Source organism: Eschscholzia californica, unplaced genomic scaffold (assembly GCF_041429995.1).
Source record: "Eschscholzia californica isolate CP2 unplaced genomic scaffold, dmEscCali1.0.p SCAF_3, whole genome shotgun sequence".
Lineage (NCBI taxonomy): Eukaryota > Viridiplantae > Streptophyta > Magnoliopsida > Ranunculales > Papaveraceae > Eschscholzia > Eschscholzia californica.
Window position 1 is genome coordinate 11,650,601 of NW_028238420.1, and position 70,781 is coordinate 11,721,381.

Below are 70,781 nucleotides of genomic sequence, written 5' to 3' on the forward strand. Positions count from 1 at the left end.
TTTAGACTTTTAAGTACCATAGAATCTTAGGAACAAAAATTGAAATCACTTGAAATTACTTCACTTAGATGTACCACACCAGTGAATTAAATGATATCGATTCATTTAAGATGTTCATTGGATTTTGAGTGTTGTGTATCTTTTCGAACTGTTTAAAGTACTTCACCTATGGAAGTTCTTGTAGAGTGTGACTTTAAAATCTTAGTGTTTTGCATAAGATAACTTTCCCAAATGTATTACATTATACATGATTACCGAAGGTGGTTTACGCTCTCTAATCGGAGTAAATGAATACTTTATAATCGAAGAAGGTTGGTACAGAGTCAAGAGTTCATAAATGAACATTGTTATGTCTTAGGAAGATTCTGTGGTTGATTGAGTTTTTCTGACGTCTCATAAGAACAAATTATCTGAGACCGTGTTGAGTTAGGTTGTAAACCACCAAACGAAGAGTTTATACTGAAACACTTAAAGAAATACTCTGCCCCTACATTTCTCGGTGTGTTTGTGGATGTATGTCATAAATTTTATGAACATACATTGCAGATTGAACACTTTAAGAAACGTGTTGGATCAATATTTAAATTTGTTGTAAGAGTCTAGACTGATGCAGTATGAGTCTAGACTGTTGTAGTATGAGTCTAGACTGCTGTTGTATGAGTCTAGACTGCTGCAATATGAGTCTAGACTGAGTACAATGAAGAAGTAGCAATGTTTTTCCATTTGGTTTATGCATTTATGTTTGTTCATTGAATCCATATTAATCACATCTAGACTATCTGGGCATTTAAGAAGCACGTTCCTAGTCCTACCTGGGACAGGAACGTATGTAATTGACATTCATAAGTGTTTTTATCAAATTGCTTAATTATATTTTCACCTTATATTTTCTCTTATGATTTTTGTGCATGATAAAAGTCCTACGAAGATATTTAAGCATGATCCATCAGTTGAGGTCTGAGTTACTCATCCGAAATATAGTGTCTGGTATATCACTACCGAGATTGAGTATATGTGAAGGTCATGGAAATGTCAAGCCTTAATCACATAGCTAGATGTTCGTACCAGAGACTCTATAATTGCAGATAATGAAGTATCAAAGAAAAAAAAAATAATGATTATAATTATTAGTTAAACACTTGTTGTAACGTACGATTGAAGTTTGCACTTAATGCTAATGTAATAGTACGGAAACAATATAAAACAAGTAATTGATGTATTTGAATATATTACTGTATGTTCCAACATTACACCAATTTGGAGTGAAGCTCAATCACATATGAATACATCTTTAGCAGAATCCAGACAAAGTATAGAAATACTATACAAACATATTATCATTATAACTTTATCTAAATAATTATACACGAATAATTGTCTATAAATTAAAAAAAAATATCATATGTATTAACATTCTTAAGCACCAAATAAAACCGCAAGTCTGATTACAACAAAAGATTCATGAGAAAATTAACAACAACATGCAAAAAATTTAGACACCTCTAGGTGCGTAAGCGTCTGCCTCCAAGTTAGGAGGTAAATTATGATGTCTTTTTCCAAAAGGTGAAGCACAAGTAGAATCCAATGGTCACGTTCATAATTTATCGGAAAAACTGAACCTTTTTCCAAGACTTGCTTGAGATTGGATCTTCTTCTTTCCTTTCTTCTTCTTTCCTTTCTTCTACGTCAACTTCTTCATTTATTCGAACATATTTTAATCCCATAGCTTTGGTGAATTCATCAACTGAAAACTTCAGTTCCTTTTTATCGACAATGAACTTCATTGACCCATAGAAAAACATGTAACCTTTTCACCCAGTCTAGATACTGCATTAACCAAACAAATAAATATTACTACTTCTTCATAGGAATAAAATAATAGTTTAATTGTAATTAACATAGGAATATGGAATCAATGAATAAAAATAAATGCATCAACCAAATGAAACAACATCGCTACTTCTTCATTGTACTCAATCTGGACTCACACTATAGCAGTCTAGACTCATATTTTAGCACTCTAGACTCTTTATGTAAATTTAATTGTTGACCCAACACGTTTCTTTAAGGGTTCAATCCACAAATTTAAGTTCATAAAACTAATGGCATACATCCACAAACACAACAAGCACTGTATGAGTTAAAGTATTCCTTTAAGTGTTTCAATAGGAACTTTTTTTTTTGGTTTAAATCTAACTCATCACAATCTCGGATAATTTTTTCTTATGTAATGCCAGAACAACTCAATCAACCACATAATCTTCCTAAGACATAACAATGTCCATGTATGAATTCTTCTTTTTGTACCAACCTTCTTCAATTATAAAGTATTCATTTACTCCGATTGGATTGAGTGAACCACCTTCGATAATCATGTATAACAGAATACATTTGGAAAAGTTATCTTTTATAAAAGACTAGTCACATTCTACAAGAACTTCCATAAGCGAAGGATACACCACACATAAAACCTAATGACCATCTTAAATGAATCGATATCATTTAACTCATCATTACAGTGAAGTAATTTCAAGTGATTTCAGTTTTTGTACAAGAAAATTTTACCAACAAGAATCCACTGTACAAGGACAATCATTGAGGAATACTAACAAACACTTGAAGGGCATTGTGAAACATTAACAAATAACACATAAGAGCAAGACAGATAACACCAATAGAGATGAGCAAGCAACACATGTGATTCAAATACACATCACTTAATATTCATAAACACACAACACATAACATTCACATTAAAAAAAAAAAAAATTAGATTTTGTTATCAAATTAAAAAATATTAAGGGTTTTCATCATCAAGTTGAGAGATAGAGTTTGGAGTTGAGAACCACCTAGAAAGAGATAAAATGGTATTGTTATGGAGGTTCAATGACTTCTTTCGAGACAACTTAGGGCTTCGAAATTCATATATAAACCTAGATAGAAAAAAAACTATGTTGAATGAAAGGAAACATAAAGAGGTACTTAAATATCAATTGAAATGGACTTATCTCTATTGTGGTTATGGTTGCGAAATTTCAGATGGTTAGAAGAAGAAGATAGGAAGAAGATCATGGGTATTCAAATGGAGAAGAAGAAGAAGCAAAAAACACAACTACAATTTCGGGTGAAGTTTTGAGAGTCTAGAATGTTTAGACTCGTTTTTATAGTAAGGGTACTTTTGGTATGAAAATCTAAATAAGGTTATTTGAACCGTTTATGAATTATAGAGGTCATTTGAACAAAACTCTTAGGCCATGTTTGGCGCGCGAGAATGGCGTGGGAATGGAATGTGATTCCTGGGAATCACATTCCGGACTATTGTTTGACTTGTGGGAATGGTGTGGGCCCGGGAATGTGATTCCCTTAAAAAGGGGTAATAGCAAACTCAGGGGGGAGGTGGGTTTGTGATTCCCATTCCCCCAGAATCACATGTACTAAAATTTGTGGACAAATATATCCTTAAAAAATATTGAAATTACCTATCCTAAAGTTAGATGTCATATCTAAGCTCGAAAAATCGAAAATTTGGGACTAGTCGGCAGACCCCGAGCCTAGCTACTAGTCGGGACTACAACGGGACCAGTCGGACTTAATCGGTTAACTTAATATATATATATATATATATATATATATATATATATATATATATAATTGCATATAAAATTATATGATATTATACATACATATAAAGAGACTTCTACATGTGTAATATTGTAATGTAAAAACAGAAAATCAAGAGAGTGTTTGTTTACCTTCACTATAGTTTGAAATTCCCGCAAAATTCCCAACCGGTAGAAATGTTTGTTCTTGAAAAACTCAAACATATACAAACATAATTCTCGACGAAAGTAATTTAAAGCGAAATACTAATATGATAGTCAGAAATCAAATTTCAAATAAACCTAATAAAAGTAGTTCATATTCATAGTCATACAATCCATAGTCAGAATTCATCATAATGCCGAATGAAAATGAAAGCAAAAGAAAACGACGCTAAATAACTCAATCTAAAGTTGCAAAGTGCGACCCATCCACTTCAATATCAGCATCGCTATCTTCATCAACAAGTTCCATCGGAGGACGTGATGTAGGAGTAGTTGAAGAACTAGAAGCCATTTGACTTCTCGTTCTTCGTCGCTCAATACTCGTAACTCCTTGCGCCTCCTGAACATCTTCCCATCTAAGATCATCACCCCTATTGACGAAATCTTGTAGTTCTTCATCAGTTGGAATAATCCATTCATCATTTTTTTCTACCTCCCTCAAAATAATTGGATCAATTGAATCATCTCTTGTCAGTCCACACACATTGTTTAGCTATATTTCGAATCTTCAACTTCATATTGTATTGGATGTAGACAACATCATTCAATTTACTTTGCATCAAGCAATTCCTCTTCTTTGAATGCACCTGAAAAAAATAAAAGACACAAGTATAAAAGAAGTATTTAACCTATTACTTAATGGGTAAAAATAAGATGGATTAAAGTGTAACTTACATGATCAAATGCACTCCAATTGCGCTCACATTGTGAAGCACTACATGTCTGACTTAAAACTCTTTTAGCAAATGCTTGAAGGTAAGGTAGTCCCTTTTCATATTGTGTCCACCATTTATCTACATTTCGTCACAAAAGAAAACAACCATAAGATCGCCACAAAAGTGAATAAATGTAACATTTTAAAAAAACTTACGCGGTAAATATTTGTTGATTCCTTTCCTCGCAAACTCATGTCCCAACAATCCAGTTGCACTCCTATAGTGAAAGATCTCATTATTCATTTCCTCCAAAGCATGCTCATCAGACACCAATTTACTCATTGCAAGAAAAACTTGATTCGTAACCGCATCAGTCTCAACCACTTCCCAACCCTTTCCGTAGTAAATCGAGGGATTCAAATAATAACCAACTGCATGTAAAAGATGATGAAATTGATCCGTCCATCGGTTATCAATAATTTCCTAAACTTTGGTTCGTGTCATGTTGTCACTGCCAAGGTTCTTCTTAATTTGGTCCGTTGCTATAACCATTGCTTCATATATGTATCCCATACTTGGTTTCTCTTCAGTGTCCACCAATCTTACCACATGAATTAGTGGTGCCAACACTTGACACGCGAACTGCACATTATCCCAAAAGCTATTTTTAGCCACTATCCTTGCACATCTATTACCATCAACCTTTTTAGCAAAATCGGATTGTGTCCATTGATCTGACACAAACAACATTTGTAAATGACCCCTGTTCTTATGAATACTCTTGATTGTGTAGAAAGCAGTAGCAAATCTAGTCACGCAAGATCGGTGCAACTCTTTCCCACTAGTAAACCTCCTCATCAAGTTTAAAACTCTACCATGGTTATAGATGTACGTTGTAATGACTTTAGACTCACTTAAAGCACTCTTGATCTTCGACAATTTATCACCAATATCTTGCAACATTAATTTGACACAATGTGTCGCACAAGGAGTCCAAAACATATTAGGATGTTGTTCCATTAAGATCTTGCCTGCAACCTTAAAATTTGAACTGTTGTCGGTAATAAACTACATAACAAAAAAAAGTAATTAGTTTAGTAATTGATGTAAGGAGAATGCATAAATAAATGAAATTAACATATATACCTGAACAACATTCTCCTCGCCTACATCTTCAATAAATTCATTGATCATGCCTACAATGAGATTTGCATCCTTAATGTATTCAGATGCATCGATAGACTTTAGAAAAACTGTTCCTTGCTCACAACTAACTAAGAAGTTAATCAAACATCTTCCTTTTCCATCAGTCCAAAAATCAGACATTATAGAACATCCATAAGACTTCCAGTGTGGTCGAAAGGATTCAATGAAGTCATCTGTTTCCTTCAAAATCTCCTTAAACAAGGTTGTTCTCACATGGTAGGGAGATGGTGCCGGCAACCCTCTTCCATACTCACCAACAGAATTTGAAAATCTTTGGAAACTTTCACCTTCACAAGCATTGGAAGGTAATCCTTTCTCGACTGCCCAACGAACATAATCCTTCCAAGCTCGGTGCTTTAATCCAATTTTTATCGGATTATTCTGCTCCAATGTACTTTGCCTCATATTTTTGTAGTCCGGACTAAAGACAGTATCCAAAGGACCTCTAACATTACTTGATCGCTTCAGACTTCTTCCACTAGAACCACCAACTACCTCAGGTTGCTTAGATTTAGTTCTTTCATCTTCAATCTCTTGACACTCAATGTCTTCTTCTTCAATATCGCCACTTACCAAAAGATCATGATCTTGAATTATACTACTAACTCTAACCTTCTCCAATCTTTTCTTTGTTACCTCAGTCATGGCTTTTTGAACTGCTTTCTTTATCTCTTCAGTAACCTTGCCATATCCCTTCACATTCCCTTTTCTATGAGCAAGATGCTCTTTCAATCTATAAATGCCTCCGGACATCTTCTTGTTACATAGTTTGTACCAAACTAAATTCAAATTATTAGCATCCCGACATTCTCCCCATTCCCATGCCATATCTTCCGATTTCCTTACCAAAGTAGGAGCACTCGAAGCACCAGAACCAATAGAATCCATCGATGAAAACTAAGAAAAATACCTAAATAACAAAAAGAAACAAAGAGAGCAAAATCAGTCCATAAACCTATTTTATCAACTATAAACATTGTTTATACATTAGAAATACAAAACAATAAAGAATATCAACCAATTATAGAAGTTAGAGAACAAAATTAGACCATAAACTTATACTATATCAATTATAGACATGATTTATACATTAAAAATACAAACCTACAAAGAAAATCAACTAATTATAGAAGTTAGAGTCTTAGAGAACAAAAAATCATAATTATAGAAGCTAGAGAGCAAAATTAGTTCATAAACCATAAACCTTATAAAGAATATCAACTAACTATAGAAGTTAGAGAGCAAAATCAACCCATAAACATATATTATATCAAATATAGAAGTTAGAGAACAAAATTAGTCCATAAATCCTAAACACTATAAAGAATATCAACTAACTATAAAAGTTAGAGAGCAAAATCAACCTATAAACCTATATTATATCATTTATAAACATGATTCAACCATTAGATACACAACACAACTAATTATATATGTTAGAGAGCAAAAAAAATAGAGAACTAAAGATGAAAAACAAGTATTAAGTTGTTTAGAGAGAGAAAAAGAAGAAAAACTACTTCTAGAGAGAGAAACTTACTTGGATGGATTGAATGGAGGTTGTGGAGCTTCAAATCTTTGTAGAAGTTCAAAGATTTAGCAAGAAGTAGTAGTGACAGAGAGGGGGGCAGCTGGATTTGGTAATAAATTAAAACCCTAAGTTTTTAACTTGGGTTTAAAAAAAAAACGCACCTGCTGTTGCAGCCGAGTTAGTCGGCGCCTAGCCGACTCGGCCCTAGTCAGCTTCCAGGCTCCGGCTAACTCGGGTGCTGAAATCGACTAGGACTCCGAGTCCTAGTCGATCGCCAGCTAGCCGAGTAGCGTGTAAGCGGCGACTAGGCGCCGCTTTTTAAAGCATAGTATCATATAAATTAGTAAATTAGGGTTTTTTATTGTATTACCCGAAGTCCTTCTCTCTCTCTCGTCATAGCAAAAGAATCCCATTGTTCACAGCAAAAGAACCCCATTGTTGTAGGATACTATTTGAAATTGTTGAAATAACACCAAACCCAAGGAATTATAATCATTAATTTATATTGAATGGTAGCCTCTAGGTTTCTTTTTGTTGAAAAAGTAGGCATCTAGCTTAATATTTACCAATATAATAATCAATAACATGAACTAGGCATATAGGTTTTTTTGGTTGAAAAGTAGGCACTTACGTTTTTTTTTGAGATTTGACCTAGGTACTGTAATCATTAATTTTATAACTACTAACCTCCATAAAAATTTTCACAAAAATAAATACCTTCATACAACATAAACATGTAATTAAATTAGATGCAACAAATGTTACTTTTGGTATTTAGTCAAATCTATATAGCATTCTTTCTTTTCTGGCTTATAGTTTTGTTTTGTAATTATTGGTGCATGTAATTAAATTAGATGCAACAAAATAAATTGTTAGTGATCCAGTTCTTACGAATAGAAGATGTCTTCATATGCAGTTATGGCTCGTCTAACCACCTCGAGAAAACGAAAAATCTTGATTATTTTAGATAATTTGAGGTTATTATTAAATATGTTGACGTTATTGTCAGCAATGTCGTCACACAAGTCGAACACTATTATAGGTCTTACATACTAAAGTCATCATCGACTTTTACGAATAAATTACGTAGAGAGAATATGCAGAGAATGGTTTGGGATAGTGATTTAGTATGCAGAGAACAATTTCGGATGGACAGAAAAACTTTTACAATTTTGTGTAAAATGTTGCGCACTATTGGTAAATTGTATGACACAAATGAGGGTTGTGTGGAGGAGATGGTCGCGATATTTTTGCATATACTTTCCCACCATGTGAAGAATAGAACTATAAAAATAAGGTTTTATCGTTCCGGAGAAACAATTAGTAGATATTTCAATAATGTGTTAAATGGCGTAATTCGGTTGCAATCAGTTTTGCTGAAAAAACCGCAAGCTGTCTCTGAGAATTCAACTGATGCAAAAATGAAAATGGTTCAAGGTATACATCTTATCTATGTTTTGAGTAATAAACTTTTTAGGTTAGATTAAGTTAGAAATACATCTTAACCTAATAAGTAATTAAATTTGATGTAGAATTGTTTGGGAGCTCTAGATGGTACATACATAAGAATTAATGTGCCAGAAAATGACAAACCTCGATATCGTACACGAAAGAGTGATATTGCTACCAACGTATTAGGAGTGTGTTCTCAAGATATGCAATTCATTTACATTTTGGCTGGTTGGGAGGGATCAACAGCGAATTCTCGAGTTCTAAGGGACGCCTTACATAGGAGAAACGGGTTGAAAGTTCCTCATGGTATAACCATATGGTTTCAATGATTATTCTTGTGTCTTTTGTCCCACCTTGAATGAAAATTATAACTTGTCATTTTTTTTTAGGTTGTTACTACCTCGTTGATGCTGGATATCCAAATAGTGAAGGATTTCTTGCCCCGTATGGAGGTCAACGCTACCATTTAAATGAATGGCGGGAAGGACACACACCTACCACTCTTGCAGAGTTTTTTAACATGAAACATTCAAGTGCGCAGAATGTGATCGAAAGATGTTTTGGTTTAGTAAAGCTTAGATGGGCCGTCTTGAGAAGTCCTTCATTTTATCCTGTTAAGACGCATAATCGGATAATAATGGCTTGTTGCCTTTTGCACAATCTCATACGTCAAGAAATGTCAGTAGATCCATTAGAAGAAACATTAGACCAACATATGTTAAATTATGCACAACCACACGGTGATCCAATATCGTATATCGATTCTTCAGGACAATGGTCTACATGGAGGGAAGAATTAGAATCCAAAATGTTCAATGAGTGGCAGACATCTAGGAACACTTAATCTCATGCCTTCTTCTTATTATTATATTGAAAATTTTCATATTAGATAAAAACGAGTTAATTTCTTTTTTCAATTACATTGAATATTAATTGTTATAATAATCTTATTTTTGTTGCAAGTTTATTCATTAATGTTGGTTATTTATTTTAATTATATGTGATATACTTGTTTCTTATACATCCAAATGACACCTCCCACTGATTTACAATCTCACTCTAAACCAACAAAACATTCATGGCTACCTAAAGAAGATGACAAATTGGTCGAATGTTTGGTAGAAATTGCTGTTGGTGGACATTGGAAGGCGGAAAATGGTTTCCGATCAGGATATCTTTCTCAACTAGAAAAAATGATGGAAGAAAAATTACAGATGCAATATTAAAGGGGTGCCTCACATTGAATCACAAATCAAAATATTAAAAAAACAGACAGCAGCTATCTCAGATATTATTTCAAACGCAAGCGGATTTACATGGAGCGAGGAAGAAAAAATGGTTATATGCGAAAAGAGTATTTTCGATGAATGGGTTAAGGTAAGTCCACTATTGTCATTTATTATTATTCTTATGGGATTTATTGTGCAGGTTGAGTTCTTTATTTATCACTTAAATTTTTTTTTCAGACTCACCCATCGGCCAAGGGGCTTAGAAGTAAGCCTTTCCCACATTATGATGTTTTGGCAGATATATATTTGAAAGAGAGGGCAAACGGAAAGGGTGCGGGGGCACCAACACACGAGGAGGAACAAATTGATGCAAATGAAAATGATTCCTTCGTTGATGGTGTTGATGGTGTAATCAATAGGGAATGAGATTATGAAGCATCATTTGCTAATGAGGAAGAAACCCCTAATCCTAGTCCAGCTCCAGCAACAAGAACCTCAAACTCTAACAAGAGGAAACGTTTCCGGAAATCAAATGAATTCGTAACAAGTTTGGGAAATATTGCTAGTTCGATTGAAAAAATTGCTGAAGGAACGGTGGAATATATGGATAAGATGGTTGTAGCTCTTACTCATAACCAAGAAAATGGAACTGCAACCAAAGTGGTAGCCGAGCTATCTAAGTTACTAGACGGATTGGATTATGACCAAATGTTAGAAGCGGCTGATATCCTTAATAGTGACTCTTCGAAAGCTGCTCCTTTCTTTGCACTGCCACCTGAATGTCGTCTATATTGTGTTCGTAGGCTACTTGGAAAAAATAAGCCCTAGACATAAAAGATTGTTAGTTTAATATTTTTTTTTAGGATTTGATATTAATAAGTACTATTTAGGTTCATGAACAAAATTTAATTTTAGATAAATTTCTATGTAGGTTTACGAACATAATCTTATTTTAGATAAATTTATTAGTTTTAAATTCTAATCCTTTGATGTGTCTTGTTATTATTTCATATTTACGAATTTGAATAAATAATACTGATTTTAATATACAACAAAGTTGATGTGTATTTTATGTAGTTTAAGTAAGGATAAAAAAGAACTTTTACAAATATTTACATTCCTATTCCCATACGAACCAAACACCTAATTAGGAATATGGCAGGAATCAAATTCTCATTCCTGGTCTAACAAGTATTAAACTACAGTAATCTGATTACTAGGAATCAGATTACGGGAATCACATTCCATTCTCGCGCGCCAAACATGGCATTATGAAATCGGGTAATTTTGCCCAATTTCTCCAATTCCAACACCTATTTTGTAGTGTCAGAGTTTTAGGGTTTGGCCAGTTGGGGGTTCTGATAACTGGAAGTGTTAGAGTGAGGGTAAGAGAGAAGAGATTGAGAGGAAGAAGGAAAGAACCGCAAAGTGAACAAGGAGCTGGCTGAAACAAAGATTGACAACTCGAGTCTCGAGACAAGAGGATTTCGATCAGGTAATCAGTTTTATGTCAAATTAATTTCATCATTATCATTTGAAGATTACTGGTTCATCTTGTTCTTTTTGTATAGGAATTTGGTATTTAACCATTTAGGTTTCTTAATTTCAATATGAAAACTAGTTGAATACTGATCATCAATCAAGAAAACAGTAATGGGGAAATTGAAATCTGTAATATGGAGGCAAAAAATATTCCTGATCTTGAATAAATGAGCTAATTTTAATATTCTGTTGGTAAATATAATGAGAATTGCTGTATATTATTGATATAAAAATAAAAGTTAAGATTTTTTTATGGAGTTATATAAAAGCTTAAGTTTGTCTATCGATATTCTCATAATCCTATCCGATATATGTGCTCAGTGATATACTGATTTATCAACCCGTTATGCATTTGGTTGCCTCTACTTCTGTTATTGGTATAAGACTTTGCATACCTCATATTTTAATTGCAAATTGCAAATTAATCGATGCTGATACTACAAATAGAATTCCAGGCTGAATTCTTGACCTATTCAGTGAATTCAATCTTGGCAGGGAAAGAGCTAATCAGAAAAGGGTGCACGCAAAATGGGGTGCATTGAAATATGGGTTCAAGTGAAGCTATTCTAATCAGGTCTCTGTGTTACCTCTGCAGCTTTGCTTAAGGTATTTAATTTGTACAATTTTTGGTCAATTTCCAAAGCATCGTGAATATATTATATTCAACATCAGAGCTTCAAGAATTTTCTTATGTGCTTCTTGTAAAACAATCAACCCAAGTATGATGCATTCATTGTATTTCTTTTCGAAAGATGCATCATCTATCTGTAAGAATGTGTACATTTTTATGGCTTAGTGTAAAATGAGACGAGAAAATTATGGAACAGGTCAAGCTTATATGTGATTTAAGAGACTGACGTTAGTGATCGTTAGTTAGTCTCTTGTAACTTTATGGACGGTCAACACGGTCACCGTCAATAAACACCCCTAACTAAAATTTTTTCAAAATTGTGCTCCAAATTCATCAAACATTTCTTTGTCTCTTTTACAAAATTATCCCTTTAACCATAGTAAAGATAATGAGTAAGAGAGACTTCTCGAGTTGGTGAATAAACATACGAGAAGCAATAGTACTTACATTTAATGCTTGGGCTTCTTCTTTCTTTTTTCTATTACTGATCGTTTCATTATACTGATTGAGTTTTCTTTAGGAAAATCTCAAATTGGGAAGAAGATGAAAAGATACCTCCTTCAAATACGAGTTGCTGCTGAAGACTTTTCAGCCTCCCTCTCCCAGTGTCGATGCCCTAATTACAATCCTCTTAAATTACGATTTCACTCTTCTTCATCTGAAACCCAGTTGCCAAACCAAATTGCACACGAGATTGTTCGTCATTCTCATCATGATAGTGCTGCTTCCAGTTTAGAGATGGACTCTTCTGGGAGGGAGGTAAAGGGCGTTTCTTCAATCTTGGACTCAAACATCAACAGCAACGAAAGAACCACCGGAATTGGAATTGATTTGGATCATAAAACAGTACGTGAAACAATCTATACTACCTATGGCAACGATTGGAAACGGGCATTGGAATTCTTTCATTGGGTGGAAGAAAATGATTCCAGATTTCACCATGACATCCACACTTGCAACACAATAATTGACATATTAGGTAAATTCTTCGAATTTGATCTTGCTTGGGATTTGATCCATCGTATGAATTCCCATTCTCCTCCTGATCACACTACATTTCGGGTAATGTTCAAGCGCTATGTCTCAGCTCACATGGTTCAAGAAGCGATTGATACTTTTAACAATCGGATTCAAGAATTCCACCTCAAGGATTTCATCTCTTTCTCTAATCTCATTGACTCCTTATGTGAATACAAGCACGTAATAGAAGCCCAAGAATTATTTTCATCGTCACCATTGATGGCTAATATTTACCAAACCAACAGTAACAAAACCAAGCTATATAATATGATTCTTCGTGGGTGGTCGAAGGTGGGTTGGTGGAGCAAATGCAGAGAGTTCTGGGAAGAAATGGATCATGAGGGTGTCGTTCGAGATGTCCATTCTTATTCTATATACATGGATATCCTCTGTAAGTCTGGAAAACCATGGAAAGCGGTGAAGTTGTACAAAGAATTGAAGAAGATGAAGAGAATTCGTCTAGATGTGGTAGCTTATAACACAGTTGTTCATGCTTTAGGTCTCTCAGAGGGTGTTGATGAATCGATCCGAGTGTTTCGTGAGATGTTGGAGTTGGGATTCAAACCAAACATTGTTACTTACAACACAATTATTAAGCTTTTGTGCAAAGATGGAAGAGTGAAAGAAGCATATTCATTGTTTGATAAAATGCATGAGAGGGGTGTTGCTCCTGATGTGATTACTTACCAATGTTTCTTTGGTTGTCTTAACAATCCTAAAGAAATATTAAAACTATTTGACGTAATGCTTGAGAATGGGATCCGTCCAAGGATGGATACTTTTGTGATGTTGCTTAGGAAATTCGGGAGATGGGGATTTCTTCGACCGGTTTTTCTTGTTTGGAACAAGATGGAAGAACTTGGTTTTAGTCCAAATGAATTTGCTTACAATGCTTTAATTGATGCATTGATACAAAAGGGTATGATTGATATGGCTCGGAAATATGATAATGAGATGCTAGAAAAAGGTCTCTCAGCTAAGCCGCACAAGGAGTTAGGAACATCAGCAAATCTCATGTCATGAACAGAGGACGAGATGTTCATCAGCAAATCTCTTGTCATGAATGTGCAACGTGAAAAGCTATGTTTGAAGTATTCTTATCTGTATCATGAACTTTTTTCGATAGGAAATATGGAAATGGAGAGATAACCTATATCACCTGTGAGCTTAGAGAAATATTCTCATGTGCAATGACGTGCTTGTATTCGCAGTGATAGCACTAATCATGAGAAATGAAGAATGAAAGGTATGTTTGAGGTTTCTCGTACTGTCTGTAATTAAGATAGCAGTAATCATGCTGGGGAACTAGTGATAGTCGAGACCAGAGGGCAAATAGTTGCTCTTTCGAGACTGTAGGTTGATGCTATCAAGATTGGGCATCAGAGCATGTGCCCTTTTTTGTTACTAAGTATAACTTTCATTCTTCAATTATATTTATGTAGTTGCAATGTCCTTTTGCCAATTTTCATGAGATGTGCTTGAACAAGTAGTGCTTGAATACAACAAAGTAAGCCCCTGTTTTGAGGTACATTCATACAAGACATCAGTTTTTGGAGTTAGGTATGTTCATATTTGTATTCGAGAGGGAGTTGATTTGCAGATGTAATAGTTATGTCTCATCCTATATGAGACATCGACATCAAAGTAAATGCAATAAAGTACTATATGATGTTTCTTTTATCTATCTCTGGACATCCAACTCAAACTTTATTGGCAATGAGAAGAGAGACACTAGATATAATTTATTTGGTAATGGGACTTTCTTAGTCACTATTCATGCCCAACACTTTACAGGCGTCTTGAAGTGTGTTCTTCGAGCCAAACACTTCTCTTTTGTCGGGGCAATGTGGAGCACATGCAATCGGCAGACCTATGACCTATTCGTGCGGCCTAGCTTTGGTATCATATTTAGTTTGTGGCATCAAACTTCCAATAAGCAATGAGCGGAGGCACCCTACTCCCTACATATTCTTTAGTTGTTTTTGACACATTCTTAATATAGATCATGTGGGATTATTCTCACACCTTCATGATAAGCAATACGTATTTGGTTGTTGCTCATTGGTTAGATTAGAAAGGAGTTGTTAGATGGAGTTGATAAATACATTTTAAACAAAACTATCGATGTGAAGTTGCCTGCCAATGATAATACCGTCTTTCAGTTTTCTTGAATGTTTTATTCTTGGGTATAACTATAAAGTGCTTCATTAGTGACAGGACAATTCTGGTAAATTGGATTCATCTCTTGGTTCTTCTTGCTTGAACACATGTCAAACAAATTCTAACATCTTTCTTTGTGTGAAACAGTTGAATCGCCTAGTACCGAAGTTTGTTTTATGTAGTTGTTTGATTTACAGGTTTAGCTACGTAGTCCGCAGCCTCGGGTTTACTGCCAGAGCTAAATGAACATATGTCACCACAGTTGCAGAAACTAAATGAAGATTTGGTCCCACTAGTAAGTTTAACTGAACTTGTTGTTCACTCCTTTTCTCTTTACAAGTCCATGGAGCAAGATTTTGTAAGAAGTTCGTAATTATAACTTATTTACTTCAAGGAAGCAACAAAGTAGTAAGAACCTCTTCGCCTATAGATTTTTTTTCTTAATGAAACTTGAATCTTCCTTATGACTGGACTCGTTTATGTTCACATTCTAACTACGATTGGAATTAAAATTTGTATCTTATGGTTCACTAGTCTAACGAGAATTGATTAGAATTTGATATTGATTGAATCATGCAATTATATTTGAAATTCATGGATCAATTTTAACTACAACAACTTTACCCTAACTAAGTGGGGGTTATTCATTTGGCAATTTTGTCAGATCTTCAAAGTTCTTAAGAACTTTAAAGTTTAGCCTTATAGTTCAGAACTTTTTTTCAGAAATTCAAAATTTCGTGTTCTTGGTTCAAAACTTTATTTAAGAAATTTGAAGTTTAGCGTTATTGGTTTAGAACTTTATTTAAGAATTTTGAATGAGTTGGTTAGATATCTTATAAGGAACATTTTGTTATGTAGGCGTGAAAAACAGAGAGTGGGTGAACCGGCTCAGCTATCTCCTTCTCGTGCGGTGGTACCTATCGGTAGAAGAAACACCTTACCGTGTCTGAACATGTTCGGCGCCAAGTGTTACTAATGACAGTGAACCGGTGGGACTCGGTTAGAGTCCCACCAAAGTAAGAATCTTTGGGAATATCCTTTGAGATATTATTGTATTTATTGTATATCAAGTCTTTCCGCTATATGTATTTAGTATGTAAAGTTTCTGCTTAGTTGTAAACGCTACTAGTATAAATGTAATACAAGGGATCGGTATACAACCATCCTGTTTTACCGTATCTATTGAATTCTGTCATGGTATTAAAGCCGTAAACAATTTTACATGAAGTACTGTCGTTTTTTTCGATCTCTAATATATCTTCTCTGATCGCTAATATCGGTTGTTTGTCTGGTTTAAAGTATTCTTCTTGCACTTGCTGTTTGGTATTATATTTATCGTTGTTCGTATCACTTGCCTACTATTTCTCAGTATGACTACTCATGTTGAATCGACTATGTCGACTGGTTCTTCATCTCCCACACCCACTATGGTATCCTTCTTGCAAATCAGTTCCATGACCAGTCTTAAGTTTCATTCGACAACTATCTCCTATGGAAACCACAACTATTATCCCTATTGGAAAGTCAACAATTGCTGCCCTATATTGATAACTCGGTTATTCCCCCTTCTCCAACTATTCAGACAACTGACGGGTTTCTATCTATCAACCCTATCTACGAATCTTGGAGAAAGACGGATCGACTTGTGTACTTGATTCTTTATAGCTCATTAACTCCGGAAGCTATGACTGAATCATGGGCATTACAAATGCAGTCGAGGTATGGTCTCACTTTGCTCAGACTTATGTCAATCCTAGTGTTACTCGTTCTCTGCAGCTTCAAGAAGAAATTCAGAATCTACGAAAGACGGATCGACTTGTGTACTCGATTCTTTATAGGTCGTTAACTCCAGAAGCTATGACTGAAATCATGGGCATTACAAATGCAGTAGAGGTCTGGTCTCACTTGGCTTATACTTATGCCAATCCTAGTGTTACTCGTTCTCTGCAACTTCAAGAAGAAATTCAGGATCTACGAAAAGGAACTGCCTCTATTACTGACTTCTCTCGCACCTTTCGTACACATCTTGAATTTCTTGCAGCTATCGGAGAACCTTTATCAGACCTGAAGAAGGTTTTTTATTTTCTCAAAGGGTTGGGACCGACTATGCTTCTCTTGCCGAATCTATAGTATCTAAGAGTCGTCTCCCGACCTTCAAGGAACTTCTCCCTATGCTTCAGTTACAGGAAGCACTCCGTGCATCGTTTCGATCTTCTCAACCAATCATTGAAGGTGCGTATTACTCTCAAACATCTCAGACTTCTAACCACCCTCAAAATCCGAGACAATAGTCTGCATATCGGTCTCGGTCTCCAAATCGTGATCGACGAAAACAACCACAGTTTCGACCCCCTCCCATTGTCGATAGGAGGAACTCAGGTCCGATCAAACCCGCAGATCCTCCGTATTTTTGCCAATGGTGTGGACGTAACGGTCATACTGTTGACTGATGTTATGATTTGATTGGCCGCCCAAAACGAAACTCTTCTCGCCATGCTACTGTTGCTCGTCGTCCGTCTTCTAGTGAAGCCCATGTGGCTGAGCATACGACCTCAGAAGATGTTACCACAACCCCAACTGCACTTAATCAAGTCACTGATCCTCGAGACCCAGCCTGGTATGTGGACAGTGGTGCTTCTAACCACATGTCTTCTTCTTCTGGTATGTTCACTCGTATTACTCCTTATACTGGTCAGAGTCTTGTCAAAATTGGTGATGGTTGTCATCTCTCTATCTCTCACGAAGGGACTCTCACTAATACTCATAGAATCATCACTTTACCTAATGCTCTTCTTGTTCCGCCGCTCAATAAAAATTTGTTGTCTATTAGTCGTTTAACTGATGACTTAGACTGTTTCATTTTATTTTCTAAGACTGGTTTTGTGTTATTTCAGGCGAACAGAAGGACACGAGGAATCGGTAGGGGTGTACTCGAGTCGAGCCGAGCCGAGCCGAGTAGTATGATGTTCAAGCTCGGTTCGTGTATTTGATTGTCGAGCTCGAGCTCGAGCTCGTTCGAGTAATTGTCCACTTGTTCAAGCTCGGTTTGTATAAGTTTGAAAGAGCTCGAAGTCGAGCTCGAGCTCGCATTATTTTAAGCTCATTTACCAAAAATACTTCAAATGAAAACTTTCTAATTTATCAAAATACTTCAATGATCATTTGTCACATATAATAATAATGATTCATATTCTGATAATTTTTTAATGGTTGATATTTCATGTACAAGTTTCAATACTAATACGTAATTATGTACTACAATATTATAAGAGTATGTTAAACGAGTTGTTCACGAGTAGCTCGTGATACATTAAAGAATGATCAAGCTCGGCTCGTTTACATAAACGAGCATGATTTTGGGCTCGTTTTAAGCTCGTGTTCGTTAATATTCGAGTCGAGCACGAGTAGTCGAGCCGAGCTCGAGCAGCTCGTTAAGGGCTCGGCTCGTGTACACCCCTAGGAATCGGTAGTAGATGCGGCAATCTTTATGTATTAGACTCTTCACACCACTCCTCCTTATTCAGTTCAACCTTCATCACTCTCAAGGCACCTTCAAAAGTGTGGCATTCACGATTAGGGCATACTTCTTCTCGCATTTTAGAACTTTTACAAAACAATGTTTAATTCAGTTTTCGTCTAAGTCTAGTCCGATGACTTGTATTCCTCGTCAAATGAGTAAAAGTCATCGTCTTCAGTTTAATTTAAATGAAAAACGTAAGGATTCATCTCTTGAACTTATTCATATTGATGTATGGGGACCCGCACCAGTTCTGTCTTCTAATGATTTTAAATATATTATTTTTGTTGATGACTTCAGTAGATTTTGTTGGTTCTACCCTCTTCGTTTAAAATCCTGATTTTTTATCTGTCATCACTAGCTTCAAATCGTTAGTTGAAAATTAATTTGCTACTACTATTAAAACTCTTCAGCTCGATGGAGGGATTGAGTTTTTAAGCTCAACTTTTTTGGCCCATTTAAATAAATGTGGTATTGCTCGACGTTTGTCTTGTCCCTACACTCTGGCTCAAAATGCTAAAGTTGAGCAAAAGCACCGACATATCACAGAAACTGGTCTCAGTCTCCTCTTTCATAGTAAACTTCCGTCTTCCTTTAGGGTCGATGCCTTTCAGACTGCTGTTTTTCTCATTAATCGCATGCCTATGCTGGTTCTTCGGGATGCCTCTCCGTTCTCCACTCTATTCGGTATGTATCCCTCTTATTCAATGTTACGCATTTTTAGTTGTCTGTGTTTTCCTTACCTACGCCCTTATGCTTCTAACAAATTGTCGCCTCGTAGTCTTCCATGTGTCTTTATAGGTTATAGCCCTCACCACAAGGGTTTTCAAATGTCTTGGTCGCTCTACGGGACGTGCCTATATCTCCCGTCATCTAGTATTTGACGAGTCTGTTTTCCCCATTCATAATGGTAATGTTTCCTCTACCTCCACAGACCTCTTAAGATTTAATGATTTACCATATTTGCCCTTACACCTAGATCCGACTCCACCCTCTGCCTTAGTTGAGACGACCATTACCGTATCGCGCAGTTCACCTTGACTCGTCTGTCCGTCTATCTGACTTGGCCAATTTTGAGAGTCCAAATTAGTTCCACTACACAACTAGAGTACGTTCCTCATGGACGTGAACCAGACACGTCCTCTCCTCGGACACCTGATCCGTTGTTTCCACTGTCTGTATCTTCCCCGGTTCAGTCCGGGTGTGGTTCGAATTGTACTGCCTCGTCTACCAGGTCTTGCTCGGTCTCGGCGCCTTTATCTTTGTAACCCACAGCTGACTCATCTTCGCATGCCCTATCCTCAGTTCCTCACCGTCTCATGGACCACGAGGATATCGTGATGTACAACAGTTGCTGGACGAAACGTCTCCTATGGTGGATCAGTCTTATCTTGCTTCACAGGTATTATGTCGTTACCCTATTCCTCCTCGAGATTCTACTATTTTTGGTGATGTTGGTTCTTGTTTCTTTGCTGCTCTTTCGACTATTAAGGATCCACGAGGTTATCGCTTGGCTTCTTCCTCTCCTCATTAGCAATTGGCCATGGAAGAGGAAATGGCAACTCTTCGTAGATAAAACACTTGAATACTTGTGCCTCACACACCCTCTCTATGAATGTGGTTGGTTGTAAATGGATTTATAAGACGAACTGAAATTCGACGGTACTTTTGATCGATATAAAGCTCGTTTGGTGGCTCAGGGTTTTACCCAAAAACCGGGACTTGGCTTTGATGAAACTTTTAGCCCTGTTGTCAAGCCCATTACCATTCGTATCATTATTTCACTGGAAGTTTCCAATAGTTGGCCTATGTTTCAGTTGGATGTGAAGAATGTGTTTCTTCACGGGGAATAACATGAGGAGGTCTATATGGCTCAACCGCCTGGTTTTACTGACCCATCCTACCCGCAATATGTTTGTCGCCTAAGAAGGCTCTATGTGGCCTTAAGCAGGCTCCCCGTGCTTGGTATGATCGTTTCAGCACTTATCTCACTCGTCTTGGTTTTAAGACGAGCAAGTCTGATACATCTCTGTTTATTCTATCTACCGCTGCTGGATTTGTTTACTTACTTTTGTACGTCAATGACATTATACTTGCTGGTGGAAATTCTTCTGTCATCTCCGATATTATATCCTTTTTAAACTCAGACTTTGATACGAAGAATTTGGGTTTTTTACATTATATTTTGGGTATTGAGGCAACTTCGAATGCGCAGGGTCTTTACTTACACAGTCTAAGTATGCGCTGGATATTCTTAAATTTCTCAATATGGATGGGGTCAAACCATCACCGACTCCTCTGTCTTCTGGCTGCCATCTTATTACAAGTGGGGCTCCCTTCAACGATTCCACCTTATACCGTAAGATTGTTGGTCTCTTTAGTATATCACGTTAACCAGACCAGATCTTGCATACTCCGTAAATATGGCATGTTAGTTTATGCATACCCCAACTCAAGATCACTTTCAGGCGGTGGAACGATTTCTTCGCTATCTCAAGGGCACTATTCATCTTGGTTTACAAATTTATAAGGATTCTTCCAGTACTTCTCTTTTGGCGTACTCTGATGTTGATTGGGCTAGGTACCCTGACACTCGTTGCTCCACTACAGGTTTTTCTATCTTTTTGAGGTCAAATTTAATTGCTTGGAGTGCGAAGAAGCAGCACACAGTCTCTCGCTCGAGCTCTGAAACTGAATATCGAATTGTTGTTGCTACGACTGCTGACTTGACGTGGATAGGTGTTGTTCTCATGGAAGTTGGTATCTCAGTAACTTCACCTGCTCGAATTTTCTGTGACAACAAGAGTGCGATTCAGATGACTGCAAATCCGATGTTTCATGGCAAAAGCAAATTACACTGGATTACCACTTTGTTAGAAAAAAGGAAGCGGATGGTTCTCTTCTTATAAAGTTTGTTCCGATCACAGGATCAGTTGACCGACATTCTCACCAGAAATCTTTCTCGTTGTCCGGCGTTCAATTTGCGGAAGGGTAATGATAGTGAACCGGTGGGACTCGGTTAGAATCCCACCCAAGTAAGAATCTTGAGAATATCCTTTGAGATATTATTGCATTGTATATCAAGTTTTTCCTTTATATGTATCTCTTAGTATGTAAAGTTTTCGTACAGTTGTAAACCCTACTACTATAAATGTAATACAAGGGATCGGTATACAATTTTCATGTTTTACAATATCCATTGAATTCTTTAAGTTAGGCTCCAAAGCAAATGTTGAGAGACGTTCGCTGCGGCAACCTAATTTGTCGGACGACGAGTCAAACGGGTCGGATAATCAAATGTATTGGTTAAATATCTTACAAGGCAGGTATAATCAAATATGTGTCTATGTACAGGTAAACTACTCCAATAAATTATACTTGGACTTTGTTACTTCTCTGTATTAGGTAAGAAAGGTAAGACTTTAAGTAATAGTAATCCCCCTAAAACAAAACACAAATCAATTAAAATAAAAAGAAGAAGTCAAAGAAAGAAGCTCTTACAATTAAACTTGTCAATCTTATTCTTTGTTTCATATTCATTAGGATTAGGTCACTCCTTCCTACAACTCTATATATAAAAACTTTTGAAAATGTCATTCAAAATTAACCCTCTTTCATAAAAGGGAAACAAGAAAAGAGGAAACCAAATCAAGAAACAATTAGCTAGTACTACTCAATTCTCATATTCATGGCTGCTACTGATCATCAAAGAATCCACCCGGTAGACCTCGAAGCAGCACGACCGACCGTTCCTTTAGTACCAAGAAACTTATCAAAATCGGAAAATGGCGATCCAGAATCAAAAGAATTTCCTCCACCATTTCGTCGAACAATTCCACTTAACCATTCAAAACCTCCTAAAAGCAAAAGAAGTTGTTGTTGTAGGTGTATATGCTGGACAATATGCTTGCTTATACTTCTAGTAATCATAGTTGGAGCTATAGGTGGTATTCTCTACGCAGTTTTTCGACCTAAACTTCCTGACTACTCAATAGATCGATTAAGAATCACCGATTTTCAACTCGATAATAATATGAGTTTATATGCAAGGTTTGATGTAAGGATAACATCGAAGAATCCTAACGAAAAAATTGGTATATATTATGAGAATGGAAGTCATTTAAGTGTTTGGTATTCAGAAGCTAAGTTATGTGAAGGTTCTTTACCAAAATTTTATCAAGGTCATCAAAATACTACAGTTCTTGATGTGATTTTAACAGGGCAAAACTCGAACGCTACAGAAATATTAACGGCGTTAACCCAAGAGCAACAGAAGGGAAGTATTCCTTTGAATGTGAGGGTGAAAGTACCAGTTAGGGTTAAACTTGGGAAGTTAAAGCTTATGAAGGTGAAGTTCTTGGGTAAGTGTAATGTTGAAGTTGATAGTGTAAGTGCTAATAATTTGATTAATATTAGGGCAAGTAATTGTAAGTTTAAATTCAGGCTTTAAATTTGTTCTTGTTATAAATATATTTGTTAGCTATTTAGATTTATGATGTCTTTTTGTTTATATACATTACTTTGTATTAGATTTTTCATTTATTTATTTTAGATAAAGTAAAGAGGTATTTGACTAGCTCTAAACTTCTAGAATGTTGTTAAGATGATTTTTATTTTTATATTGAGATACGATTATTAATACAATCCCACTTCGGTATAAACCAAAAAAACACTTCAAATAAAAAAAAAATTGTCGTACAATACATCATTTCCTTCCACCACTGTCGTGCTCATTTCTATTTCATGTCTTACATAGATATTTGAGACTAGAATAAACAGCAGTAATTCTTGGGGATCATAAATCTGTAATTGGAGAAAAATTGTTTTATTTTTGGGTTATTTTTTGAAAGGCACCCTACTTTGTGACAAGCTTTCCACGAAGCTCCTTACTTTATCAAAAATACCTAAAAGGCCCACTTTTTTCCGTTACTGTTAAGTGTCTGTTACTCTTTCTCCTCCATCTCATCACCTCTCTGCCACGTCATATCTCTCGTCACATCATCATCTTCTCCGATAAGGTCGCCGACCGGATAAATATTCTAGCGACCTTCATACTTAATTTTTTTTTCTCTCTCTCTCTTTCTCCACCTCACCTCTCTCTTCTCTGACGAAGGTTGTTTCCGGCCGGCAACCTTCAAACATAAAAAATATAATAAAATTTCTCTCATCTCTCTCTCTAAATACTCCGGCGAAGGGTTTCCCTTCGCCGAGGTCTGGTTCGAACATAACTAAATCTAGGTCTGGTTCGAACCAAACCTTGGTCTATCGGACAGACCTAGATCTGGTTAACCAGACCTCAGACGAAAGGAAACCCCTTCGCCTGAGTATTTAGAGAGAGAGATGAGAGAATTTTTTTTTTTTTTTTTTTTATGTTTGAAGGTCGCCGGAGAAGAGAGAGGTGAGGTGGAGAGAGAAAGAAAGAAATTCTTTTTTTAAGTATGAAGGTGCCCAGAATTTTTGTTCGATCGGCGACCTTATTGTAGAAGACGATGATGTGGCGAGAGATGTGACGTGGCAGAGAGAGGTGATGAGATGGAGGAGAGAGAGTAACTGACATTTAACGGTAACGGAAAAAAAAAGTATTCTAAATATTTTTGATAAATTAGGGGACTTCGCGGAAAGCTGATCACAAAGTTGGGGATCTTTCGAAAAATAACCCTTTATTTTTCTTAGGAAATATCATAGGCTTCCTTCAAATATATAAATTAAGTTAATAATTCACTTAAAATACCTTAGATTTTGGGAGGCAATTTGGTTTAGGCTTAAATTATTAATTGTTTCGAAATCAGCCTAAGCTTGATCTTTAACTAAGTTTTGGGAAATGCAAGTTGGCCCGAAAATACATGGTTAAAGTCAACCTTTTATATCATATTTATATCTTGGCCACTCTTTTGTTCATTTTTATATCGTATTTATATCCTGGGCCACTCTTATACAAATATCCAAGATGATTCGGTTGAATTTCAAAATGTGGAATTCGAAGTTGAGGCAAATAAGTTCATTCATTAACAAAGTTTAGTTTTAAGTTTAAGTCAAATAAAACTATATAGTTATGAGACTCTGAATTACATTATAAGTCCGTTGACGGTAGATTTAGCCAACATTAATATTTGCTCTAGTAGTTAATAAATAAGGCAATGGCCTCAAGTCATCCACACAAGAAAATCATCATTGCCGCCTTTAGTGTAATTAATTTCCGTGAACATTAGGTTTCTAAGCTAGATACTCTTGTCGGTATCCCATCAACTACAATATTGAGATAATCCTTCTCCGTTTATTTGAATATTTATCGATTGACTTTTTTTCATGAAGGTGTCGTTTGACAATACTAAAATAAGTTACTTTTTTGTTTATTTAAGTAGAAAAGTAAAAACATTAGTTTGGTAACGTGAAGATTTCCAACTTCACTTAAGTTAAAATTTGACTTTCTTATAAATTCATATTTTTAGCTTTTGACTTTAAAGTCAATTCTTTCAACAAAAAAAAAAGACTTTAAAGTCAATTAACTTTTTTTCGACATATTATCAAATTTTTTTTCTTTGTTTATTTTCACTCCACCACCAGAGCTAAACTTTCACCACATCGTTATACCACCACATTGAAAATAACTTTGGGATTCAATTTGAAGTGAAATCTGATAGATTTAGGGCAAAAATTGAGGCTTGTTTTCATTTGAAAGTGCAGTCAAAAGAAGAGAAAGGGAAAAAACGCTTTTGGGGCTTATGTCATCTTGCTCTCTCTCTCTCCTAAAAAAACCCAATTCGAGTTTAGTCAGAGGCAGAAGAAAAAACAACCTCGTTTACATTACATAAAAATTAAGTATAACACTAAAAAGTTTCACATGATAATAATATTAGACAAACCTTACTAGGTTCTATTTGGTCATTACTTCCGGCTAGGCACCAACTTCTCTCAACAAACAAACAGAGGAAGCAACCAAAATGTTAGACTTAAAACAAAAACCCGTCACATTAAATTCCATTATTGATTGGTGAATGGAGGTGGTGGGTAAAGGGGCGATGCTAGTAAGCCCCCACACCCCAAAATAATCTTTCTTTAATATTTTATTTATATCTTTTTAGTGTCTATTTGTTAAATCTTTAAGTTGATCCCAAACGTAATAGTCAGTTGCATTTAAGTCTAATTGCTGAAGTAGTTCCTGTGTAAAATTTGATAAATCTAAAAAGCTCTCGTGCATATGACTGGACAGGCCTAGAAGTAGCTCATTGCCAATTTTACAAGCCTTCAATAATTTCTTAACATATCACTTTAGACAATACTAAAGATCGGAAGACTTAATTTCTTTGATTGTTCAGTTGTCCTTGGCCGACTTTGTGCTCCCTTTTCAGTTGATACATTTTCTTTTTTTGTTTGGATAAAACTACAGAATTGCGGAAGAAATTCAAGCAATTTAAACAATCTTTAAGGTATTTCTTTTATCTCTATCTTCATCCTTTGCAAGATGTATACTAATATCTATAGACTACATTCTACAATATATATTTGTATGCGTTACTTTATTTGTTTTAAACAAGATTGACTAGTTTAAGTGATTCATACTTGATATTTTACCTTGAAGCATCCAACGACATTATGGAGTTGCTATTAATTTTTTTTTATCTCGTATAAGAATGGTGAATGAAGATTTGCTAGCATATATTGAGAATGATATAATTGATAAAAAAAAGATTATTATGCAACGATTTCAGTAGATGAAAATTCGTCTTGGGCAACTATGGAAAAGAGTATTTGATATTCCTACAATAAAAAAATGATTTTATTTCTCCATTTCTTTTAATTAAACGTGCCCCTATAGTATATAATTTCTAGCCTCGCCACTGGATGGGTACAAACTCGCCACTCTCAAAAACACCACGACAGCGGCTGAGCCCTTGCCACAAGATGTTTTAGTGCCCAAACTTTCTTGTTTGGGCACGAGACGGCTTACAACTATGTTTGTTGTTGTCATGGCGCGTTAGACACACAACAACACGACTCGTCAAATACCACTAATGACCATAAGGATTTTATATGCCTTTAGAGACCAAAATGTCTTAATGGTGGTTATTGGTGTTAATTCAATTCATGACATAAACATAACGTATTCAAAATATAACAGTACAATTTATATATAATGACTTTTTGGAGTTTAATGTAAAAAACAAAAAGAATCCTAATGATTTCAAGATTAGGTCGTGTTTTTTTTCTGAATAGATTTGAATGTGAACACAAAATTTATTACTGCAAATTCACTTTTATAAATTAATTAGTATGCTTGATTGTTTAGTAAAAGTGGGTCTCATAAGTAATTACTACTTTTTTTCAAGTTAAGATTTGTTATCATCTATTTCAACAAAAAAAAAAAAAGATTTGTTGTCATCTAAAATACAACTAATTATAGACCAAAAAATACAATTAAAATTACGTCTAACGAATCTCAAGAAAAACAAATACAACTTCACTTTAGAGCATCTCCAATGCAACACTTAATCTTAGAAACTCCGAGTGCCACTTAGGATTTTTAGAGTTTTTTCTTAAAAACCATCTCCAATGCAACACTCTATTTGGATCTCTAAGATGACGTGTCGAGGGTGGAATAGAGATATCTCAAGAGGACACTCTATTTCTAGAGTGTCATCTTGAGATATCTCTAATTGTCCACCTCATCAATATTTGATTTTCAACCAATAGAAATCGAGTCTTCTATATTTTCTAAAATAACTAATTATTTATTTACAAAAATAACTATGACACGTAAATAGATAAGATAAGTTTCGAGTTTTGCATTGGAGACACAAAAAATTTAAGGATCTCTATTGACGCCACCTAGGAGTGAGAATCTCAATTGGAACTTGACACATAGGATGAATAGAGATTTTTTTGAGTTTTGCATTGGAGATGCTCTTACATTCAAAATATCTTTAGGTTATGGGAAAACACAAAAAACTGAATTTTTTTCTAGTTATTAGGACTCTTCTTTTCAATTGCTCAGATTTCATTGAACTTTAGAACTTTTAATTAGTCAAAATTTCAAGTCTCTTTCCAAGATACTTCAAAAAAAAAAAAAAAAAAGTCTCTTTCCAAGATAAAATTAGTACTTCTTTCCATCAATTTGTCATTGTCTCCTTTAGAATGATTCAAATAATTGAACCCAAAATCAAGAAAATCAACCTGTCAAACTCATCAAACATTAACATCATATCAACAAAACCCCTGATTAAGGGTTTTAATAAAAGCGAAAAACAAATTAATCATCTTCCAATTGACTTGGCAACTGAAATAGAATAGCATATTAAAGATGGTAATTACTCCAAGAAACAGATAGTCTTAGGGGGGTAGTGGAGCGGGACTTTCACAGACTTTCATAGACAAAATGTCCCGTAGACATTTCAAGACATTTCAAGACATTTCGGATGAGTTATTATAGACAACATGTGTTCATAGACATTTTCAAGACATTGAGAGTTTGTAGACAAAATGTCTTTATAGACATTTCAAGACATTTGATCCATAGACAAAATGTCCTGGGGACATTTTAAGATCTTGAGTCCATTGACAAAATGTGTAATGCATATTATATTTGTGCTAATCAAAAATATATTTTTCGACTTTTGTAGACATCTGTGAATATTTGTGGACATTGATGGACATTTGGTAGACATTTATTATTTTAATATTATTATTATTATTTAATCACATGAAATAATATATTAATACTAACATTTCAAAAATATATTTCTCAACTTTCGTAAACATCTGTGAATATTTGTGGACATTGATGGACATTTGGTAGATATTTATTATTTTAATATTATTATTATTTTTTAATTACATGAAATAATATATTTATACTAACATTTCAAAAATATATTTTTCGACTTTCGTAGACATCTGTAAATATTGTGGACATTGATGGACATTTGGTAGATATTTACTATTTTAATATTATTATTATTTTTTAATGACATGAAATAATATGTTTATACTAACATTTCAAAAATATATTTTTCGACTTTCGTAGACATCTGTGAATATTTGTGGACATTGATGGACATTTGGTAGACATTTACTATTTTAATATTATTATTATTGTTTAATCACATGAAATAATATGTTTATACTAACATTTCAAAAATATATTTTTCGACTTTCGTAAACATCTGTGAATATTTGTGGACATTGATGGACATTTGGTAGACATTTATTATTTTAATATTATTATTATTGTTTAATCACATGAAATAATATATTTATACTAACATTTCAAAAATATATTTTTCGACTTTCGTAAACATCTGTGAATATTTGTGGACATTGATGGACATTTGGTAGACATTTATTATTTTAATATTATTATTGTTTTTTGATCACATGATGGACTTCAAATGTCTCTTGTTTTTTGAAAGACATTTTGGCTTCCAAATTTGTCCCAAATCCTTCACAAATTCATCAAACTATGAAGTCCACCAAAGTCTGGGACATATTTTGTCTACAATCGAATGCCTCGGACTTTCATGGACTCTCAAATGTCTGGATTTGAATGCCTCAGACTTTCGTGGACTCTCAAATGTCTGGATTTGAATGCCGCAGACTTTCGTAGACTCTCAAATGTCTGGATTTGAATGCCTCAGACTTTCGCGGACTCTCAAGAGTCCGCGAAAGTCTTGCTCCACTACCCCCCCTAGATACACTTGAAGGTTGAACCAATCAATCTTTTATTTGTTTATTAAGACGACCGTCTAGGCAATTTTTTGTTCAGCCGCCCACTTTTCACATATTTTAATTTTCTAGTTGGACAAATTTCCTCCAAAACGTGTTTCTTTACAGTTACAAATTGTATACACGAAATTTTCAAGAAAACCCTTTTTACAATATCATAATCTTACTAGAGAAGCAAGCATATTAAACAAAAATTCATATACAACAATTACCCGTCACCTTAAATGATTCAGACGCACTCACCCCCAATCTAAGATCTCAATAGAGCGTTTGAACAAAGAAAAAAAAAAAGATCGTTTCAACAAAAAAAAGAAAAACAAAAAAAAAGATCTCAATAGAGCTTTCTATCTAGCTTAATAGTCCTAGAATTCATAAAGTATCTATAACAAGTTTATTGATCTTCTAATAATTAACTATTAAATGAATTCTTTTATGGATCCGGTTAACCAAATATTCAGTCACCTGTGATACCTACCAATGGGGCGGGGCTAGTAAGGGGCATGTGGGGGCGCATGCCCCCACATGCTCCCAAGACCTCCCCTTAACACTATCCCTAAATAAATAGATTTATTCTTAAATGATTTTTTTTATTTCTTTTCTAGTTAGCAAACCCACTATTTATTTCAAGTCTACGGAAAAATAGTGTAAAACTCATCGCACTATAATATAATTCTTTAGCCGTGAAGTAAAATATATCGATTATTTTGTAATTTAATTTCTTGGTAAACCTAGTCTAATGAGTAACACGATTTTTTCCTAATCATCTCCTCTTTCAAAATAAAATTATTTTTTGGCATAAAATATACATTTTCTTTTAGTGTGTTAGATTAATTACCTAGTTTGACTATTTACATAAATAAAAGTGTAACCATTAAATTACAATCAAAATAAATCGTAAAATATTTTAGTAAAAAACGTGACCGTATATAGTCAGTTTCCTTAGAAATCAAATAAGATAAAAACATGAATATATATAATTTATTTACTTTCAGACTTTTGATTGCGTGTAAAGTTCTTCCACGAAAAAGCAAGTGTTGTTATTTTTGTTTTCTTTTGTATATATTTCTAAATTAAATTGTGTAATTCTTTTTTCTTAAAAAAATTGAACTAAATTACCCTATTAATATAATTAAGAATATAATGAAATTCACCTACGTATTTCTTATATCATTCAAAGAAGATTAAATAGCAATAGGTTGATTGGAAAAAAAAATCGCCGGAATTTGTCGTTTTCTAAATATGATAACTATAGTGTAGGACGAACCACTTTTATACTGAGTTGATCCAAAATGTATTCAATATAGTAAATTAAAATGTAACGGGCTACTACATATTGTTGGATTTATTATTTTATGTGAGTTTCTCTTTTTAAAAGTGCCCCCACACAAGAAAATTTCTGGCTTCGCCACTGCCTACCATCTTGTTTCTATATTAGCATGTTAGTTTGTATAGAGAGAAGGCATATGTATAAATGCCAAAAAGAGTCAATATGTAACCACTTAGGGATAGCACATTTTTCTTACAAGTTGAATATTAATACAAAACCGCCCTGTACAAAATAGAAACCAATTAAAAACAACAAATTTGTAAACTCATTCAACCAGCTTGAGAGAGAAAATGACCCTTTCTTAATGTTTTAGGATAGAAGACGACCATGAAACCAATTAAAAACAACAAATTTGTAAACTCGTTCCACCAGCTTGAGAGAGCAAATGACCATTTCTTAGGCCATGATTGGTGCGCGGGAATGGCGTGGGACTGGAATGTGATTCTCGAGAATCACATTCCAGATCAGTGTTTGACTTGTGGGATTGGTGTGGGCCCCAGAATGTGATTTCCTCAAAAAGGGATAATAACAAACTCAGGGGAGGTGACCATTCTTCCGGAATCACATATATTAATATTTATTAACAAATATATCTTAACAAAATATTGAATTATCAAATTTTTTTTTTTTTTTGTGGGATTTGGTATTAACAAGTTCTATTTAATATGGCCAGCGCTTTGGGGAAAGTGAAATAGTTTCCGGGGTGTGAAGACTTGGTAAAAAATTGGTCAATTTTGTTTGACAATTTTATTTAGGGGGAAAGCAAAATAGCTTCTCCACCTCAGCTCTCTCTCTCTCTACCTCACTTCTCTCTCTCTCTGCCACCTCATGTATTCGCCACCTCATCGTCTTCACCGGTGAAGGTCGCCGGCCGGCCAATTTCCGGCCGGCAAACTTCAACAATAAAAAAAAAAAATTCCCTTCTCCTCTCTCTCTAGATCAGATCTAGAGAGTGGAGACCTCCATTAAAGGTCCGAACAGACCTTCAAAGGGTCTGTTCCAGACCTCCATTGGAGGTCCGCACAGACCCATTGAAGGTCTGCTCGGACCTTTAATGGGGTCTCCACTCTCTCTCTAGATCTGAAGGTCTGCTCTGATCTAGAGAGAGAGTAGAAGAAAAAAAAAAATTGTGGTTGAAGGTCGCCAACCGGAATTTGGACAGCCGGCGACCTTCACCGGTGAAGACGATGAGGTGTAGAAGTTAGAAAATATTCCCCATAAAATATGTTTCCCCGGAATATTTTCAAAATTTTGCATATTCCCTTTAAAATTTCACACCCCGGAAACTATTTAGCTTTCCCCAAAGCGCTGGCCTTTAATATTTATGAACAAAATTTAATATTAGATAATTTTTATTTAGGTTTAAATTCTAACCCTTTGGTGTATCGTGTTATTATTTCATATCTACGATTTTGAATAAATAATACTGATTTTAATATATAACAAAGTTAATTTGTATTTTATATAGTTTAAGTAAGGGTAAAAGTGAATTTTTACAAATATTTACATTCCTATTCCTATACGAACCAAACACCTAATTAAGAATGTGTAAGGAATCAAATTCCCATTCCTGGTCAAACCAAACATCAAACTACAGTAATCTGATTCCCAGGAATCATGTTACGGGAATGTGATTCCCAAGAATCACAGTCCATTCCCGCGCGCCAAACATGGCCTTAATGGTTTGAGACTGAAGACGACCCTTTTCCTAATTTAGACTATGTACCCAAGAGAGAAGTGTGGATGTAGTCGTCGGCCTTCCTCGCCCTGTATGGTTTTTGGGTCTCTCTCACAAGGCAGGATTCTTGACGATTGACGAGAACTTGTCAATAATAACTACTAATGACGATTGACGAGAACTTGACACTATTGTTTTTCTTTTTCTTTTTTGCCTGTCCTGCTTCAGTTAATTCTCGAGCTTCCAGCCCTACGCAGTTACCGATGATCAGAACATAATATTTTAGGAATCGAGATCGACATGAACTGTTTTAAGTGTAAATGATTTATCAAAGGAATAATAGTTTTGTCACTATGATATACATTAGAAAATTCTAACTAGATTTTTATCTTAACACTTTTACATACAATATCCAAATAGTAATGAACTTGAGAAGGCTGAATAAGAGTAGTTGAGACTGACATACTGGTCATTACTCGATCACAATTTGTTGAGGAATCTCTTCTTCCGAACTTGATATATCTGCATCTACTTCCTCATCTGCAACTCCAGAAGCTTCCACAGTCCTGGTAACCCATTCTTTAAGTGGGTCTTCGTTCAAATCAAGCCTCAAAATACCTGCAAACATTCCTCCCATGAACGCTACCGGTTCCTAAAGGAATGTAAAACATGGAAGATAAAACAAGCATAATGAGCTTAAGTTTCTCGTGCGTTAAGAGTAGTAACCATTATTACAAGTTTCATCAATCAAAGTCTATGATATTTTAGAATTTCACAATTCGAGATATGCTTCGGGAGACTCTTCTATATCCGCCTAAGCTTAAAATAATGTACTTTAAGGGGTTCGATAATCCTACCAAGAATTGAAAACTCAATAGCTAGTCCGCGAAAGGGGAGGAGAAGAGTATCATTTAGTAACTAGTAGGTATCTTTATTTTAACCGTCTTTATGAACTACGGTCTCCACTAATTCACTTCTACATACCTAACATCCACAACATATTATGCTACATATGGGTTACTACCCGACACGATATACGAGAATAGCTTTGATAGTGATCCTAAACTGGGTGATGTGTTTACCCTATCGAATTGGTATCATAACAGAAGCGAAATTGTTTACTTATTTTTGTGCGATTACATTCATTACATCATATGACATGGCCACATCTAGCTAAGGATGAAATAAGCGCATAACTACTATGCAAAATCACTACATCATAAAAGCTCATAAACCGCCACGGAAGCAACAGTTAGACACAGACCGTAGAAACTTGGAGCACAGAGGTCTTTGAACAAACCTTAACGGCCTTCAAGAACTAGCTATACTTTATTTCCATTTATAAATTACATAGGAAAAATTGGGTGGTAAACCATGCTTCCTATGACTTGGACCCACGACATTTCGGTATTTTCAGATAGGTGCACAACCAACTGACCTACAAGCTCATGTGCATAAAAGAAATGGTATTGATCTGGATGACATTATCTGTGGAACAAACATGATTGAGTGTTTTTCTTCATATGCTATTCAAAACTTATAATAATAATACTAGTTTCAAAAACTTAATGGGCTTTCTAAAATCTAAACTAACTTATTCTAAGAAACCAATTTTGACATGCAAACAAATAAAATAATAGAAATTGATATAATTAAATAAAAGAACAGAAATAGAAATTAAGGTGGGTTCGGCTCCTTTCTTTGTGATCACATGAGCTTTACCATGATTCACACCATCTTCCCCGGCTTGACGTGGTTGGACCTCAAACTTAAAAGCGTAACGCCTTCATGCTTTCCCCGTATACCACAAATACTCTGGTTTGCTTTGGAATATGAGACATTTTAGCTTCGTGACCTAACCCTTTTGACGTACCGTTGCATCACGTTCATCTGTTTCATGAGTCTAACGTCCACAAATTGGATTATCACCTACCACGTCTTTATGGTGGTTTGGAGAATCAGGCGGTCCATATCTCTCTTTGAAATCCACAGGAACCGTAAAATACATTTCAAAATAAACTGAAATTGATCCACGGGTCCCATATGAAGCTTCATTTTAATATTAGGGTGCTACTTGGGGAAAGTCATGTGGTTATAGAGGTGGCTTGGGTAAAAGAATTTACTGAGGAGGGGGTTCGGCGAAATAACCACTTTGGGTTTGAGTTTGAGTGTCCTCTCAGAGGCCTCTTGGGTTGCCAAATATTTACTAACACCATTGTGTCATCTGGAGGCACTTTGAGGCACTCGCTGCTTGTCTTAGGTTTTTTGAAAGAAGTTTGTGCCAAAAATTTAACGGCAAAGCCGACCATAATTAACTTCCAATGAGGTATACTTTCCTCTAGGCTTGCAGATAAGGTTTATTTGGGTTTTCCATTACCATGAGTCTCATGGATTAGGTTTTCAGGAGGAATGTTTGGGTTTTGGGGTGAAATTTTCTCTTTAGAGGGTGTCTTGGACAAGCTTACCGCGGAATCCTGGTGTTCGGGACTGGCTACTGGTACATGTTTATCGCCGGATTTGTAGCCATGTCGTAGTTCATCATCTGACCATGCCCATCCATCATCTACTGAAACTGTGCTACCATGACTGCCCTCAGTTGTGTCATCTCGTTGATTCCTCTCAGTTGTTCCTTGATTTCCTTAAAGTCCTTGGTGAGATTACTTATTGGTGCTTCCCATGTTTTGAATATTTACTTTGGTGACATTTCTTCCCAAAGAATCAAAGGCTTTGATGCCCCTTCTAATGTAAACGCATTGGCGGAAGTTTCAACGGAGGTTTCCTTAGTTATTCATTCCAATATCCGAATCAAAATCGATAACAATATAAACTAATAGACGATTTTATTGATACTTGAATGTTTTTCTTCATATTAGCTTTATGAACAAAAGTCTTCAAAATCTAAGCTAAAACTAAAAACTGATCTTCAAATGAAATCTACGCATTTTACTAGTTTCCTATAATTAATGGGCTTTCTAAAATCTAAACTAACTTCAACTAAGAAACATATTTCGATACCAAATAAAACAATAAAATTTGATATAATCAAATAAAAGAAATAGATATAGAACTTGAGGTGGGGTCCGACTCCTTTTCTTATGGGCTTTACCATGATTCAAGTGACTATCACATTATCATCTCTAGGGTCCCAACAAGTATTAAACAGCTCCACAACTTTGCCTTTGGAGTCTATTTTGGTGTTGAAGATCAAATTCGACCTTCAAAGCAAACTTAATGCTATATAAATGTGGAATCGTGATGTTCAAGACCAAAATGTTACATGCGAAAATTCGACCGTGGAATCTTGGTGTTTGAGATCCACTCAGAAAGAAAACACTAGTTAATTATGTCACATTTTCGCATGTATCAGGAAAAGGCTCACATAAAATGAATATGCTTTGGTTGCTCATTACGATCTAGAGCTTCACCAAAAGAATGTCGAAAGGACTTTTTTGAATGGGAGTTTAGGTGAAGAGGTTTACATGAAGTGGCTACAAGGCTACTCAAACGAGGACGAAGTCAGTGGACTATGTGGGCATGTAAGCTTAAGAAATCAATATATCGACTTAAGCAAGCCTACGGAAATGGTTCCTTAAGTTCAAATACATGCATATCTGTTTTCTCAGTCTTAAGCTCTTAAACGAGTCATTTTAAAATAATTTTTAAAAACAATTTATGAAAAATGTGAATCCTTTTGTTCCAGTGAAATTGTATTGGAGAAGTGGGAGAATGTAAGGCTCTACATGTAAAATGAAAGTTGTGTTCCATGTAAAATGGGGCATGTACAAGAGTACAAGACCTATATATGCCTCAGATAATTAGGCTTATCAAGTACATGTTTTCGTTTAAAAATCGAAACTCTAGTAGACATTAAAGTTGAATCATTTCCATTTGGGTAGTGCAAATTTCAGTTTTGAGTTCATAATAATCTGACAAAACCCAATTATTGAAACTTCTCAGATGATTCAGTATCATTTTATCAATAATTTCATACAATCGGACAACCCCAAAATAGTAAAAACAAGAAAGAAAAGTGGGTAAGTAGATTACCTTAAGAGCTTCTTTGAGAAGGGGTTCATCAAAGAAGAAAGCTTTGATCTTGGTACCTCTGAAACTAGGTTTTTTCCACAAAGACGAAATTGAAGATGAAGGCGAGAATGATTTGGTTCTTTGTAGATTTGGTTTGTTCAACTACAGATACAGAAATGAATTAGAAATTAAGAAGAAAAAGGGGTAAAAGAGTGTAAATAAAGAAGATGAGAAGGAGTGAAGAGGGAAAAATGAACTCACAGTCACCGGCGGCGGCAAGTGGCAGTTGAGGGAGAGAGGCATATTCTCTGGTCTGGGTGGTTTGGTGAAGATTGAGGATGGGAGTTTGGTGGCAGGGAGAAAAGATGCTGGTGGAAAACAAGTACGTACCGCGTCCTACTTAAACGACTCCCAAAACCTTGAAGTCACGGTTCGATTTTCGCTATCCTCTCATGTTCGAATCCCAGAGAAGGTGGAATCTTTGGTTATTTGATTTGGGATTATTAGGGTGTAAATAATGTAGTTGGGTTTTAGGCCATTGTCTTGTTGGGCTATAGGTTCGGTCTTGTTTCAGTTTGAGTGGGCAGTTATTGAGCGTATCACATCTTTGATGTATCAATGCCAAATGTAACGACATACGTAGATCGTAGTCGACTTCCAAAAAAAAAAAAAAATGAAAATCTATCGGGGTTATTTCAACATAGACCCCTACTGATTTCCCATTATTGGGACCACATTCTCAAAATTAAAATATGTATGACGTTGATCTCAACTTTCGATTTTTCTGTTAAATATCAGTTAAGTGGTTCACGTGTCAACTACATACGTGACTTATGACCAAAAAGAAAATATGTTTAAGTTTACTTAGACATTGACCTCTAGCAATTTAGCAATTTTAGGACCACATCCCCGAAAATGAAAGTATGTTTGTAGTCGACTCTCATTTTTGATTTTCCGTCAAACATCAGTAAAGTGGGTTGCGTGCCAACCACCAACCACATGCATGAGTTTTTTTTAATTATAAGTAACAAATCTAAAACTAACTAGACTTCGTATCAATCGATTATATATCTGAGACCTTCACTAGGTATTTAAGTTTACTTAGACATTGACCTCCAGCTATTTAGCAATTTTAGGACCACACCCCCAAAAATGAAAATATGTTTGTAGTCGACTCCCATTTTCGATTTTCCGTCAAACATCAGTAAAGTGGATCGCGTGGCAACCACAAACCACATGCATGAGTTTTTTTATATTATAAGTAACAAATCTAAAACTAACTAAGGACTAGACTTTGTATCAAACTATTATATATCTGAGACCTTCTCTTACCTCTTTAATCAACCAAACTTATTAGACGGTAGACAGTATTGGGGTAAGTCTTTTTTTTTATATGTTTCCAATCGGTAACCTATCTAATATATCTAGTCAGATGGGTTGAACCCGTCTCGGACTTCAGGTAGCCTATTTTTCTTGATATTTCTTGCTTATTTGGATCGGGTTCTCGCACTAACTTCAAGTTCATGGACCGATCACTTTCTGTAGATAATGCAATTTCAGAAACCTATAAAAATAAGAGGAATATGAAACCGTAAGCGAACTACTTATTTGGTATTTGACGAAAATATCGGAAAGGATGGTCAACCCTAACCATATTTTTGTTTTGGTGTGTGTGGGGGGGGGGGGGGGGGGGGGGGTAGTCCTAGTATCAGTAAATAGTCGAGGGTCAATGTCTAAATAACCTAATATTTTATGAAGCGCATTTTCATAAATCACGCATGTGGTTACCAGGTGAACCACTTAACTGACATTTAAAGGAGAAATCGAAAATGGAGTCAACGCCATATATATTTTCATTTTAGGGGTGTAGTCCTGATATCGCTAAATAATTGGGAGTTAATGTCTAAATAACCCATATTGATCCCAAACTATCTTATTATTTGGGGAGCATCGCGGGTGTTTGATTTTTTACCACTTATAAGTAATAACTAAGTGTTATTCACTTACTAAGTGCAATATCGTTTGTTTTTTTATCACTTATAAGTGTAATGTCGTTTGTTTTTCATCACTTATAAGCGCTGTAAAAATGTGAATTGTCCAGATTATCCTTACATAAAGTCTCTTAGTGTTGTCTTTTATTAATACGCATTTACTCAAAAAATCAATCATATTTAATCACACTTCACATCATAGATATTTATATGTATATGTATTTATTGGAATTGGTAATAGCTAAAGTAATTTCGGCTATTAGTTTGGGTCGGGATCTCTTTTGGTTGCACAAGTCCCAACGCCTTTTTTTACTTTAACTAGGTATAACCCGTGCCTCCGACACGAACACTCTTGTTGAGCATTTGGAGTGTTACAAAGTGGTGATGAAAATCTGAGAACAAATAAGACAGTAATCTAGTTTTAATAACAAAAAATCGATTACTTCCTGCCACGAAGACTCGAGTGGTTGATATGAAAATGAGTTGAAAAAAAAATTTCAAATTAATTTTCGAACTACTTGAACAAAAAGACAAGTGCACGAAATAAACATAGAAAAGGATTGAATTAGCTGTTGCATTTATTGATTGAAGAATTTGGTACTGCAAAAAAAATACTACATAGACATCGTAGAATTCGATAAAACTTAAATAATAACAGAACTACAATATGTCGTCGTTATAAGGGAAGGGTCATATCAAAGATTACAAAAATCTAAACTTTGCTAATATGGACGTTAATAAGGAAGTAGAAAATCACTCAAATAACATGGATAACAAACGTTTATAGATAAAATTATAGTCAAAGATATTCATATCAAACAGGAAACACATTTTAAAGAGAAACATATAAACCAATTTACCACATAGATAAAAGAATGAAACACAACCACCATAATACCATGTTCAACGAAAATTGTAACAAGTTATACTTACTTCAACAGGCTTAATACTCTCTTTAATCTCCTCATGCTCAAGTATCAGAAGTTCTAATTTTGTTCCTCTCTAGTCATTTTCTTGTAATATAACAGTGATTGATTAATTCTTACCACCAGAAAACCCTAATTGTTAATGTCATAAACTATTAATTGATTAATTATAAGAAGAAGAAGGAGAAGGAGAAGGAGAAGGATAACAACAAACCAAATGGTGCAAGGGACAAAACCCATGCGCATGACAGAGGACGAAGAAGTAGGAGCAGAATAAAAAACACTAGAACGTGAAGAAGAATCGTGCTGGACTGGAGAGGGAAAAGAGGAGAGAAAAAAGGGGGAATAAAGAGGGAAGTTTAACCATTTGATTTGCGAAAACTTTCTGGGCGGAAATTTTTGCGCCAAAATTATTTTGAAAAAACTATCCCTGAAACACATACATTCGTCCCTATTGTAAATCTATTAGGGATCATTGTTACAAAATTGTCCCTATTTTGAATATGTTAGGCACACACGTAAAATTGACTGTCCCTATTGACCGTTTTTTTTTTTTGTAGTGTTAAATAGTTTGGGAATTAGCTCACTTTCTCTTCTCTACTTGATGTGGTAGAGTAAGAAAGTTTATTGAGAAATTCCACACCTTATTCAAGTCCCTAAGAGACCTTATATAGAGTTCTAAGTTAGAGTCCAACCCTAATTAGATTCCTAAAAGTTCCCTTTTGAATAAGATTAAGGAAATAGTCGAAAATAAAAACTAGTTTCTATCTTCTTGTTTCCTTAACATGTGGCCGTACAAACCATGCCCAAAAGGACAGATCTGACCGACCCCTTTAGGGGAACCCCAAGGTCGGTCCTAATACGGGCCCAAAAAGTCACCTTTTTGCCCCCGGCCCAAACCCCTCTTTCAGGTCTTTTGTGTTATCTTTGCCTAAACTTGTTTTAGGCCTATGAGATATGTTTATAGACTCTTCCATGATTATATGTCTGTGTTGACCAAAAACTACACCTGGGCCCTCGACGATAAAATGTCCATCGAGACGTCAAGCCCAACCCGGCTCGCTTGTCCTTGTTCGGGCCCAGCCCAGAAGTCTCTTAATGGGTACTCGTCAACTAGACCCTAAAACTCGTGTCAAGGCCCAATCACGTGCAAAGAGTTTCCACGTGCACAAAGCTCCACACGCCCGAATCTCCACACGTCTGGCGCTCGACACGTCTATATCTCCACGTACCACGTGTAAGAGATTATTTAATGAAGAGATACTCTACATGTCAAATATATCCATAATGACAAAGATATCAGACTTGGTCAACGTAACCCCAACAACGAATATTCCCCCATTATTGACATGCATAACATGGTAACGTCTCACATAAATGTGAGACCATGCACATGCACAATCAGAGTAGTTGCTAGAGAACATGCACAACCGTTGTGCATGTACAGCCAGTGTACACGTCACCATATCCCAGGTATCTTAACATGCATTTACTCCGTAACGGTCAGCCTTTACTCCTCCCAACGGATCACTCCTCAAGCCTATATAAAGAGGAGCACTTTCATTTCTCAGATCATCGAATACAGAGCAAAGCAACTCATACAACTTCTTCTTCTCCGCTCGCCCTCTGTTCTTCGATTATTCTCGAGACGTTTGCATACAAGTTCACCTGGTTCTGGTCGTGGACATTACTAGACGCCTCAAGGGTGTTAAAGCTTATCTTTGCTCGGCGCTTCCTGCTCGACGCTTCCGGCTCGACGCTTCCTGCTCGACGCTTCCAGACGTCTTCGAGGAGATCACAACCTTCTTCTTGCTCAACGCTACTGGTAACATCTACTCTCATACTTCTGATCATTTCACTCCCGTAGATTCGAACTCCGGTCATTCTACGAGCCTAGCCACTCTCCGATTACACATCAACGGTTATACCCTCGGCTTTTCATTTATTATTCACTGTAATACTTTGCTGACTTGACCGTCGGAGGGCCCTTGGCAGGCACCATCCCGGTGTCCCCCCAAGCCTTCACGGGTTTGTTTGTGTCTGTTCATCTTCTTTTGCAGGTTTCTTTCACACGTTGCTGGTGCCCATCAATCAAGAACTCGACGTTTGGAATTCCAGAAGACGTTTCCGCTACCGACCTTCTGACTTCCGACCCGTAGACTTCTCACCGTCTACAATGTCTCATTCCCATTAGTCATATCATCCGATCAAATAGACATTCTTATGTGTAACCCGATGTAGGATCCGATCGAAGTTAGCCGCGAATTACTTCGTAATCCGACGATCCTAGTTGGTTTCTAGCTAAACACTACGACCCCTAAATCTACCGGCTTGATGATGCTCATCATCAATTGTCCTGCACGACAAATTGCTCGCATTGCATCTTTGGTCGAAGGACATCTCCTTCACTACAAGCATACATACCCTGATTGATTATCCTCGACAAATTTTTTGCATTAGTAGTTTGGTTATGCACAAACAATATGTATCTCAAATCAAAATAATTTTGTAATAATAAACAAATGCTGGATTTTATCATTGGAGATTATTAACACACACAAGGAAAACATTGTTAAACATAAACAAACAAGACATACATATGCAAAATCTAGAACACCAATACATTGAGGATTATTAACAAACACTTGTTAGACATGTAGAATATTAACAACCAATATATAAGAATAAGATAGTAATTGAGGAATTATTAACAAATACGTGGTGAACATTGTAAAACACTAACAACCAATACATAACAATAAGGTAAAACCCTAGTCAAGATTGACACACCAACAATAGATAAGATGAATTCAGCATATAAGATCGACAAACCAACAACACATAAGATGAAACAAAGTAACAGTGTTAATGAAATAAATTAAAACCTGGAGAAACTGAATTTAACTCAACCAATTAAAAAACCCATCGGAACTCGATATTAGATAAAGATTTTTTAGTCAATCATATATGGTAGGTGAAGTGATGCACCCGAAAAGGTTGCACACCCAAGCGGAGGTATCAAGTAGTAATCCGGCAAAGCCGGGATCGATCCAAGGATAGGAAGGTAGTTTGGATATCGAAGGGTCTTATCCCTCGGTCTAGATATTAAAAGCTAACTTAGACTAAAAAGGAAAGAAACAAAGATAATGGAGGTATTTGATCGAATAAGTAAACAAGAGAAGAAACACAAATAAAACTAACTAAGTAATATATGTAAACGGACGAGAGAGATTCGAGAGAAGTGTCGGGGGAACAAGAGTCGGGAGACGGTAAGACTCGATTCGGGCAACAAATAAGCGAGAGAGGTGTCGAAGTCCGGGAATCCATAATGATAAATCTACGACTATGTGTAGTCCGATCTAATGTTTCAAAGTATAATCGATGTTCGACTCCTAAAGTGATGTCTATAAGCACTACGTATATCCGGAGATCATACTTAGTCAAACAAACATCATAATCGGTTAATCCCGAGTCAACGAAAGTGTTGTCTAGTCGCCTAACTATGTGAAGTGCGTGACAAGACACATGAAAATATGACTTAGACTACGATCGATATCGAATACTTCGTTTCGTCTATTAACTATGCGAAGTGCTTGACAAGACACATGAAAATACTATCAAAACGATAATCGAATTAAATGAACATCAATTCATAATCAAAACATCAAATCATATTAAACATAATCACGAATTCATCACATTTCATCTCATATAATCGATACACTAAAGTTAGCTAAACATGGTGATTGAATAAGAAATGGAAAGGAAATTATGAGAGAATCCCCCTTTTTCGATGTGGTTCGAGGCTAAGATCGTCGGAAAATATGAGTTTTTAGTTGCAGCCGATCTCCCCTTAGCAATTTTCTGGGTTCCCCATAGCGACCATGATGGGCCTAGAAAGGTTACCCTAAATAGGTCTACACCCGCAAGTGCACGGGTGTCAAGTTGTAATTTCCGGTAAGACCGATTCGTTCCTCAGAGACTAAGTGAAACCTATTCTAAGACTTGGAAGTAACTCGGTTTTTGGTTTTGAAGAGGTTTTGGTAATAAAATATATAAAATATTAAAACAAATAAAAAGATGAACTCAAATGGGGGGAGAAGTCTAGGGGTTTCGAATCCATCCTTCTAAAAATTCTAACGACGATTTGTTATGATTTAATTAGCAAATTCTTCATATAACTCAGATTTTAGTCCATGAATGGTCTAAAAATCCGGAAGATTTTATCATGAAAAAACAATAAAATTTATCAACAAATCATATCGATAAAATTAATTTTGGACTTCATCTAAACCCTAGATAGACAAGATTTTAGCTAATCATGCTGGAAGAGATAAACATTTAAAGTTATATAAGTAAAAGAGTAAGAAAACTTAACTTTTTCGCTATTTCCAAACCAAACAGGGCCTTAGGGAAATGATTTCCTTCTGTTTTCCCAGAATTCTGCCAAACGCACCCTCAGGGAAAACGATTTTCTCATCTTCCCGGAAACGGATTCCCTGTGGGAAAACTATTTTCTCACCATTTTTCTCATCTTCCTCACTGATTTCTCTCTCTCTTTACTGTATTTAACTTCTTATAATCTTTGTATTTCTCTGTTTTTCCTCTCTCTCTCTCTCTCTCTCACTAAAATAGTCAAAACAGAAACAAAAGAACACATAAAATGATAATCAATGTTTGAATTTATGATCTCTTTCTTCCTCTCTCTCTCTACAGCAATCTGTTTGAATTCTTTCTCTCACTACAACTTCTGTTAATCTCTCTCTCTCACTAAGAAAAGATACAGAAGAAGAATAAGATAAAAATCAATGATAATCTCTCTCTACAAATTTCTGTTACTCTCTCTCTGATTTTTCTATTGGTTGAGCTACAAAGAGGCTTCAGCCCCCCAAAGATGAGATGATCTTCACTTTATTCTTTCTCTGTTTTATAATAACCTCAACCAGTCGACCACCTCTCCAATCTCTCTCGGTTTTGATTTTAAATTTCTTTCCTTCTCTCTAGAGATTATCTTCTTTCTCTGTCTCCTTCCTTCAATCGAATGAAATCTTCCTTCCTTCATTTATCACAGAGAATCTCTTCTCAAATCTGTCTCTCTAAAACTGTTTTAGAAAATTTCCTAGAAGATTGAGATCAGAGAGAGATAAAGGAAGAGAATCCCAGAAAATGTATCCATATCAATCTCTACCAGCCGAATCTCTCTTGCTTTCCATCTCTGTAAATCTCCATAATCTTGCTCGAATCTCTTTCTTTGAACATATCTCTTCCATCAACGCCTCTGATTTCTCTCTAGATACTCTTCACAATTCTTTGATCGATTCCAAATCCCATCTTCACTCTTTTCTTTTCAACCTTCTCTGTTCTCTTTCTTTTAAAGAAAGAAATCTCTCAAGATAGATATGAGAGGAGAGAGAATAAAAACTTGCTATTATTAATATGGGAACAACCGTGAGTTAGTTGTGATAAGGAGTGAGACTGATCCAGTTATCTCTCCTTCATCTTTGTTTGTCTTCTTTCCTTTTTAAAAGAGTTGAAAATCCCTCCAAAAACCTCCTTCCATATATCTCACTCTACTGTATATTAAATTAGGTTTTACCTTTTGTTTTGAAAAGGAATGTTGATGATAAAAGGAAAAGGGTTCCCAACAATCTAGTGACTAACGGGCTGTTACAATCTGGCACATTAGAAGTGATACAGTGTGGTAGGTAGCAGGTTAATTTCGTGTGACTTCATGCCATGTGCAACGCAGAAAAACCAACCGTTAGATATCGTACTTTCCGGAGGATGTATCGTAGTAACGTGCTATGAAGTGTACGTGATTAAAGCTTAGAGAAGATCCCAAAAATGTCCCACTCAGACCCACCTGTGTACCGAAAACACATCCCTCGCCGTCTGGTTGGTCGCCACGTGTCAAGTAGCTGACTTGGTCAAATGATTTCGACTCCAACTTTGACTTGGACTATCTCCCTGATCCAGACTCCGATTCCACTTCCGCTTTCGCCGATAGATTCGTATTGGACTCTACTTTCACATGAGCACTAATATTAACCAAAATACCCTTGTCATTAAAATGACCAAAATGCCCCTCAAGTACGTCTTTATCACGATGTTTTTGCATCGAACTCCGTAAATGAGACCTGAGAAAGAAAATCAAACAAATCATCATAATAACCGTTCGAACTGGACTAACTAACCCGAGTTAAGAGATTCCAATGAGACATTTTCATGTCTCATCAGACCACCATCATTTTCTCCATTTAGATCACAACCTCCATTAAAGCTAACCCTAGCTTTCTCTCTCTAGAAATTTCTGGTCCAAAATCAAATCAAACTACATGGGAAGCTAGCCAAGATGATGGGGAGCAAAAGCCCTAAGGTTTCGGATCAAGAAGGTTGCCGGAAAACTCATAAAAATCCGGTCAAAGAGTGAAGAAATCCGGCCAAAAATCAAGATCCGGCCAAATGAGTGCTGTCCGAGCCTTGTGCGCGCCTGCAGATGCGTCCCGGAGCATGTGAAGCTTCCCGTGGACGCGTCCTTGCTGCTGTGGAAGCTTCCCGTGGACGCGTCCTTGCTCCGGTCGCTGCTGCAGGTCGCTCCGGTCGCTGCTGCAGGTCGCGGCTGCTGCTGCTCCATAGACACGTCCCGTGTTCCACCTTCTAAGATGCAGCTCGGGCTGTTGATGAGTGCTGTCCCGAGCTGCTGTCCCATGCCTATCCTTCCATGGCTGCCCGAGCTCTTGTAGTGCCGGCCTTGCTTGGCCGGCCTAGCTTGGCCGGCCAAGCTAAGGCCGGCTACTCCTACCTCCTTCTTCTCTCTTTCTTCTCTCTAGCAAACCCTCCTTGATGATGAAGAACCCTAACCCTCTTGCCTCTTTCTCTCTCCTTTCTTGCCTTCCCCACTTGTGTATTCTAAGAATGAAGAAGATGAATAGTGATGAACCCCTCGTTTTGACTCAAACCCTAGGTCAAGACTTGACTTTGACTCAAACTTGAGTCCATAAAGAGAGGGTGCTCATATAATATTTCCTTGTCATTCTTCTTTGGGCTCTTGGGCTTGGTTGTGGGCTTCTCAACTAGAAATCCAAGGATTGCCTTTATGGAATCCTTGTTTTAAGACCGAACTTTGACTTCTTTCTTTCACAACTTCCCCGTCCGAACTCGGAATTGACTTCCGTTTTCACCGTTGGACTCGTCTTTGACTCCTCTTCTCGTTTGATTTGCTTGAAGTCTTTTTATCTCGTTTTGGGCACATGAAATGATAGTGATAATTCGCTCCCTTTATTCCGAATTAAGTTCTTTATTCCAAATATGGTACCTAAACAAGAAAAACACATAAAATATTACAAATAACACTCGGAAAGAACTAATTAGTCTATGTTAGGCTCCTTAAATGTGACATTTTCGTGTCACATCATGAAGAAGGATATTGAGTTGCAAAAGAAAGACCCTAGCCAAGTGAAAAAATCAAGACCTCCCGAGAAGTTGGTTGTTGAAGCAGAAAGGAAGAATGGGTTAGTGAGAGAGGGAGGATAGTTCTGTTCGGTTATGGTGGATTTAATTGCAGATTTTTTAAAAAATAGAGATTACCCGAAAGGCCGAAACTAGCCATTGGACCTTACGAATAACTGGTGGGGTAGATCCCTTTTCTAGGAAACTACCCCAAACTAGCCGTTGGACCTTCCCAACAACTAGTTAGAGCAACTCTAATGTGCATGGGCTAGGCTCCCAAATTCAAATTTGGAATCCCCAACCCAACCTTGGGTTGCTCCAACCCGGGAGTCCCACGCTCCCGGGCTCCAAACCCTATATATTACTGTTGGGAGTTCCCAACCGTTGGGAACTAACTCCCAATGGCCACTTAGGCCACCCCACTTTCACATTTTCTTTTTTTTTTTTTTTAAGTTTTTTGTTTAAATATAGATGTGTTTTAAAAAAAAATTAAATGTAAAATTTTTTAATAGATATTTCACTGATTGAAAAGCCAAATACATATTAAACTGAAATATATATAAACCGAAATACAAAAAAACAAGTAAATTAACGATAAAAAGTTTTGTCAGTCGTCGTTGTGATCTTTGGTATTCCACAAATGCTCTATAAGATCTGTCTTTAATTGTGTATGAACTTATGTGCTTTTAACTCGACCAAGACGAGCAGACATTTCTACGACGATATCTCCCCCAACAAACATTTAAAATTTTAAGTTTTATAGTCAATAATTACATGTTTGAAAATTGAAACACAAATCCCACACACTTACCCCACACATGTACATAATTTGAACTTTCGAGTTAAAAAAATCGGGGACTCCCAAATTTTATGGGCTCCCAAAATTGGGAGCCCGAGCCCCACGTTGGACTTGCCTTAAGAGCGAGTACAATGTGGGGGCTCCCAATTTTGGGAGCCCCCCGGTTCTTTTCTCAATTCCAGCGTCGGGCTCCCAAACCCAAATTATAAATTTCATTAAAGTTAATTAAGATTTAATTCATAATTAAAATTCATAATTAAAACAACTAAAATAGAACTATGAAAAAAATTTAAAACTAATCTAATTCCCATTCATTCAGTTTGTCAACAATTTACTATGAATAACAAGTTGTCCTGGATTCATGTTTGAAGTATCTTTGTCCATCAAGTCTACCTCAATTTGCATCTGAAGATTTTCTTCTTTTAGGCGTTGAACGTTGTTTTGCACGTCTAATTGTTTGTTTTGCACGTCTAATTCTTTGTTTTTCACGTGTAATTGTTTGTTTTGAAGGTCTAGACTTTCTTTTTGCGCATTTATAGAGTCATTGAGAAATTTATCTCTAGTCTCCTGATTTGCATTTCTCTCCTTCCAAAACTCAATTACTGTAGAACTTTCACCACTTTTGGCTTTATCTCTAGCCTCCTTGCTTGCTTTTCTTTCAAGTGGTCTTTATTGGTTTGTAGAGAGAGATCCTTCGTCTTGATCCAAAGAAGGTTTTCTTTTGTTTGACGTAGATTGAGATAAGTTTGATGAACATTTGGGATGGTCTTTCAAAATTTTATAACAATGTTCGAACTTAAAAGGTTTGTCGCCATTGTTTTGTTTAAACAATTCATATGCGGACTTCAACTGCAAAATAAGAATTTGAATTTCAAATATGTTGTCAAAACTAAATCATAATGTTGTCAAAATGTAATAATAGTAATTACCCGATCATCATCATTTTTTTCGCTTTTTGAGTTCCTTTGCAACAATGACAAATGACCACAAAACTTCGCACATTGCTTGTTAATTTCGCTCCAATGACATTTAAGATCCTTTGGAGCACCATTTTTGTTTGTACGCTCGTTGAAGTGTTCGACAATCTTGTTCTCAAAAGTACCCGCTCTTTGATCATTGCCAATAATCGCATCGGTGGCAATATGTAAATAAGCATTAACGAGCAGATTATCATCTACATGAGTATAACGCTTAGGAGTCACTGATGAATTCAGCGTTTCATTAAAATCAAAAGTTTCTTCGACCCCATCATTCGATAAACCAACTTCCTCGTAATTATGTAACATGTCTACAAAGCTTTCATTATTGCTAAAGCTTTCATTAGTGTTATATTGGGAGTTTGACTAGTCATTGAAGTTAGAAAAAGATGATACAAAGTTGAAGATGAATAGGGAAGATGGATTGGATAGAGAGAAGATAGAGAGAAGTTGTAGAGAGAAATTGATAGAGAGATGAACAAAAATGGAGAGAAAGAGGTGATGGGTAGTACTCCCCACTACTAGCGTTGCCGTTAGGGACGCCCAACGGTATTATATTTGGGAGCCTGGACTGGGGGGCTCCCAACCCCACCGGGAACCCAGACCAGGCCCAGGCCCAGGGCTCCCGGGTTGGAGTGGTGGGGCTGGGCTCCCAAAATTTGAATTTGGGAGCCCAGCCCCACCCAGGTTGGTTTCGCTCTTGGGGGGGGGGGGGGGGGGTGGGGGGGGTTGGAGCATGAAGGGAGGGACTCACAGATATTGAGTGAGCTCAGCCCAGGGGTTCTCGTGTAGGAGCAATAGGGCTGGGGGCGGGCTCCCAAATAGGTTTGCTCGTGGGGGACTCCAAATCCGGTTTTGAGAACCATTAATTGTGGTTCCCAAAGTGTTAGGAATTAGTACTGGTTCTTCCGGAGCCTTTAGTAGCCAATTACGAACGCTGACGAATCAGAGAGTAACTACTACTGTATCTTTCTTCTGCAATCCGTTTCACTTGCCCTAAAATTTTTAATCTTCATTTACTGATCTTATTGTCGATGGGTCAAGGTCAGAGTAGTAACATCTCTGATGACAATCCTAGTAACCAAGAAGCTTCTTCTGTAAGAAAGAATCCTTCACCATCAACTTCTATTGAAGATTTAATTGCAGGTTTGTCTTTCTAAAAATTATAATAACCCTGATTTCAGTTTCTTCTACTTAGTAATGAAACTGTAGTGATTCGATTTTCATGATTGAACAATGGGGAAGATAAAAATTTAAAGGATTCATTATATTTTCTGTAAAACACAATAAGGGTTTGATGCATTTCACTAAAATTCCACCTCTTTTTGGGGATGATGATGATGATGATGATGATTGTGTTTAGTAGTAAATAGGGTGCTTCTTGATTGACAATTTGTAAGATGAATTACATTTTTCACTAGATTTTTCAACTCACATTAAACATTTCCATGCAATTTTACACTGACTTAAGGTATCAAGAAAATCATTTCCAAATAGTAATTCTCGATCTAGGAATGAATTATATCCATTTATACATTTTGTCTTCATTGACGAAGATGAATTGGAGTTTTGTTTTCCCTGGCGTTGGTTTATATATGGTTAGTTATTGTGGGAGGTGACAATTCGGTGGGGAGGAGGTCCGGACCCACAATATCGACTGGAAAATGTACTTCTTGATCCTGTTTGGTGCAACTTCAGTCCCATGAATTCCATCTTAAGATGCAATGTGGGCAATGTGTCTTCCCATTCTTGGTCCATTAGACAGCCTACTAGCATTTTACTGATAGGAGTAAGTTTTTTGTGTAAAGGCACATGCGCCATTGCAGTTATTCACTCTCCTCACCAAGTCACGCGTAAAGTCATAATTCCTGTGTCGCTGACCTGCCTCTCATAGATTTTTTATATCTGTTAGATGCTCCGTGTTTTGCGAAATTTCAGACGACGGGGTTCTCGTTTTAAGCTCCAAATTCCTCTCTCTCTCTCCTAAAGTCAAAGGTTTTCTTAGCTTCTTTAAGGGAACACTCATCGTCTCATCCAATGCACCCCTCAATTACCTGAAAAATGTTGTATGGTGATCATATTTTTTGCTTCCTCTCATGTTAACTCAATATGCTTTCTGATTACCATTTTATCCGTAGAACCTTATTCAAAAGAAGGGCACAGAAAGTTCTTTAAGAGAAGCGATGTGTGAAATTCTATTTGCACGTACTAGTTATGGTATTAGTTAGCTTGCATATGTAAGCATGTATGCTCAACTTCCCCCGTACTCAAATCCTAGGAGATATCTCTTCGAAGTACCACCTTTGTTGGTGATCCTTAAGTTACTCCCGAGTACCTTGGACTAGAGTTGATGGAGTTCGAGGAGAGCTCACCCAAGTTGAGTTTGACAAACTTGGCAGGAGCTTGATAATTTCTTGTTGTTTCTTTGTTGATTCTTTCCCTGTAGTTGTGAAGTATAAAATATATGGATGAAGACATTAAAGTCTAGTAGTTCTTCGTACTTGTGTTTGTTAGACAATTAAGTTTTGATGATCTTTTAGCTTGTTACTTTTTTCTTCTAGTTATGGAACTTTGGATTTTGGAATTATATTAGTACCAAAGGCTGCATATTATTCCTTTTTTATACAAGAAATATTATTTTTAACTTAACATATTTGTATAACGTATATCAAGAAATTGCCTGGGAGAGCAGCTTCCTTGTGGCGAGTGACACGCTCTGCTTGAAACTCAAGTCTTGCTGAGTTGAGCCCGACTTTCGAGCCCACGTACTTAGCTACAAGTAAGGTAGATGGCCCCTTCAATTGAAATATTTGAAAAATTTGTAACATCTAGGGATTACTTCGACATTTCTAATTCTCCGTGGTAGTATTAAAAAAAATATATAATTAAGTTACAGATACATCATGATAATGATTACTAATGGCAATATGAAAACTTAGTAGAAAGCTTTGGACAATATTATCTCTCCCTTGGAATACAAAAATATCGAAGCACATTTTTCTAGACCTTAATTGAATTCTTTCGCAATTGTGGCGACCGACAAAACACAACTAAGAGAGCAAAAGCATAAATCATATAACAATGAAATCTGCCATGGATATGGTTCATATAATATCATTTTGGAATTTACTGTGTCCTCTCAAATTGAATATGTACTATTCTTGACTGTTGAGTCGCGACACCTTTGTCTGGCAGTAAAGCCTTCTTGCTAATCACTGCTAAGTTACAATGAAAACTGTGAAGACGTGAAGTAATCAGATAATATCAAGCATTGATGCTAAATAAATGTCTTGGTTTTGATGGGCCCAATTTTCAACTTAAGATGAGTTCGTCCTGTTTCAATTTCTTACAGAGGTATGGATTTTTGGGTCGTATGGTTTTCGCATTATTAATCATCAAGGATGCCCAATGTTTATTTGTCCAAAGATGATACTATGCCTGAAGAAATCTCTTGAATGATTATTGATTACGATGCATGTTCTATTTTGATGTCCTTGTTTATTCAAATGTTACATATTTTGTTAAGATTTTACTTCTAAGGAAGTGCATTCTTCCCTTCACTCTTACTGGATACTGAAATATTATGGTGTTTACATAGTACTAACTAGTAACCACAACATTATTACCTTTTGCAGAAGCTACTGCATTTGGTGGCGAAGAGAATGAGGTCAGTGCTCTTTGTGGTTAGTTTTGACTTGTTTTTCTGAAAAAGCTTAAAGCTTTCATTGCAGTTTGTCTTCTCAATGTATTTGCTATTCTTCAGTCTCTTGATGCAAAGGCACAGAAAGCCCTAGAATGCCCTTGTATAGCTGAATTAAGGAGTGGTCCATGTGGTACTCAGTTCTCGGAGGCTTTTGTCTGTTTTCTAAAGAGTACAACTGATGAAAAGGTTAGAATGGTTATATCTGATATATCAACGTGAGCTTTTACTTATAGGCTGTTACTCGTTAAACAGTGTGATCCTCCTACTTTTGGCTTTCATGTGCCAACTTTGATGTGATTGGACTCTGGCAATGGTGAATAATATTCTTATAGGGTTCTCTGCAAAAAAAAAAATTTCTAAATATTTGATACTTAGTGACGGGTAGTTTATTGGCCACTGAGGCTGCAGTTGACATGTTTGATTTTCATATTGCTCGAGGGAATTGAGATTGAACATCCCATAGATGCATCCCTATATATCAGCAAGTTTCACCGATGCCCAAATTGTACAGGTTATCTTTGTTGTATCAGCCCTGTTTGGTACATATCTTTTTCTCTTGTGGTACATATCTTTTTCTCTTGTGGTACATATCTTTGTTGTACATATGTAGATGTACAGCCACAACTTCCTCCTAGTAGAACAATTTACTAGATTGTGCCTCTTTCCAAAATAAGGTTGTCAATTTTCTGTGTTTATTTGTGTTTATTGTGACATGTGAGGAATACCTAGGTCTGAGTAGTCGGTCCATTTTGTAAGATAAGCTCGAATGGGGTTGTATTTCAATCGGGTGATTACTTTGATATACTAATAGTCAGTATATATGCTGCTATTTTGTAGGGCTCGGATTGCGTCCATCCATTTATTGCTTTACAGAATTGCATCAAAACAAACCCTGACGCTTTCTCAAAAGATGTGTTAAATGAAGAGGAGGTCAAGAAAGAGGAAGAGCATACTAATGAATACAAAATCATCCCACCTAGATGGGCCAAAGAACCACAAAGCAAGCTGTAAAAGCCCGTGCGTAACTGTTAAGCTGTAAGAAGCTACTATCATTTTTACACAAACCAATTCTTTGTCAACTTGGAACGAGACTTAATATTAGTTGTTCTCTTCGAAATTGCTTATTTTCTCCCCTACCCAAAATTCATAAGAGCCGATATAACCTGTCAAAATTGGTATTTTGCAATTTGAATTATCTTTAAGTAGAAATTAGTATATCTTTATGTAGGACGAATCTTGCTCGCTAAATACGTTTGCCATGTTATCATATTAATGCAGCAAGTTGATTGGGAAAACATGGTCGATAGCAGTTATCTTAAATGCAATAATGACATTGATATGATATTATTTGTTATTAGTTATGATTTATGAACATTGAGATTCTGATGACCAAACCAAACAGCATCTGGAAGTTGAAACCAAGCAGGTGTCTCCTAAATTCAAGACACTACCACCAGATTTGTTTTGTTAAAGCAAGTTGCACTTGTTCTGAATTCTGATTATAGGTAGAAACGTTATTAGAAACTAATAACTTTTGTATAGATGATCCTTTCGAGACTAAAAATCTTCTCACAAGCTTCTGAAAATCACGATAGCTGATTCGGATAAGTCACTATGGCAGTGACAAAGTGTTTCCTTTTATGTTATGATGATAGTTTATTTGGGTTCTGAGTCGGCTTGACTCATATTTAGACAATAGGAGGACACAATCGAAACTTGATTACTAGTTGAGGATTTCTTTCTCAATGTGGTCTGTTAGTAGCCCAACTACTTTATATGTTGACATTCAAAATCTCATCTAAATACTTGAACTAACAAAACTAATTCTTTTTCTGTTATTTCATGTCCCCTTGCTCCTTAAATCCTTTAATAATTGATACATGCTCGTTCCGATTCCTTTTCTTCTTCTTGTTCATGGATTTAAAAAAGGGTTTCTTGGAAGAACTGCATGATTTCAGTATATTTTTCTTCATCTTGGTGTGAGAGTGAAACAACAAATAAATTGAGGAATGCTTCAAAGAAGCAAGTTTGGATTGCTTGGTTTCTTTCTCAAGTTAACTGCTTAATGTATATCACACATAACCCTTAGACTAACATGTACATAAATCTAGTTGTTTTTCTTTGAAGGACATTGTCTAGATGAAGTAGAGGGAGATTTTCGATGAATTTATAAAAATTTATATGGGTCTGATGCAAGTTGGAGAAATTTGGATTGTTTTTTTCATTGTTATGACTTTTGAACGAACTAAAGTTTTACAGTAGTATGCTGACACAGACTATATAATAAGGGAAGAGGGTATTTTTTTTAGAATACACCATTCTTTAATTGCTAAAATTGCATCTCTTAAATTTATCTTCTTTTGTATCTTGTAGACACGAATTATACCTCCGTACTTGATTGTACCACAAGTTCGGCATTGCCATCCATATGCGAAGCTCGTTTTGTGGAGAGACCCGTTATTTCACCTATGTCGTCTTCCAAGTTCAAAATTAAACAAATAGGTACATATCTCTGTATAGAGAATGATATAATATCTAGAGAGTTCTTCAGTCTAGGGGATTGTTTGAAATAATGAAATGGACTATTTCTTAATTTTTAAGAAAGAAAAAAAATGAAATGGACTATCACCACAAAACCTTGAAGCTCAAGCCTCAAGTAGTAGAACCTAGATAAAAGATGCAAGTAACATAGGCTCCGAGGGTTTAACATGGATGCCTAGATACTAAAAACAATAATTTGTTGTTGAGAATTATTTGAGCAACCATTAATGCGTTTCCATGTGACCTTATGACAATCATAATGTTAGTTTTCATCAATGGTCAAGTTCTAGATGTCATCAAAGTTGGCAAGAAATATAAAAATGGAAAACTTGTCCGACCACTACTCGCCTACACTTGTCTATCTAGAGCTAATGTCAAGTTAAGATAAGGGTTAATTCTGATTAAGACCTTCAATTTGTGACCAACTCGCTGTTTTGGTATTAAAGTGTCTAGCAATTCGATTTGGTCCTCAAAGACACAAAAGGTTTCAATTTTTCTCGAAAATATCTTTAGGGGCCATAAGGTAATTAGTCATAAAAAATCTTCAAACATTTAAATACAATTCGTTTATCATTCTCCCTTTTGATCACTTTTCTCCCCCACTTCATCTCTCCCTCTCTCCACCTTATCCTCTTTTCCGATAAAGAATATTCCGATTTTTTCGGGCGACATTCAAATTTCAAAACGAAAAAAATATATTTGCATTTTTTTTTTCTAATAAGTCTCTTCACTTCTTTCTCTTCTCCCTCTTCTCCATCTTTTCTCTCTTTACACTCTCCGATAAATAGGAGGAGCTCCCTTCGCCAGCGGTTTGGTAACCCAGATCCTGAAGGTTTAGAAACTGGATCGTTTGGACCTGGAACTCCAGATCCAAGCGTAGGTCTGGTAAAAGAAATAGTCGACAAAGGGGGATCTTCCCCGTCGCTGAAGAGAGTAAAGAGAGAAAGATATAAGAGAAGGAGATAGAGAAAAGAGAGGAACAAGAAGAGAGAGAAAATAAAAGAAGAAGAAATCATTTTTTTAATGTTTGAAGGGTAGGAGGAAAAAGTGGTCGGCCGACCTTCGTTAGAGAAGATGGTAAGGTGGAGAGAGGGAGAGAGGAAGTGGAGGAGATTAGTGATGAAATGGAGGAGAGAAGAAGAGATAAGGTGAATTTAAACGTTTGAAAAGTTTTTTAGGATTAATTTAATTTTGGCCCCTTAGAGTATTTCCAAAAAGTTGGCTTTTTGCCTTAGAAGGTCAAAATTACCTAACAAACACTTATAGGGGCCAAAACAGAATTAACTCTTATTGTAACGCAAAATTTGATTTTGAGAAAAGACGATTTTGTACGCGGTATTGGTTAATGGGTACTTTATGGTGATGATGACTGATGGAAATGGAAGAGAAGACGGATATGAGATAGAAAAGAAGGAGAGGAGATACAAAAACAATAAAAAAACGATAATTTTGTTAGAGTTTCAAGTTCTGATGAAAGTGATGAAGAAAGTTGTGGAAAAGTATTATTCATAGGAGAAAGAAGAAAGATGAAAGAAACAAAGGAAAAAAAAGTTGCAAGAGAGGTAAAATATTTAAAAAGATAGTTTTGAATTATAAATTAGGAGAAAACCCATTAACTTTAAAAATAGATTTGTCTCAATATTTCGTATAAATTAGGAGGATAGACAGGAAAAATTACGGGCCAAACAGAAACCCCATTAACTTGTAGCATTATAAATTTCTAAAACTCGCTCCAAATTATATGTAAATTGATGACTAAAAAAATGCAATAAGTTGTTTTAAAAACTCATGTGAGTTTTGATGTGACTAGTTTTTACAATGCGATTCTTGAATGAATTATTTAGCATGAATGTGAAGTTACTGACGATTTTTTTTTTTTTTTTTTTTTTTCTTTCTTTAAACTTGAGGTATGAGTGTACTTATATTAGATTTTAAAATGTTTATTTTTATTTTACTTATGATGTGTGACTCGTCTGAATAGATGAACTATATTGATTTGAAGTCCATTTAGATTCATGGGAGCTAGATGAATCATATTCATAGAATGAAAAGCAACAACAAACACTATCTGAATTCTTGTGGAATGATGCAAGTGAGGTGTAAAGTCAAGTGGAGTGATATAGAGAAAAATAGTAGGGTGGAAGAAGAAATCTCCCAATTATAAAATGGCAAGGAATGACAACTAAGATCTAACTGTAGAGAAGAAGTTATTATGAATTAAAAGAGGAAACGTGAAAGCTGGAAATCTAAGTGGGATATTATGTTTTAAATTAAACAAGTTGGAAGATGAGATGTGGAATGTGTTTGCACCACTAGACATGCTCTGCTCTATGCTTATTTCCTTAATTTTTAAATGGAAATTGTGGGAAGTCTCTTAACTGACAATTACATTTTTATAATTAAGAATCTAAGAAGTCCAAGGTGCTTCTTACCTTTATTTATCAATTTTGTCTTATTAGTCATACACAAAAAAAGAATTTTTTTTTTGTCTTATTAGCTCACTTTCGTTGCCGGCTTGGCTTATAAGTTCGTTTAACCGAGTAGATATTCGTAAGTATTTGTTGATAGGAATCTATTAAAATTATAAGTAGGAATGTAAGACACGCGGTTGCTATTGATATGAGTGAGAATAGTCTCATATAGGAACAAAGGTGATCTATATATTAATAAAAAAAAAAAAGTATAATGTTTAGATTTTCAATGTTCTGTTAATTAATTTTGATATTGATGATTACAAAATTAACAGAGTATAAGAACTAGACTCAAGCGTGATGTGTTTAACAACTACATGTGTTTCACATCACCCGAAAAAGAAAATGCTTAGATCTTCAAAAAGAATTGCAAGAGAAATAATAAGCTTGAGGAAGTTAAATGGGTGGGATTATCTTTTTCTCTCCCTCTTGTAAATAATCTGTTCCTTTTGTAATGGAAGTCTAAGGGCATCTCAAATACAACACTCAAACTCTAAAAGTTAGAGTGACCTTATTAGGAAAATAATGTTACTTGGACCGAGAGTCTAGGTTCCACTAGTGACCTTATTGAAAATGTTATATATCTCTCATTCTATGGAACAATTTCTTCAGCGAAAAAAATAAAAGAAACAATTTCTTAGCAAGATTGAAAATCTGGCCAAGTTTGAATTGGCTCGATGGGGAAATTACTAATTAAGTTGTTGTCTAAATTTCACAAAAAATTACTATTTGTTTTGACGCAACACTTTCACACAGTTACGAAGGACCAAATATATAATCAAATTTACGTGGGATCCAATGGTAAATAGCGTACCGCGTGAAGTACGCTTAAAACTTCACTGTCAATTTTCAAAGCACAAGCTTCTTAATTGGGTGAAAAATAAAAATTAGAAGTTAGGGCTGGATTTGAGGGGTTTGTTTTGACCTCAATACCTAAAAACATGGCTATGTTTCATCCCCAAAATTAGGTAACTATTTGAAAAAAATGCAAGGTTAACTATTTGAAAAAAAAAAATATAAGGTTAACTATTTGAAAAAATGCAAGGTTACAAGAGTATCAATTTACATACTATTTTTACCATATTTACCATTGAGTAAATGGGGAGATAATGATATAGTAAAAGAACAACGAAATACTTTCCAAGAAGATTAATAAGGTAGAAATAGTTTGAGTTTCAAAATAGAGTATATTCGTAATACTGCTCGTATTGAAGATGACATTGGAATAAGAGAAATAAATGAGGTAGAAATGTGAATTTTTGTTTTTGCTGTTGAAAATTGTATTGTAGTACAAAAAGTTCATTTTGGTTGAATGATAATATCTGACTCCATTGATGGAACCCATTCAAATCTAAGGCTTAAATAGTTGCCATGTTTGTTATAATATGTAGAGTGGTAGTTAATAAATCAAGCTACCTAAGCCTAAGCTAAGCTAGATGAGGTCAAAAGGTCAAACATATCCTCTCAAGCTAAAGCTGTCCATTATGCTCATATATAATAATAACTAAACAAAACTATAAACAAAAGTTAGTTACTACTAAATCAAATAGAAGCTTAATTAATAAATTAGTCAACAAACTCTCCTCCCTCCTTCCTTCTTTCTCTCAACTTGAAGATCACTCTTTCTCTCCCCCCCACTCTCTAATTTTATGGGTTTTGTTTGAATCTTAAGTTAAACTAATATATCTCCCACAGGTAAAGGGAGATTGCATCATTTGGATTACATATATAGACAAAGAAGTTCACTAACAATATGACCCATTTCTCTCTTTCTATGCTTAAATTTGGAGGGAGTTGGATTTTGTTTTCAGCTTTATGCTTACATGGTCTGATGATTAACTAGTCATCTTCATCAACTCAAATATTCGAGGTACTTTCATCTATCTTTTCGTTCATACTCGAAAACATGAACAATCTATTTATAGTTCAATTACTTATATTCTCATAATAGTTTCCATACAATAGTCTACTATAGAGTTGTTCCTAGCTATATATACATATAAATTCTCACAAACTAACATGAGATTGTGCCCCAATAGATGTGTATCTCCTCTACAAACTTAAATGCTTGGGGTTTAAGTCTTAAAGATGGTAGTTTACCTTCTCCATTAAACGTCCCAAGTAATGTACATATAGATATATTTAACAAATCAACCGTAGTTTTTATGACCTTTAGAGTCTCCTGTCATGGTCTTTAAGATTCGTTTTCATACCCTTAAAGCTAGTTGGAATATAACATGTTATAAACAATCTACTTTTTGAGTTTATTTCATTCTTTCGAAATACACATGCCATATGATCAAATGCTCAGTGGACATGTCGTGTAATTATCATGCCGAACTAGCTCATTAAGGATAATACATATACTAGAAGAGAATAGTCCTACATAGACCACGATTGTTACAGGAATTAAGTAACTCATGTCAAATGGCAACTCAATTTGTAGACATCGGATTTGAGATGGAAGACCACAGAGAATAAAACCAATTGCTACACATACTATTCATTAGGTATATAGACAACTTAGACGACTATGTTGAGAATAATCTCTCATAGAGAACCAACTAAGTAGAATTCCACAACCAACATAATCATGTCCATGATTAATTTTTATACTCCATTTGCAAAAAAATGCTTTTATTGGTTCATTTTCTTCACCATCTTCACAAACACTTGTTAATTAAAAAACTATGGAGTATATAAGTTTCATACTACTTCTCTTTATTTCCCTCAATTCCTTATAGGTCTGTAGGATCTCATATCCCTCAAAGTAGAATGGAAGAGAGTTACTACGTTTCTTACGCTTCAATAATTGGGTGTACATTGTTCTTCTCCATTTTCCTCATTAAAATTTTGGGTAAGAAAAATAAAACAACCGGAGAAGGTGCTCGTAAATTGCCTCCGGGGAGTAGAGGGTGGCCGTTAATTGGGGATAGCATTAATTGGTATAATGCTGTTGCAAGCTCTCACCCACCTACTTTTGTTGAGGCCCAAGTCAAAAGGTAAGTTAAAGTTTATCATCTTCGTGTGGACTCCACAGAACAATGTAATTATGGTGTAAACAACATCTCATTTTGTGCAGGTTTGGAAGGATATTCTCATGTAGCTTATTTGGGAAATGGGCCGTAGTATCGGCTGATCCAGCTTTTAACCGGTTTATAATGCAAAACGAAGGGAAATTATTTCAATCGAGTTATCCAAAATCATTTAGGGATTTAGTTGGAAAGAATGGAGTGATAACAGTTCATGGAGATCAACAAAGGAAACTCCATGGTATAGCATCAAATATGATGAGGTTAGAGAAGCTCAAGTTTCATTTCCTCAAGGACATTCAAATGGTTATGATTCAAACTCTCAACAACTTTCATGATAATCAACTTATTCTTCTACAAGATGTTTGCAGAAAGGCAAGTATTAACTAATTCACTAGATACTATTATCTTAAGTTATTAACAAATTTCAATCCATTAGTTAAATCACTACAATATATTAACATAATAGTACGAATATAGATATCAAACACAACTGCTGAGTATCAGATATTGCGTCTGGAAAGTGTCGATACTCCAACAATGTTGTACACTGCGAGTGAAAATCACACCTATTTTCTAGCTTCATTTTTATTTACGATTAAAAAAATACTAGGGAACAAGAAAAATAGGAAGACTCTTGGCAGAAATCTTATGGGTGTTGTTGTGATTCGTGTTTCGGGTGATTCTGATCCATTGAGCAGTGAATCACGACAACCCACATATAATTTCTGCCCAAAGTAAACCTAGCTTTTCTTGTTCCCTATAGTTACGCGTAACGACTTCCTAAACAAACCACGGTTACGTTATAGACGAATAATATAAATCTACAAATATTCAATTTTTTTTTTCTGATACAGTCAAATTCGATTTCGAACCTTGGTCTCCACAGTGGAAAAAAAAAATACTGGGTTAATTAAATTTAACTTTTGTATTATAGGTGGCTATCAATTTGATGGTGAACCAACTATTTGGAGCATCAAGTGAAATTGAAGTAAATGAAATGGCTAATTACTTTTCAGACTTTGTAGATGGTTGTCTTTCTATTCCTATCAATTTGCCTGGTTTTACTTACCACACTGCCATGAAAGCAAGGGAAAATATTATTAAAAAGATTCACATGACAATGAAAAGAATCAGGACTAGTCAAAGTCAAAATTCACCTGTAACCGGTGATGCCCATAATTATGGTGTACTTGGAAGGTTAATAGAGGAAGAAAGCTTACCGGATGAAGCAGTAGGGGACTTCATAATCAACTTATTATTTGCTGGAAATGAAACCACTGCCAAAACTATGCTTTTTGCTATTTATTTCCTCTCTCAATGTCCTATGGCTCTTAAGCAAATTTTGGTAAGTTTGCTAATTTATACTTAATTATATATTATTATTATTGTAACACAAATGCTATTTCGCCTGAAAATGGGGTCCGATTTTAGCTGGAAACTGATGTGGTTAGCTTCCATTGGTCTGGGATTCTGGGCGTTTTTCTCTCCACATGTCCAGACCAATGGGAGTCAACCACATCAGCTTTCGGGCGGAGCCTGACCCCCCATTTTCAGACCAAATAACATTTTTGTTGTTGTGATTATTAGAGGTTTATTTACATTTGTTAATGAAGAATTTAACTTAAGGTGATATTTAAAACAGGCAGAACATGATGGGTTGAAAAGAAGTTGTGATGAAGACTTGCTTAGTTGGGAGGATTACAAAGCTATGCCTTTCACTCAATGTGTAAGTTGTGATGAAGACTTGGTTTATAGTACATAAGAAATTCCTATATATTGATTGAGGGCATTACATTTTAGATGTCTATTAAGTATTTAGTATACGTACCGTTGTCATGTCATGAATTCAAACTCAATATACTTCATTGCATTTGCAGGTGATTGATGAAACACTTCGAATAGGGGGAATAGCAATATGGTTGATGAGGGAGGCGAAAGAAGATGTCGAATATCAAGGTGAAATATATATATTTTTTCATAGCAAAGATTTATATCACGCTCGAACCCATGGCCTTATACACCCAATTAAGCTAGAAATTAAAGGCGTTTGAGTATAATTAGCATTCTCATTGACAAATGAATGGTTAAACTTCGAAGCTCATATATAACTTGAACTCAGAAGTTCATTGTCGATACATTCAAACGGAATAAACAATAGACGAAGATGAGTACGACTCCCGAAATTAATTAACTAACAATAACCTCTTGCCTTCTAAGTTAGAAAAATAGAAAATAGTGAGTAGCTAATCATGTTGGGTGGAAAATGTGTTTGGGCAGATTTTGTTATACCAAAAGGGTGCTTTGTGGTGCCATTTCTGTCAGCAATTCACTTGGATGAGAGCTTTTACAAGGGAGCTACCATTTTCAATCCTTGGAGATGGATGGACCCTGACTGCCAGGTTACTAGCTACTTCTCCACCCACCACACCCTCATATATATTATATGTATATATGTTGAAGAAATTAAGCAGTTGGTAATTTGATATTAATTATGAAGACATGAATGATTGATGCAGGAAAAGAGAAAATGGAGAAGTAGTCCATATTATGCACCATTTGGAGGAGGAGCTAGGTTTTGTCCTGGTGCTGAATTGGCCCGCCTTCAAATATCTAGCTTTCTTCATTTCTTTCTCACCCGATACACGTACCTCTTTCTCTGACTCTCTCCATTTCTTACAACTTCATATAAAATTACTATACGAATTATGTGTGAGTCTAGCTCTATATGTTAAGTTTGGGAGAATGATGTATGTTCGGTCCAAGCTGACCGCCTCATATAAGACAAGGGACAAAATCATCGTTCACAGGTGTAAAATGACAATTTACCCCTTGTCTTATTAGCCATAGGACATGCTGTCATGTGTGCCGACATAAATCATTTTGTTATATTTGTCGACATCCAGCTTAAAATACAAACTTTTTTTGGCTGGTTAAAAAATGAATTTAGTAGTTGACTTCTTTTGTCCATGTAGAAGTACCTGAAATAGTTAACTAAATAAAATTTATGATGAGCAGGTGGACCCAGGTAAAAGAGGATAGAATGTCTTTCTTCCCATCAGCTCGACTAGTAAATGGCCTCCATATTCGCATAAGGAAGAGGATGGAGGATACTTCTACCATCGATATGAACGAGTAATCTTATATATTGTATTTATTATTTATCGTTATCTACGATATGTATATGCCTTTACGTTTTCTTTTTGTACATTCTGAAATCTCCTTTTCATTATGTATTCTCACCTTGAGATATCAACAGTAAGGATTTACTGTTTGTCAAATTTTTCAATCAATGGCAATAAAGTCTTAGAATAAAATTATTTTTGGTGCAACAACTCTAAACTGCCCGAAAATATACAGGCCGAAAGCTAATGTGACTGGCTACCACTGGACGGGTTGTTTATCTTTCTCCACGGCCCGTCCAATGAGATCCAACCAAGCAACCACGTCAGCTTTTGACATGTGGTCGGCCCATTTTTTCAGCAGTCTAGCATTTTTTTTTGGTGAGGATGATATTCTAGGTGGTAAGAGCATGCAGCATGCTTAAACCATCAAAAGAAAGTTTAGTTGCTTGTAAGAAGAAAAACAATGATAATTAATTCACACAAACATATATTCAGAGTCAGTCTTTCTCAATTAGTTTATTTAAAACTTTAAATAATTTTTAGACTTTAAATTAAATCATAATCTTATCAAATTTAAGGGTGTGTTTGATATCTCATATTTCTATAGAAATCAAAGAATTTTCATGAAATAGGTATTTCCCCCGTTTGATACGAAGTATAATTCCATAGCTTTAATTATCTAGGGAATCTATTTCCATGAAATAGTCCACTTTTAGTTCCTTGCTCCCCCGCGGAATAAGTTTCCATGGAAGTAGAAATAAAAATAAAAATATTTTAATATATTCGGATACTTTTTTTGTTTTGTTAAAGGTATATATATTATTCAACTAAAGCAGAGTCTCATTACAATACATATTAAGAAGAAAATACAGAATACAATTCCACCTTTTTACTCTTTCCTTTCGACGCGCCCATTTCGCTAACTTGTCCGCTTGAGTATTCTGATCCCGCTTGATGTAATTGAATTTTACCTGTTGCATCTCCTTCTTTACGTTCCTGATTTGCCGAATGTGTACTAGTGATTGCCATTGAACTTGATGCTTTGAGTTATTCAAATGTTTGATCAGATTTATATTGTCACTTTCAATGATGACCTGCATATAATTGTTTTCTTTTGCCCAAGTAATACCGTTCAGTATGGCTAAAGCCTCTCCTTCCTCGATGTTCCTTGCTCTTCCAATATTCACGCTTGCAGAGATAAACTTTGACCTATAATCATGAACAATCAGACTAGTTCCTATTATTTGAACCACATTAACAAAAGATGCATCAACGTTAATTTTTACAAAAGGCTGAGTCGGAGGTTGCCATTTAGAATTGACAACTTTATCATGATTCACTTTTTCTGCACTAATTTTAGGAAAAGTTTTGATCAATTCTATTACTATATTCACATCATAAACCGATTGTTGAAAGCAGTGGTCACATCTCGTTTTCCATATGTACCATAATATTGTTGCGAAATGAATATTGTCGATAGTACAATTGGTTTGATCCTGATTTTGCCAAGACATAATCCATTCAGAAACCGAAGGGATGTGTTCTGAAATAAAGTTAAAGTGAAACCATATTCTCTTAGCTATTGGACAATACAAGAGAGCATGTTCTATCGATTCGATTTCTGTACAGTTTGGACAATGAGTTATATTTCCGATGTATTTACCTATGCGTTGTCTCACTGGAAGTGCTTTCGTACATATTTTCCATATGAAAAGTTGGATTCGAGGAATAGTGGGTAATGTCCAAATGAAACTCCAGTTAATTTCTCCTAGAGAAGAAGATTGGTCGCCTGAGCTAAGATGCTGATACATGGATTTAACCGTGAAATTTCCTGATTGCGTTAGCTTCCATTTCATTTTATCTATTCCTTCATGTTGAATCGGAATAGCTCTAATCAGATTACAAATATTATCAGAGAATGTTTGTCTGAGGATGTTTTCATCCCAATTGTTATTACAAATTAGTTCAGACACTTTATTCAAACCTGAGTTATTAGTGTTTTGAAGTTGTTGGACTTCTCCCGGAATCCAATTATCTTTCCAAATATTAATGTTATCTCCTGAATGAACTTCCCACGTGATGTGACTATCTATGAGATCATAATGCCTTCTCAGAGTTTTCCATATCCAGGAGTGATAAGCTTTCGCCGGACCTGGGTGATCAGATTGATGGAAATACTTAGCTTTGAGGAATTTCACCCAAATTGCATCTGAATCAGTCTTGAGACGCCAAGCCAGCTTGCTAAGTAGGGCTTGATTATCCAGATGCGGATGGTGAATGCCTAACCCTCCTAGCTTTTTCGGCTGACAAATATATGACCAAGCTTTGGTACATATACCTTTGGATTTTCCCCACCAGAAAGACTTTTGAGAAGTCGCTATGCGTTTACTTGTCCTCTTCGGAAGAGCAAAGCATTGCATCTGATATCGGGAAATGGCTGCTGCTACGGTCGAAATAACTACCGTGCGCTCAGCCTGAGAAAGGAATGCATGATTCCATTTAGATAATTTATTATTTATTTGATCGAGGATAGAGTTAAAAACTTTAGTCTTCTGAGGATCTATGAAGAGTTGAGTTCCCAGGTATTTTTCCGAAGTGGAAGCATATTTGACTTTTAGAGTTTTCATAATGAGACGTTTAAATTTTGGATGAGAATTTTTGGAATAAAAGATATTAGATTTGTTGTAATTAATCATATATTCGGATACTTGTAACACAATATTTATCTTCATATATGTTCAAAATGACATTTTTACCCGTAAAATTTAACAAAATAAGCTTTTACTTATACATTTACCAAATGACATTTTTGTCTTTCTTACCAAATGACATTTTTGTCCTTCTTACCGAATGACATGTTTACAAAGTTGTCAAAATGACATTTTAGCTTTATACAACCAAAATTACATTTTTACCATTTTATAATATCAAATTGACATTTTACCCTTATGGCTTAGTTGTCAAAATGACATTATTACTCTTGATAATATCAAAATGACATTTTTAACTTTATGTGGTCTGAATGACATTCTTATAGGTTAAGTAGAGAGTAAGAAAGGAAAGTTCTCTTTCCTAAAGTTTAAATAATGTTAAGTTTCGGTAAATTAACTTAGTGTCGGCTTGTTACGTGACACAATAGAATGAGAAAGTCGACTTATGCATTACTTCATTAGTTAAGTTTCGGTTAACTTTAACTACCTTTATTACTTTTCTTGCTCTAGCTGTTGAATATGTTGGACGCGTTCTCTGTTATCTCTATAAATTTGGGGTAGAGAAGAAAAGACGAAATTCTCTAGACACCCCTAAAAGTCCAATTTATATATTACTTATAAAAGCACCTCCATACAAATCCAACTTATACATTACTTTCGAAAGACAACCCTTATTCTCCTACTCCTTATCCAACACTTTAAACATAATTTCACTTGTGAAAAAGTTGATTCTTTTCCATCGAAAAAGATTCATTTTCACACTCAAATATTTTCGCACAAATCAAACAGAGCCTTAAGGAAACTACGTGAGCACTGAATTTTTAGGCAGATTTGGGAGGGGATCCCAGATCAATGACAGGTTGGTCGACTTTTTGACTTGTGTTCCAGATTGCAAGGAAATTCGAGATGTTAGATTTGAAATTCCCTCTCAAATCTGCCTATAAATTAGGTGACTTTATCACTACTCTTTTGTTTTATTCTCATAGTCTTTCATCAGGATATATGTGAGAGGGTGGTTTCTTGATTGAGGCGGTTTGAGAAAGTTAGAAACCAAATTGGGCAGTTTGGTTGAAGGCGGTTTCTAATAGGCGGTTTGGTGAGAGGCTTTTCCAATTTTGGAATCAATTTCCAATTTTGGCTTCAATTGGTTTGAGTCGGTTAAGCCTCCCTACTTCCTATTATGGGTCGGTGGCTATATTATTATAAATAGGGGTTGAGTTCCACCACTAAATACACCAACGCAAGCAACAACAACTCTTCTTTAGAGAGCTAGAGAGAGAGCAAGAGTGAGAGAAATTTTTCATAGTTTTTTAGCGGTGTTAAATTTCTCGGTCGTCGAAGATTTAGTATAGAAGGTTAATTCTATACGGTACCATCTTGGGACGAACTTGCGGGTTGTGTTAGTCGTCTTCATCTATCCTTCAATAAAGATTTCTTGTTCGCCCGAGGGCGTAGGCTTTAAAGCCGAACCTCGTTAAATTCTGTTCGCATATTTAGATTTTAGCTTAGCTTTTCGATTAATTTTCATAATCGGATCAATTTCTAGGATAGGTTCGATAGCTTCCGCGATTTTAGTTATAACAATTGGTACCAGAGCCTTGTTTGAGATTGAACGAAAAGAAGATGGGATCGAGAAGTGGTACGGTCAAATCAGGGAAATATGAGATAGAGAAGTTCAATGGGAAAAACGATTTTTCTTATTAGCGGATGCAGATGAAGAATCTGTTAATCTCGCAGAAATTACACAAGACGTTGACGGGAAAGAAACCAGGAGATATGTCAGATGAGGATTGGGAAGAGTTAGATCTCGAAGCACGGGCTACTATTATGTTGTGTCTTGAGAGGGACGTGGCGTTCCTAGTAGACGAAGAAACAACGGCGGCGGGTGTGTGGTTAAAACTAGAAAGCAGTTTCATGACGAAAACTTTAACGAATCGGGTCTACTTAAAATCCAAATTATTCACATGTAGAATGGAAGAGGGTTCTTCTATTCAGGAATATGTGAATAGGTTTGACAGGATTATCTCAGATTTGAAGGATATTGATGTTAAAGTTGAGGATGAGGACCAAACCCTCATATTGTTACTTTCATTGCCTAAATCCTATGAGAACCTTGTTCAAACTTTGATGCTTGTTGGTGATAGTCTAAGCATGGAAGAGACGAGAAATTCGCTATTAGCGGATGACCTTCGTAAGGTTGCTACTAGCAGTATGGCGTCGGGTGGAGTAGACAAAGAACAAGCACAAGGGCTGTTTGTAACGAGGGGGAGGAGTAATGAAAGGGGAAAGGGAAAGGGCGGGAAATCTAGATCCAAATCTAGAGGCTCTTTCAATAAAACGTGCTTTAGTTGTGGTGAGCTTGGCCACTTTAAAGCGGCTTGTCCAAAGAGAAAGTTGAAGCAAAAGAACGAAGGCTACAAGGAGAAACAAGAGATGCAAGAGGCGGGATATGTGTCAGAAGAGGCGGACGAATGTTTCTCGGTGACAGAGGTGTCTGAGAAGATCTTCGATAAGTGGATGCTTGATTCAGGGGCGTCACACCATATGTGCCCAAATAGGGAGTGGTTTACTACCTCTAGGAGTGTAGATGGTGGTACAGTTATACTGGGTGATGATAGTATATGTAAAACTGTGGGACTCGGAACAATACGGATCAAGATGCACGATGGAGTGGTGAGAACATTGACGGACGTAAGACACATACCCAATTTGCGGAAAAATATAATTTCCCTTGGTGTGTTGGAGCGGAACAGTTGTAAGATAATTATAGAGAATGGCTCCATAAAAGTCGTTAAGGGTTCTTTGGTGGTAATGAGAGGTACTCGTTACGGTAATTTATACAAACTTTTGGGGACAACAATTACGGGAGATGTAGCAGTAGGAATCAGTGGAAGGGATCCAACGGCTAGTACGAGGCTTTGGCATATGCGCCTTGGGCATATGTCAGAAAATGGTCTATCTTTGATGTGCGGGAAAGGCTTGTTGAAGGACATGAAGAAGCCTTGCATGGAGTTTTGTGAGCATTGTGTGTTCGGGAAGGCACACAGGGTGACGTTCTCTACAAGCAAGCACAGGAGCAAAGAGGTGTTAGACTACGTACACACCGATGTCTGGGGACCGGCAAAGTTACCTTCCAAGGGTGGTTCCAGGTATTTTGTTACATTCGTTGATGATCATTCGAGATTTGTCTGGCTTTATTTTCTGAAGCATAAGAATGAGGTATTCAACACATTCCTGGTGTGGAAAGCAATGGTTGAGAACAAAACTGGTCGAAAGCTGAAGACGTTAAGGTCGGATAATGGGACCGAGTACACGGATGGGGCATTCAAGGAGTTTTGTAATCAGGAAGGCATTGTGAGGCACTGGACAGTAGTAAACACACCTCAACAGAATGGAGTCGCAGAGAGATTGAATCGTACACTACTTGAGAAGGCTAGATGTATGCGCTCCAATTCGGGATTAGGCGTAGAATGGTGGGCAGAATCTGTTGCTACAGCTTGTTATATTGTGAACAGGTCTCCACATTCTTCTTTAGATGGCGGCATACCTTACGAGGTGTGGTCAGGTGAACATGCAGATTACGGGAGACTTAAGGTTTTCAGTTGTACGGCCTATTACCATGTTAAAGGTAACAAACTTGACAATAGAGCAAAGAAGGCAATTTTCTTAGGATATGCTACAGGAGTCAAGGGTTATCGGCTATGGTGTACGGAAGACAAGAAGTTTGTAATCAGCAGAGATGTGGTGTTTGATGAGTCATCTATGGTAGCTATGGCGAAAGCTACGGTGCCTAGTTGTGGTGATGTTGGGTCTACTAAAGCTCAAGTAGTGGAAGTAGAAGCCGAAGACCAACGGGTTTCTAGGAATCATGATCAGGTGGAGCATCAGGATAAAACTCAGGATGAGGAAATTGATGAACCCGATCATGAGGAGGTTCAAGGGGAAGGTACACAAGTTTTACAACAACAACAGCAGGATGTTTCGGTACACACTAGGCCGAAACGGTTATATAAGCCGGTACAGAGGTTAGGGTCAGACAAACCTCTTAGGCATTACGGGCAGGCAAATCTGGTTGAATATGCACTCTCGGTGGAAGACGACGAGCCGGTCACCTTCAAACAAGCTATTACCACGGCGGAAAGAGAGAGTTGGTTGGTTGCTATGCAAGAAGAGATGGATTCTCTTCACAAGAACAAGACATGGGAGGTTGTCCCATTGCCCGAAGGTAAGTCTGTTATTGGTTGTAAATGGGTGTACAAGAAGAAAGAGGATTCTTCCGAAATCAAGGGTACAAGGTATAAGGCAAGACTAGTGGCCAAGGGTTATGCACAGAAAGAAGGGATCGACTATAATGAGATTTTCTCACCGGTCGTGAAACATACTTCTATTCGGGTGCTATTGAGTATTGTTGCTCACAGGGATCTTGAGCTGGAACAACTCGATGTTAAAACCGCCTTCTTGCACGGTGATTTGGAAGAAGAAATTTATATGGCTCAACCTGAGGGATATAAGGTTGAGGGTAAAGAAAATCAAGTATGTCG

At 36.0% G+C, this 70,781-nt stretch overlaps 8 protein-coding genes across 13 annotated transcripts; 5 read left to right on the forward strand and 3 right to left on the reverse strand.

Annotated features, from left to right (window-relative positions):
• Nucleotides 1-3,877: 3,877 nt before the first annotated feature.
• Nucleotides 3,878-7,476, reverse strand: LOC147548418 (uncharacterized). Of its 2 annotated transcripts, none has more exons than XM_086671064.1 (4): nt 5,627-7,476; nt 4,696-5,518; nt 4,500-4,618; nt 3,878-4,411 (listed from the first exon to the last, which is right to left on the reverse strand). In XM_086671064.1, the coding sequence occupies exons 1-2, from the start codon at nt 6,572-6,574 to the stop codon at nt 4,964-4,966; spliced, it is 1,503 nt and encodes a 500-aa protein (XP_086527190.1). In that variant the 5' UTR covers nt 6,575-7,476; the 3' UTR covers nt 3,878-4,411; nt 4,500-4,618; nt 4,696-4,963. The 2 variants fall into 2 exon arrangements, with proteins under 2 accessions (XP_086527190.1, XP_086527189.1); XM_086671063.1 differs by having other exon boundaries at nt 4,696-5,548.
• Nucleotides 4,003-4,822, reverse strand: LOC147548419 (uncharacterized). Its single transcript, XM_086668041.1, has 4 exons — nt 4,696-4,822; nt 4,529-4,618; nt 4,378-4,411; nt 4,003-4,291 (listed from the first exon to the last, which is right to left on the reverse strand). The coding sequence occupies exons 1-4, from the start codon at nt 4,820-4,822 to the stop codon at nt 4,003-4,005; spliced, it is 540 nt and encodes a 179-aa protein (XP_086524167.1).
• A 2,218-nt stretch (nt 7,477-9,694) lies between the features above and the next one.
• Nucleotides 9,695-10,321, forward strand: LOC147548420 (uncharacterized). Its single transcript, XM_086668042.1, has 3 exons — nt 9,695-9,882; nt 9,974-10,043; nt 10,133-10,321. Exons 1-3 carry the CDS (start codon nt 9,695-9,697, stop codon nt 10,319-10,321), a joined length of 447 nt encoding a protein of 148 aa, XP_086524168.1.
• Nucleotides 10,322-10,714: 393 nt separating this feature from the next.
• LOC147548421 (Pentatricopeptide repeat (PPR) superfamily protein) lies at nt 10,715-16,471 on the forward strand. 5 transcript variants are annotated; one of them, XM_086667063.1, is made up of 6 exons: nt 11,114-11,390; nt 11,933-12,043; nt 12,589-14,334; nt 14,531-14,613; nt 15,431-15,543; nt 16,107-16,471. In XM_086667063.1, the coding sequence occupies exon 3, from the start codon at nt 12,612-12,614 to the stop codon at nt 14,109-14,111; it is 1,500 nt and encodes a 499-aa protein (XP_086523189.1). In that variant the 5' UTR covers nt 11,114-11,390; nt 11,933-12,043; nt 12,589-12,611; the 3' UTR covers nt 14,112-14,334; nt 14,531-14,613; nt 15,431-15,543; nt 16,107-16,471. The 5 variants fall into 5 exon arrangements, with proteins under 5 accessions (XP_086523186.1, XP_086523184.1, XP_086523189.1 ...); XM_086667060.1 differs by lacking the exon at nt 14,531-14,613 and having other exon boundaries at nt 10,715-11,390; nt 15,446-15,543; XM_086667061.1 differs by having other exon boundaries at nt 14,531-15,543.
• A 5,870-nt stretch (nt 16,472-22,341) lies between these two features.
• On the forward strand, nt 22,342-23,349 carry LOC147548422 (NDR1/HIN1-like protein 6). Its single transcript, XM_086669940.1, has one exon. It carries the CDS (start codon nt 22,454-22,456, stop codon nt 23,213-23,215), a length of 762 nt encoding a protein of 253 aa, XP_086526066.1. The 5' UTR covers nt 22,342-22,453; the 3' UTR covers nt 23,216-23,349.
• A 9,448-nt stretch (nt 23,350-32,797) lies between these two features.
• Nucleotides 32,798-36,973, reverse strand: LOC147548423 (UPF0426 protein At1g28150, chloroplastic). Its single transcript, XM_086671046.1, has 3 exons — nt 36,777-36,973; nt 36,537-36,677; nt 32,798-33,141 (listed from the first exon to the last, which is right to left on the reverse strand). Exons 1-3 carry the CDS (start codon nt 36,816-36,818, stop codon nt 32,962-32,964), a joined length of 363 nt encoding a protein of 120 aa, XP_086527172.1. The 5' UTR covers nt 36,819-36,973; the 3' UTR covers nt 32,798-32,961.
• A 12,547-nt stretch (nt 36,974-49,520) lies between these two features.
• LOC147548424 (mitochondrial intermembrane space import and assembly protein 40 homolog) lies at nt 49,521-53,702 on the forward strand. Its single transcript, XM_086671415.1, has 4 exons — nt 49,521-49,803; nt 52,293-52,324; nt 52,421-52,546; nt 53,198-53,702. Exons 1-4 carry the CDS (start codon nt 49,692-49,694, stop codon nt 53,369-53,371), a joined length of 444 nt encoding a protein of 147 aa, XP_086527541.1. The 5' UTR covers nt 49,521-49,691; the 3' UTR covers nt 53,372-53,702.
• Nucleotides 53,703-58,892: 5,190 nt separating this feature from the next.
• On the forward strand, nt 58,893-63,721 carry LOC147548425 (Cytochrome P450 superfamily protein). Its single transcript, XM_086668922.1, has 9 exons — nt 58,893-59,242; nt 60,117-60,374; nt 60,455-60,779; nt 61,342-61,752; nt 62,050-62,133; nt 62,285-62,363; nt 62,685-62,806; nt 62,924-63,051; nt 63,423-63,721. Exons 2-9 carry the CDS (start codon nt 60,148-60,150, stop codon nt 63,541-63,543), a joined length of 1,497 nt encoding a protein of 498 aa, XP_086525048.1. The 5' UTR covers nt 58,893-59,242; nt 60,117-60,147; the 3' UTR covers nt 63,544-63,721.
• The last annotated feature ends 7,060 nt before the right edge of the window (nt 63,722-70,781 follow it).

Coding starts and splice junctions, on each gene's coding strand:
- LOC147548419 (XM_086668041.1), bottom strand. CDS start 4,822: ATGAGTAAATTGGTGTCTGATGAGCATGCTTTGGAGGAAATGAATAAT. Junction 4,619..4,695: donor AATCAACAAATATTTACCGC/GTAAGTTTTTTT, acceptor GACGAAATGTAG/ATAAATGGTGGACACAATAT. Junction 4,292..4,377: donor GAGGAATTGCTTGATGCAAA/GTAAATTGAATG, acceptor TGGACTGACAAG/AGATGATTCAATTGATCCAA.
- LOC147548418 (XM_086671063.1), bottom strand. CDS start 6,574: ATGGATTCTATTGGTTCTGGTGCTTCGAGTGCTCCTACTTTGGTAAGG. Junction 5,549..5,626: donor GCGAGGAGAATGTTGTTCAG/GTATATATGTTA, acceptor TTTGTTATGTAG/TTTATTACCGACAACAGTTC.
- LOC147548420 (XM_086668042.1), top strand. CDS start 9,695: ATGACACCTCCCACTGATTTACAATCTCACTCTAAACCAACAAAACAT. Junction 9,883..9,973: donor ATGGAAGAAAAATTACAGAT/GCAATATTAAAG, acceptor TTCAAACGCAAG/CGGATTTACATGGAGCGAGG. Junction 10,044..10,132: donor TTTTCGATGAATGGGTTAAG/GTAAGTCCACTA, acceptor TTTTTTTTTCAG/ACTCACCCATCGGCCAAGGG.
- LOC147548421 (XM_086667060.1), top strand. CDS start 12,612: ATGAAAAGATACCTCCTTCAAATACGAGTTGCTGCTGAAGACTTTTCA.
- LOC147548422 (XM_086669940.1), top strand. CDS start 22,454: ATGGCTGCTACTGATCATCAAAGAATCCACCCGGTAGACCTCGAAGCA.
- LOC147548423 (XM_086671046.1), bottom strand. CDS start 36,818: ATGCCTCTCTCCCTCAACTGCCACTTGCCGCCGCCGGTGACT. Junction 36,678..36,776: donor ACTTGCCGCCGCCGGTGACT/GTGAGTTCATTT, acceptor CTGTATCTGTAG/TTGAACAAACCAAATCTACA. Junction 33,142..36,536: donor TTCTCAAAGAAGCTCTTAAG/GTAATCTACTTA, acceptor ACATTCCTTTAG/GAACCGGTAGCGTTCATGGG.
- LOC147548424 (XM_086671415.1), top strand. CDS start 49,692: ATGGGTCAAGGTCAGAGTAGTAACATCTCTGATGACAATCCTAGTAAC. Junction 49,804..52,292: donor TATTGAAGATTTAATTGCAG/GTTTGTCTTTCT, acceptor TACCTTTTGCAG/AAGCTACTGCATTTGGTGGC. Junction 52,547..53,197: donor AGAGTACAACTGATGAAAAG/GTTAGAATGGTT, acceptor GCTATTTTGTAG/GGCTCGGATTGCGTCCATCC.
- LOC147548425 (XM_086668922.1), top strand. CDS start 60,148: ATGGAAGAGAGTTACTACGTTTCTTACGCTTCAATAATTGGGTGTACA. Junction 60,780..61,341: donor TACAAGATGTTTGCAGAAAG/GCAAGTATTAAC, acceptor TTTGTATTATAG/GTGGCTATCAATTTGATGGT. Junction 63,052..63,422: donor TTCTTTCTCACCCGATACAC/GTACCTCTTTCT, acceptor TATGATGAGCAG/GTGGACCCAGGTAAAAGAGG.